Below are 72,089 nucleotides of genomic sequence, written 5' to 3' on the forward strand. Positions count from 1 at the left end.
CATGTCTAAGCAACAAATAAAAACGACAATGTCGATTTACTTAAAAAACCTAATAATTTTCTTGATTGACATTTATCGATGAATTTTATCAAAGAAAAGAACATTATTTTCAAGAATTTAACCACAACCATTATCTTTTTAGAACGGAACACTAAAAAATTAACGTGTACAAGGTGTTGTCAATTCAATATCACGAATGATTTGAAAGAACATGCGATATATTAATTACTAGCTGTTGCCCGCGACTTCGTCCGCGTGGTTAGAAGATATAAGTTATAATTTATACCTGCCCTGTATTTTTCACAATTTCCATTGTATCTTCGCTCCTATTAGTCGCAGCGTGATGGTTTATAGCCTAAAACCTTCCTCGATGAATGGTCTATTCAACACAGAAATATTTTTTCAATTTGAACCAGTACTTCCTGAGATTAGCGCGTTGAAACAAACAAACAAACTCTTAAGCTTGTTCAGAGATTCTTGAATAAATTATACTTTACTTGCAGTTGCCCGCGACTTAGTCCGCGTGGTAAGCAAACCCGTAGTACATCATTTTGTTCTATTGTCTATAGTATTAGCAGCGTGCGCAGAAATAGGTTTCCGATTTTACACCTATGGTTACATTATCGCAATTTTCTTACGGAACCCTAATATTTTTCAAAATAAATTATAGCCTATGTTCAGCGGGGATAATGTAGCTTCTCAACAGTGAAAGAATTTTTCAAATCGGTCCAGTGGCTTCGAAGCCTATTCGTGTCAAACAAACAAACAAATCTTTCCTCTTTATAATATTAGTATAGAAAAGGAATGAAATATTTTTTTCTGTAAGTAGAATGTATCATCAGTTAATCGATCACAAGTTAAGCTACGCTTTGTACGGTCGGTCTGTGGATGGGTGACTGTCTATGTCTTGACGAGTTGCTCCATATTTTTAAACGTACCTTAAATCGTTGAAATGAAACTACTCTTACGGATTTTATCGCGGTTTTATTTTAGATTTTAGGACCCGACGTTTCGACACCTTCGCGTAAAAGTAGTTTCATTTCAATGTCTAACATCCGCGTACACCTAAGTAACCACTATGTACCTTAAATCGGTTGTTTAATAATAATGTTATGATAAGCGCCTGATAAAATTATTGCTTTCAAAAATTAGTCATTAAGCTGTGTATGGTTGCTTTGTTTATTTAATCAGAAAAACAATACAATTAACTTCCATTTATTGTATTGGCAAAATGCTTAAGAGAATAGGAATAATTGTAAATTTAATCCATTTGCCATTCATTCATTGGCCGTTGTAAATAGCAGAATTGGGGCCCAGGTCCTGATCGCTCTTTAAGCTGCCCATCACTCACTGCCCGAAGCCCCCTTGCACGTCGACCGGGAATCATCACGTAAAACCTACATCCACTTCAAATCTAGCTCAATTTAGAATAAGAAATAACAATTACTAACCACGGCATTAAAGACAGTTATTTTACCCATCTCTGACGTACACTACTAATATTTCTAATATTTTAGTGTCTGCTAAAACTTATATAACATTACATAACCTTTAAAAATTACCGAAACGTAATCATGCTAAAATTAACACTTAAAAGCAATTTCGGAAGTACAAAGTCAATTAATAAATTTTAACGATCATCTTTTAACGCCGGTAGATCGCGAAAAACACGCTAGTTGGCGCCTCTGAGCCGTTCCGGTCATAATTCATAACGGAGTGAATTAATTTGTTACATGAAATTTATTGCTTTGCAATGTACTTAGTTGACTTAAAGCCGATTTAGACGGTGTTGAAAATATTATACAAGTTACGATACATTGCCGGCCATAATGTATCACATTTGGTGTCAGAGCTGTGTACAATATTTCTCGCATCGTCTGAATGAGCCTTTAATGTGGATCATTATTCGTAAATGAAAAAATAGGTAATATAATCAGTGATGTGAAAAGCACGGAGGCTTATGACAATGTTTTTGGTGCATAATTATGGGTAATGTTGTTTTTAGGCGTTTGTACCTAAAGGGTAAAAAAGGACCCTTGTTATAGGCGTAAGGCTTTGCTGTTGGTTCGTATGTCACCAGACTGTAACGCGTTTTTGTTATCCAGGAATGGTTGTCCTGAGTCTGGGTGTCTTTGTGCATGAGACTTGAATGTTTGTGAAACTCCTGCGACACGAAGATTAAATTCCTTAATACGATAAAACAAGAAGAACAAAGAAAATATTTTGGTACAAAATAATTTTCATAATCAAAATTGTACTAAAAAAAGTTAAACACTTTTTTCCAAAAAAAATATGAAGTTTCGAAAACACTTTTCTAAAGTTAACAAAAGGGTAATTTTCACGTTTTTCCCGAGGAGTTGTTAATTGCCACGTGAGTCATTTCAATGCCTACGAAAGAAGCCGAAAAATGCTTTAAATTTCGAAATCAAAACGTGATTGAATAGCAGAAAATTTTTGAAACCCTTTAAGAAACAGTATTTTTATTTTATTTTGAAACTTCATGTTATAGGTATATGTCACCATGTTTTCTTTATTTTTTAGGATCGTACCCAAACATTGTTCAGTATTTCCTTTTTGGGTACAATAAAAATGAATTAAGTCACATACATTATCACTAAAAACATTTTTTATTTTTGGACCGTCGCATAAAATTTAAGCCTTGGGATTGAACTTGCAATGTCAATATTTCAAATTGAACCACAAAAAAGTCTTAGTTCCCCAAACATTTGGAAAGAAATAGGTTAGAATGTTAGCTTTACTTTTAAAGGTTATCGAAGGGACAGAAATCAGGCCACAACTGTCAAGGTTGTCCAGGGTCGGACTGGCCTTATAATATGAGCCCCAACCTCCCCTCTTCATTTCTTATACACTAGGTGGACAACTAGGCCCCGGCAGAAATTAACAACTTCTGATTTCTTTTTACAGAATTACATCCTACAAACATTATAAACGCGAAAGTTGCGCGTTTGTTTGTATGGATGTTTTTTCCTCTTTCACAAAAAACCACTGAACGGATTTAGACGAAATTCGGTGCACAGATAACTAAAATTAACACTATGGATACTTTTATTGCCGGTTTTATGTTCCCGTGGGATCATTTTCCATTTATAGCCTGCGAGCCCACTGGCTACAGCTTGTAAATTCATAACGCGATCTTGAAAAAGGCAAATAATCTACTATTCAGTATCGGCAACTTACAAATAGGAGAAATGACGGGTTGGGAGAATTCGGGCCTTTCTGCCCCAGTCCAACCCTGTAGTGATCTAATTTAGGGGAAGGTTTCTTTGCTGTGTCCACGATATTATAGTTATATCTGACTTAATGGATGAGGTGAAGGATGGGCGAATCAGGGTGCTGTGTATTTGCAGGCTGTGTTTTTTTTATATCTAATAATTAAAGAATGAAGAGTGTACTAATAAGGCCAGTCGCTACCTCTAAGAGAAATATTTATTTATGCCGGATCGCTTCAGAGTCTCTTAACATGAAGTTAGATTCCGGTTGGATAGCTCATATTTTCAGGTTTTTCTCAGGATTGAAAGTCGGTCACCATAAGGTCAGAGTGCTGGTGATGGTGTCTATTTTTGATCAGCTGACAAGCCAAGAATTCGAAGTGGGTCGAAGTCATTACCGTTTTAGCCCAGGAAAGAAAGTTTCCCCACGATGTTTTCTTGGACGGTTTGTCAGTGGTATTTATTGCCGTTGTTAATTTAAACTTGTAAATAATAAGTTCTTTTCGTTCAAAAGTTCCCACGCTGTACTGTGAAACAAAAAACTCGCCGGTAAACCAACCAAATCATCCCTTACCGCAAAAAGGGTAGTTAGATGACCTTTTAACCGCAGTTAACTATACGGTATCTTTAACCTTTAACGCTTCCCTCATTAAAACAGTCAGGCATCAAACCATGTCTATGTAACCACTGAACCATAGTGTCCACTAAGCATAGGTGTATTAATATGTATTGTTTGTGTAGTTTTTTACCTAGTTTTTTTTTGTTTTTAACGGGAATGATATTTTGAATTATATAGTTGGTATTAATAATGCTTTGAAAGTACTTGAAAATTATTTTCTATCATAAGTGTTTTACTTGTGTATCTGGAGGAACTTTAAGGGTAAAAACGAGACGCTGTTACCGAGGTACCGCCGTCAGTCCGTTTGTCACCAGATTGTTTGATGCAGTAAGGGTACATTTTAATAACGCCCAGGTGGATCTAATCGACTAATAATTATAATTGACAAATATGAATGGGTAATTTGACAAAAAAGACAGAATTCTTAAGTCCTTTTTCATTTTTATTCGGAGGTACTAAAGAGATTTAAATTATTAGATTTGCCGAGTACCTACTTTATTGGCCAGAATAAGTAACACTACAAATATGGAATGATCAAAGTTAAGTCTTTGGTCAGTTTAACCGCCTAACTCCGAGTCAGCAACAGTTATACATCTTCGATGATAAATTCAAAAAACCAGCATTACTCGCAAACTCCAAACTCAACCCCCATGTAACAGGGTAGCGGCATCGCGCGGACATCGAACCCGTGTCACACTACCCACTGAACCATAGTGTTACCTGAACCATGCGAGCACGAGGAGTGTGTGACCTGCCATGCGTGAACATACTGTATGTGGTAGGTACGGGAAAGTTTCTCTACTTCGACAAATAAGTGAGAAAAAACAAAATAAAAAATCATTAATACAAACATTTCTTTTTTAAATTGACGACCTCCGTGGTCGAGTGGCGTACGCACCGGTTTCAAGGTGTCGCTAGATCTGAGGTCCCGGGAGCGATCGGTGGGTCAATGTAAAAATTCACATTATACATTGTCTCGGGACTGGGTGTTTGTGGTGCCTTCGTTGTATCTGAATTCCATAACACAAGTGCTTTAGCGAAGCGTAGTGTGATTTTGTCCGCATTCATTTATATTTATTAAATTGATTTATTTTTAATTGTAATAATTATGAAAAACACCTTGTTTTGCCTTTTTTTACAACAAAATCGAAAATCTTTTTATTTTGAAAGTTAAATCCTTTTCTGCCAAAAAGCCTTTGTAAGTTGAGTACCCGTAGCGACTGTCAAAGATGTGTGCCCTATACACAATTGAATACCAAACAGTAACAGAAACAAACACTTTAAAGGAAACTCTGCTAAAATTAATTCAAAACAGACAATGCCAATTAAAAACTGAATATAATTATATTTCATTAAAAATTCAAGTGTGGGAAATAGAGCAATCTTCTGACATTGAATTGCGTTTTAACTAATTATATATTTTTTAATTGATGCCAAGGTAATTGTGTTAGTTGAGTATTGTGATGCATTTGTGGCGTAGTGGTACTTCAGTTTTATAGTTATGGGTAACGGGTTCAATTCCAATATTGGCATTGTTAATTTCTTTGAATACGAGTCTGTTTGCAATTTATTGAAATTTTGGGTTTAATAATAATTGTGGAATGGTATATAGGTACCAAAAATCCACCACTAAAAATCCACCAAAAAGGCCAGGATACGTTCTCTAAGAATACAGATTATATTTTCTTAGGTACCTACCAGTCTTTTTTTATAAGACCTTTTAATTTCGTTAAATTGGACCATATTTTTCTAAATAACGTGTGAAATTTAAATTTTGGTTAAAATTGACTCTTAAAAACATCCAAAGAAAAAATGATTTTTGGAATGCAAATCATTTTTCTATTCAAGTAGAGCCACTTACAGTCCATACTCACGCATCACCTCTTCCACACAATATCCGTATGTTACACACGTGCACACACATACACACACATACACACGCACACGCAGACACATTTCTATTCAACAGGTGTACACATGCGAATGTAGATACAGCGTGTTGTTTTTATACAGCTAATTATTTAATCAAGATTATAAAAATATATTTATTTGGTGGTTTCGTTATAGTTTTTCTTGTGTAGAAAGTTTATGATTTAATACAACAAATAATACTTTTAACTAAATGGACTATAATAGAAAATTTGAAATATATTTTTTAGCTGGTCCTATTGATTTTTTACAAATTTTAAATTTATATGTACACTAGCTGTTGCCCGCGACTTCGTCCGCGTGGTTAGCAGATAGAAGTTATAATTTATACCTGCCTTTTATCTATCTATCTGCCTTCTATCTATCTTGTAGGATTCAGTCAGCGTTTGCAATGTAAGCGCAAAATATGTGTTTTTTTACGACCTCACATTAGAAACCTCAAAAATTGTAGCCTATGTGTTATTCTGATGTATAAGCTATATTGTGGTAAAGTTTCATTCAAATCCATTCAGTAGTTTTTACGTGAAAGAGTAACAAACATCCATACATCCATACTTACAAACTTTCGCCTTTATAATTGTAGTAGGATTTTTCATATTTCTAAGTCTCTAATATCTGACATGTTTATTACCATTATTGAAAGTATTTTTTGTCATGCCCAAAACTGCGAAATAAAAATGATTATTAGTGTTAAGCATTGTTATATTAATCTCGTCAATTCAGTGTGAAAACTAGTATTAATATTAAAGATATCCTCTTTTAAGAAAATCAATTGAAAGGCCTTAAATCTTTAAATAAATCACAAAATTCGTTTTTAATATAATGTAAATATTTTATCATACTGTATATCTTATCACTACTTTACCTTACTGTATAAGTAATCTACCAACTTATATTTACATCCAACACATTTAAAAACCAACCTTAACGCCATGACTTAAAACCTATTTACGCTTAATAAACCGTAAAACAAGTCTGGTAGGGTAAACATTGCGACCAAAATAGGTTGAGCTCCCTCGTCCCTTAGTCAACCTTAAACATGGAAGGAAAAAAGTGAAACGCATACAAGTTGAAAGGTCAACGTATATTGGTGACCCTCGTTCCGATTTTGAAAACTGAATTAGTTATTCATTCGCGAGTTGGACGCCGACCGCAGCGGCCATTTTTATTTTTATTTAACTTTTTTGTGACGTAATATTTATTTTGTTGTGAATATAGTTATAAATTGTGATTTTTGATAAGTTTTGTATTGAAAAACTGTGTGTTTTTGGATATTTTTTGCGTGTAAGTACTTAAAAGATATTAACTATGATAAAAGTTAAGATAAGTGCAATCGTTATTGATAATTTTTGTCGGACGAAAATTTGCCGCCATTTTCGGAAACAAAATAATGTGTTTTAACTTTTACACTATCTTTTAATAAATTATTAATCTGCGTTAATTACGTTAAGTTATCAATTTCCTGCCAAAACAACAAACGGAAGAGATTGTTTTAAATGAGATAATCACCAAAAATGCTTGACCGCTTTTGATATTACTTTCACTGTCAGATAGCTAGAGGATTTATATGCCAAATATTGGTTACTTTGACCAAAAATAAGTAAACCAAGTGGTTAGATAGGGATAGTATAAATTTCAAATAAAATATGAAAAACACATTTTATTTATTTTTCCACATAATTACGTAGTTAACAATAACATCAAAGGCGTCATGGAAAAATACGATAAAAGATAACTTAGAGCTACTAAAATGGTTTAACTATGTCTATGTGACATAATAATGACTCGTGTATTATGTTCTACTAAAGAGGAAGCGTTTATGTTTGTGTCGTTATCGGGTAATCTCCAGAACTGCTGAAACGATTTTGAAAAACTCTTTAACCAATAGAAAGCGAGTTTTTTGTGAGCGATAGTCTGTATAAGTAACCCGAAAAATACAGGTAAATAAAGTAAGCCAGTAGAATAATATGTTATTTTCTTCAGAAGGAAGTTAAAACGGGTTTTCCAGTAGGTGTAATATGTTATTTCAGATACACTTCAATATAATAATATTCCATATCTTTCATACAACGCCATCTATCCCCAAACTAATCAAAGCTTGTATTATGTGTACTAGACAACTGATAAACGGACATCTATCTACAGACACATGATCGTGCTCATCACACAAACATTTGTTCTGGGTGAAAATCGAACCCACGACCTCCGGTATAGTTGTCAGGGCCGCTAACCACTAGACCAATAGGAAAAATATTATGTTAAGGCTAATTTGTTTGTTTGTGCCTCATCATCTTCGAAACTAATAAAACGCACTGCTATTACAAACCTTGCAAAGCTACAGAACAATAATTATTAATATATCTATTTTTTTATTGAACTAATGTTGTCATAAAATTCTATATTATGTACTATAGTGATAAAATTTGCGAAGTTAACTTGTTTATCTACGATGGGGACTACCCATTATCGATATTTTATCTAAATTTGTTGAGTATTTTATCTACAATAGTTTGTATCTATGTTTTTTATGCTTTTTTAATGCCAACATAATATAATTATTAAATGATGTAACGGTTTACTCACGCGTATTTATCGGGATTGTCCGACTAGTTTCGGACGCATTGGACCCAACCGGAGTCCTTAATCATGAGCTGACGCGGCGGGATCGTGAACGTTACATCAATTAAATAATTAATCAGTCTCACAATAGTCATAATAAAAACATAATATATATAATTATTATGTATATTTTTCTTTAAGTACAAGTTTTACTAGGAAATTCCCGATATTTAGCTCAATTTTCTTACTTACACCTGTATTTTTGTACAAATATATACTTGCATACAATAAATAATTAAATTAAAATCTTACAAAACTGAAACTTTAAACAATTACCATGTCATCATACTTATAATTAAATCATAAATAAAAGTCATGATTATTATCTTCATCCTAAAAGCAATGAATCCCAATATCTCTGAAATTGCCATTCATTTAACAATACTTAAAAACAACCATATTGTGACGTCATCGACCCATCTATTTACAAGCCTTAATGGCGGACGCTTAACAATGGAAATAGTTATTAGTGTTTTAATTACGTAATTCAGTTAAGGTTATTGTGAGTTTTCGAGTCAAGTTGGCGTATTTTAAAATAAATAGTTTTTTACTAGTCATACATCATTAAGTTGTTGTGTGTTATTTAAATTATTATTTTCTTTATTTTGCCTAGAAGCCAGGCACGTTAAATTCTGGCTCCCGGCTGTTATTCATACATCTTTGACAGTCGTTACAGTTAGTCAGAAGCTTGAAAGTCTGACAACCAGTCTAACCAAGGGGTATCGTGTTGCCCAGGTAACTGGGTTGAGGAGGTCATATAGGAGGCAGTCGCTCCTTGTAAAATGCTGGTACTTGACTGAATCAGATTAGACTGCAAGCCGACCCCACCATAGTTGGGAAAATGCTAGGATGATGACTATTACTTAATTGATTTTGGTATCAAATGCGAATTCGACACTTGTATATCTCGTAACATCTGCCAGTGAAAGGTCTCTACAGATTGAAGCACTAGTTTTGAACACTTCCTTGTCTTAATCAAAACGTGACAAACAGATGAAATGTTACTCATAATAAACTTGTTAACGCGTAACCATTCGTTGGAGAATGTTCCTTAAGCTGATATCAAATATATAAAATTCTCGTGTCACGGTGTACAAAATTGAAATCCTCCGAAACGGCTTGACCGATTCACATGAATGTGTGTGCATATTGGGTAGATCTGAGCATCGGACAGTTTATATTTTTCATCCCCCTAAACATGAAGAGCTGTCCAATCCCTTTTGTTTTTGTTGATTTTATGATACGTGGTTGCCTTAAATCGAATCCGACCTTTGAATTGGTTGTCCTGCAGTCTTACTACCAGGCTATCACAGTATGTTAGAGTCTTAGACCGTAACAAATAACGTGGATATCTATTGGTTAAATAACTCAGAATCAGCTCAGCAGTTTATGAGATTACTTCCAACGTCACAAACCTTACCTTACCTACTTTATTTATATTATTACTCTTCGTCTCTTTGTATGATACCAGAGCGTAATCTATCATTCAAAAATGTGAATAGATAAATCGACATTCCTATGGAGAAGAACCGACAAGAAACTCCATCTCTGAAAAATGACTTTAAAACATGCTGAAAGACTTATTTTATAATAACGCTGACGTCAGTTCGACTCACGATCCCGCCGCGTCTGCTCATGATTAAGCACTCCAGTTGGGTCCGAAACTAGTCTCGCTACCCCGATAAATACGTGTGAGTAAATCGTTACATCATTTAATAATGCTGAAAGACCTCCACACGCCTGAAAATAGTGTAAATAATTAGACTTAGCTGAAATATTGCAACAAGTCTGTAATCTAATCATTTATCTGAGGCGATAACACAATCTACTGGAGATATTTTCAAAACGGTCTTCGTTCAATGTTTTATAGTGCTCGGTATGATGGTACGACATTAGATTTTTTATACTTATAATAATCATTAAAGAAAAAATCGTATCGGTCTTGTGGTTATTTATATTGGTGTTTATGGCTGAGATCCAGGTTTGATACCAACGCAGACAAAGTATCAATTTTTTTTTCAAACTCTAAATCAAAAAGGTTTTATTTCAAACAGGCCGTTTTCCTGGCAGTTTTAAAATGTTATAGTTAAGGCATTTACTATAATTGCGAGGTTCCAAAAAGTCATTCCTTTGGAAAAGAACCGGCAAGAAACTCCATAAGTAACTTTAAAAAAATATATAATATTACAGCGAAATCTCATACATTGTCATCTATATATGCAAAATCATCTTAAAATTGATTTAAGATGATTTTGACTAACGATGAAGGAAAACATCGTGAGGAGATTTGTCTATAAAAAGAAAAGTCTATACTTCTATCTATACTAACATATAAAGCTGAAGAGTTTGTTTGTTTGAACGCGCTAATCTCAGGAACTACTGGTCCAAATTAAAAAACTATTTTTGTGTTGAATAGACCATTCATCGAGGAAGGCTTTAGGCTATAAACCATCACGCTGCGAGTAATAGGAGCGAAGATACAATGAAAAATGTAAAAAAAAACTGGGCAGGCATAAATCATAACTTATATCTTCTACCCACGGGGACGAAGTCGCGGGCAACAGCTAGTTATAAATATAATTTAGCAAGACCACAAAATTTCCCTTACGGCAAACTTGAATTGATGTAAAAAAACTGATAAAATCAATTCACTAATTAATAATGATCTCAATAATTGATAGTAATTGCATCAATGTATTGTTACTTGTATCTTCATTTCAAATCTTTAATTGGATTCATTTTTCAGTATTTTGGACGATATATATCAATCGGAACCTAAAAATATATTTTCGCGGAAGAGGTTGTTTTTATATTAAAAAAAGTATGGCGCCTCGTATTAATATAATTACTAGCTGTCATAGCAAACGTTTTGCCATTCAAATAAGTTTCAGGAAATAAAAAATGGGGTATGAAAAATAGATGTTCTCCGATTCTCAGGCCTTCGGAATATCTTCACAAAATTTCATAAGAATCGGTCGAGCTGTTTCGGAGGATTTCAATTTCGTACACCGTGACACGAGAATTTTATATATTAGAAGTATTATGCGGGTTTATCAAGTACAGCCTTACGATTTCATTCGCTTTCTTCCCACCAGATCATTTTAATTTATTCAAAATGATTTTATCTTATCTTCAACTCACTTATGATGACTCAAACTTCGCCACTGAATTATTATTGAATACAAAAGTGCCGGCGATATTGATAATATTAGCTATCTGATAATTATAATTAATTTATCACAAACAGGAAAAAGTCAGAATTCAAAAGTAGTAAAATAAACTAAGTTATTAATGGTTAGGAAAACCGAAAACGCAATATAAAACTGATGGAAACAGATGAAAATAACTCAATCCGATTTGAAAATTATTTTACTCATAAAAAGCCATGTTATTATGTATTTTCCTCCAAAAACACCGCTCAAAGAGTCAGCAATGTTTCAAATATTAAAGTATGTATGCCAAATCGGATAAAAAACTTATTTTGCCCAGGTTTTTGTACATTCAGTTCTCTTGTTTGTTTATCGTCAACTCAATTTTGAGGCACTTCCCGATAAGCTAGCAAGCTGAAATCTTCAGGGTAGCTTTAAACCCGATGATAATGCAATTTACAACTATAAAAACGGCTGGACCGAATTTGATCACATTTGTATGGAGTGACATTTAGAAACGTGGGTTTTGTGCTTTTTCTATATTTTTTTATTAACAAAAGTGTATTATTACCCCCTAAATTTTTTTACTTCTCCTTTTTGCTGTTCCTGTTTAATTTCGTTGCAAGTTGAAAAACAGCCAATTGTTTCCCCTGGGACATACCAAGCAGTAATGAAGAGAAAGAAAATCAATCCAATATTACTCATTATACAAACGAATTTGACCTTTAAACAGCGATGTATATATACATATACTAGCTGTTGCCCGCGACTTCGTCCGCGTGGTTAGAAGATATAAGTTATAATTTATACCTGCCTTCTATCTATCTTGTAGGATTCAGTCAGCGTTTTCAATGTAAGCGCAAAAAATGTTTTTTTACGACCTCACATTAGAAACCTCAAAAATTGTAGCCTGTGTGTTATTCTGATGTATGTATAAGCTATATTGTGGTAAAGTTTCATTCAAATCCATTCAGTAGTTTTTACGTGAAAGACTAACAAACATCCATACATCCATACTTACAAACTTTCGCCTTTATAATAGTAGTAGGATATTCATATTCATGAAATTTCTCAACATAACCGCAATATTATTTCATATTTTATTACTCGTTGCTATATGAATTTGACATTTTGTTAAAAGTTTAAAATATGCAATCCTGTAACATTTTAAAAAAGTTATATTTTTATGAAAATGTCAAATGTGTTTTGTCGTCGACTAGAAAATATTTTGTAACATACTCGCGTAACAGATTAATTACCGGATTCGTATGCACATAGGCATAGGTTTCGATCCCAGGGTGGTCAATCATGCCAGCAAGCTCTGTAGAGCCCATTTAAGTTACGGTCTGAAAGGAACATAGAAGGGGCATAGATGAGGAGATCATTAAAAGTCTGACACTATCTTTCGCTTGACCCAAAGCGGTAGGATCATTTGAGGATTTTCTATTCAAAAGATACCTACTCTGTAGGTTAACACAATCAACTTAAAATAAATACTAAAAAACAAAAACAATAATTAAAATAATGCATCAAAAAATTCATCGGCATCGCTACCGGCTGGGAGTGTGCCCAAAAGGCTGGCAGCATTGCCACGTTGAATGGCAATGCTAATCCTCTGAACTAGGTAAAAGCCAGCCTTTGCCTTCACTTCTCGTGACCCAGACGTCAGGAGAAGTGCCAACAAGACGCTTTGCTAGATTAACACAATTAGATTTTCAAAATAATCAAATTCAATTCATTTACTTTGGGCTGACTCTACCAAATATGGCTTGCTTATTTAAAGATCACTTATGACACAGAATAGGAAAGAATACTAACTAAAGATCATCTAAATAACGTAGAAACCGAATATTAAAATTGGAATTAAAATGGAAAACGCGGCTATCAGTTTGCCCAGTTATGGGATTAATGTAATATTTTTTTCCCTTTAACTCTTATTGTATAACAGCCGATAATAACAATAAAGATAAAAAATTATATGAAGCTATCGTTTTTTTTTATTTGGATCAAACTGCACAAGGTTTGCAAAGTTGGTTAAAATTAGTTTAGTCGTTTAGGAGTCTATTGCGGACAAACAACGCGACATGTTTATGATTTTTTGTCACTGAATTGATTGAATCTGGAACCGCCAATCCTCAATTTACAACATGAAGGTATCAATTCTCAGTCCTACCTTGCAGTATGTCACTTGTCGGTAAAAAATGTACTGATAAGTGTAAAGTCATCATGAATTTCTTTTTACGCGTTGAAATAAAAGCATAGCCTATATTTTTTTATGAAAATACTAAATTTTCAAAATCAGTTCAGCAGTTTCTGAGATAAGCGTATACAACGTCACAAACTACCTCTTCATAAAATTTATAGATTAAAAACTCTCCATTTCCCATCAACTTTCTAGCAAATTTAGACCCTACATATTACACACACTGACCTTGACTCGCGTTTGAATTCGTCACAAATGGGCAAGCACATTCAATCTGGTTCAAAATGTAATTGTTTACGCTTTCATTTCCGTTTTTATCTTCGTTGCAGAGTTTTGGAAGGCACGTTAAATTGTGAGTCCCGGCTGTTATTCATACATCTTTGACAGTCGTTACAGGTAGGCAGAAGCTTGAAAAGTCTAACAGCCAGTCTAACCAAGGGGTATCGTGTTGCCCAGGTAACTGGGTTGAGGAGGTCGGATTGGCAGTGGCTCTTTGTAAAACGCTGGTACTTAGCTTACATCATCCTAGCCTTTTCCCAGCTATGTTGGGGTCGGCTTCCAGTGTTACCAGATGCTGCTAAGTAACAGTGTTTTATCTGGATAGCATGATACCCCTAGATAAGGTGTTTGAATAACAGCCGGCTTCCATCCATTTAACTTACCTTCCGAAACAGATCAAAGAAAAATAAAATGAAAAATTGTAATTTCTCATAGGCCGTTTTCAGGCACTTTCAAAACGTTACAGTATTGACTCTACTTTCTGGTTAAAAAACGTTTTTCTTATGGAGAAGAAACAGCAAGAAATTCCTTCATGTATAAAAATAATCACTATGCTTTTTCAAATGATTAATTTACCGCCATAACTAATATCACCAAAAACGTATTGTCATGTTAAAAATGTAATTTATTTAGTGATAATTGTTGGAAACGCAGCGCGGACTCGTCAAGGTTAAAATAAAATGACTTCATACAGATGACAATAGAAACAATGTATTTATTCAAGTGGGGTCTATTGAACACATGGTTTTAACCGATTTTAAAAGGAGGAGGTTTTCAATTCCATTTTACATAGAAAGGAACTTAATCGTATTATGGGAAATTCGTCGGCAAACGTAGTGTAGGACGTCCTCAGGCACGGTGGAGTGATGATCTGCGCAAGACGGCAGGAGCTGGACGCGAGCAGAGGATAGATCTCGATGGCGTGCAATTGAGGAGGCCTATGTACAGTGGGCGAATATGGGCTGATGATAATCATGATGATGATAATGTCATCCTGATTTAAAATAACCGGTTAAAGAGTCAGACTTGCAACTGACGGTTCCGTACAAACAGGACAAAGGAAAACAATTTTCAGAGATATGTAAATAAATTGGAGAGTTGTTACCCATAAATTTATTTGACACCCAACAAATTTATGACCTTGACAAACTTTTCTCAACATCATTTATAAAAATTGCTACTGTCTATCAACCACGGTTCATAAGATAGAGCGGTGCCACAATAACAGAGTTCTGTTTGACAACCCAAAAAACGGCTATCAATAGAAAAGAACTGTCAATTAACACAAAATGGCGGCCAAGTCTTTGCCGAGGTATTCTAGGTAGCTTTAGCATGCAGATGTGGAAGTAACCAAACGAAATGATCATTTGTATCTGACATCATACTGAAAGTGCATATATGACACTAGCTGTTGCCCGCGACTTCGTCCCCGTGGGTAGAAGATATAAGTTATGATTTATACCTGCCCTATTTTTTTCACATTTTCCATTGTATCTTAGCTCCTATTAGTCGCAGCGTGATGGTTTATAGCCTAAAGCCTCCCTCGATTAATGGTCTATTCAACACAAAAAGAAACTCAAACAAACAAACTCTTCAGCTTTATATATTAGTATAGTATAGAAGTATAGATACGAGGAAATATTATTACTTAGATTATACGTTGTAAAGTACATCGATTAAAGTCGAAGTTTTATGTCTGTTTGTTTGCTGAGACGATTTAAAACATGAATCAGTAATATCCATATGCATGTTCTTCTATGCTACTACGCCATTCTATCTTAGTAAGTACATATAATTGCATTATTTATGTATAAATCTATACGAAATGATGCAACCAGAGTCCTTAATCGCGGGCGATTAAATAAATAAAAATAATATAATTTATACATTTCTATTCCGGTATATACAGCAAAAAAATCATTTTTAAGATTTGTGTGAGTCTGTTTATGTCGCTAATCTCTGAAATAGCTTCACCGATTTTGGCGAGACCTGTATTTGTGAGTTGCTAACGTCATATAGAGTGACTTATGCTTATTTTATTTTAGAAAAATAAAGTACTTGTTGTTAAATTCCTCGCGGACTAAGTCGCGGGTACTAACAGCTAGTATAATCTATACTAATATATAAAGCTGAAGAGTTTGTTTGTTTGTTTGAACGCGCTATTCTCAGGAACTACTAGTCTAAATTGAAAAATTAATTTTGTGTTGAATAGTTCATATCATTCATTGAGGAAGGTTTTAGGCTATATACCATCACGCTGCGACCAATAGGAGCGAAGATACAATGGAACATGTGGAAAAAACAGGGCAGGTAACTCACAGGTCCTATATCTTCTAACCACTCGGTCGAAGTCGCGGGCAACAGCTAGTACATAACATAATGAGAAATATTATAGCTAAAACCCGGTAATACAACAGTGGAGACAAAATACGCACGTTGATAGATAGTTATCGGACCTTTTTTGTGCGTATGCACCTGTTTCGATAAGGTCAGTTTTAGGGGGAACAGTTGCTTCGACCGTTACAACGAAAACAGGTGTCAATCGGATGATTGTGTATAACTAGCTATCCCAGTAGGTATTCGTTGTTTTATAAATGAAAGCAAGGGATAAGAAATGGGGGTATAAAATATCGATGTTGTCTATTTCTCAGACCTACCGAAAATGCACACATAATTCTACCTTCACACCAGGACCACTACACCACATGCACACATAATAAATATCAATTTACAAATGTTTCTCTGCTAGGCTCAGGCAGAGGCCTGCTCATCAATGCTCAAACCGCGGTTTGTGCAACGCTCACCACGCTAGCTCACTGCGAATTGGCTATTTCAGATTCCAATATTTGGAATCCAAGTTTTCTCACGATGCTTTCCTTCACTTTTTAGGTGTCTTAGAAAATTTAAAAAATACAAATTTGAAAAAGTCATATTGGGACTTTGTTTAACATTTTACATTGCATTGTGCAGGTTTAATGCCTACAAATCCTTAAAATAATATAGAATAGTAAGGCCACCACGACTTTAAAGAGGCGATACTATTGGTTCTCCAAACACGTCGTAAGAACTTAGACTGAAGAAACAAAAAATAACTCCCGCTCAAGGAATATTATCCTTACATGTCGGGAGTTTTCACAAACATTCAAGTCACATGCACACAGACACACAGACACCTAGACTCAGGACAAGCATTCGTAGATCACACAAACGCTTTTCCTAGGAGTCCCAACCGTGTCGACGTGTCGAATGGTACTCGGCTATCCGTGCAGTCGTGTTTAATTTTACACAATGATTTATCTGATCTCTGGAATGTTTAAGATAGTCGTCTACACCCATAGCTTTAGAGATATTGATAGCATTTGATAAGGACTGTCCTAATTTACACACTATGACACATCTTGATAGATGGTAGAAGTGTTTACACAATACAAACGGTCTTAACCCATCGTATACATCGTCCGCGTGGTTAGAAGATATAAGTTAGGAATTTTTGAACGAAAGCCCTCGAAGATGAATAATTTTCCCTGTTTTTTTCCACATTTTCCATTGTATCTTCGCTCGTATAAGTCGCAGCGTGATGGTATTTAGCCTAAAACCTGTCTAGATGAATGGTCTATTCAACACAAAAATATTTTTTCAATTTGAAAAAGTAGTTCCTGAGATTAGCGCGTTCAAACAAACTAACTCATCAGCTTTATATATTAGAAAAAATAGATATACAACTTGGGCCTAAATTCCGCTTTTTACAACTTATAACACCCCTTATTTTACGCCGGTTATTAAAAAGACATAAGTACGTACCGAGATTCGAACCTACTTATGGCTTCTCAGACCAATGACCACCATTCATAACCAAAACAATTTTCTTAATTTAGTTAAAAGGTGTTGGAAATAAAACTAAGTGTATTACAGACATCACGGTTACTGATAAGCGGGTGATAAGAGCAACCTTGAAACAACAACAGGTGAAATGTTTGTATGAGCACGTCATGTAGAACAAATTAAGAAAGGAGGTGTTTTATTAATGTCGTTTGACTTTAAAAGAAAATTAATGTAGCTAATAATAGGGTTAGATTGATGCTAAAGTGATTTTTTATGAATTTTCCTATTATTTATAAGAAACTGCCGTATTAGGTAATTTAATCCTTCTGTCGCAGGGGGTTTCACTAACATACAATTCACATGCACAAAAACACCCAGACTCAGGACAAGCATTCGTGGATCACACAAAAGCTTATCCTACGCGGGGATAAACACCGCGACACGTTGCGTACAGTGGGTTTGGCCACTCGGCTATCCGTGCAGTCAACAGTCACTTTAAAGCGCTACTGACCATCTTACCTCGACAACCCGTATAATAGATTTTTTTCTTTTACGTAAACTAACGATATGTTTTCTCTCTTTCCAGGATAATATTATGTCATATTGAAGACTGAAAAAAGGAATGAAAATAATTCAATATGGCTGAAAACGAAGGTCCTGTCACTGTTGAAGACCTGCCTATATCATTTCATGTAAGTTCTGAATATTAATACTTGTAACGAGATGCGAAAAACTACCGTACCAATAGTTGAGACATGATAAAATTTTAAATTTATAATGTTCCATAGTAATAATATCCTTCGCTCCCCATTTTAAAACGGCCGATTTTCATCAATCATGTCTAAGAACAACGCACATGCTATAAATTCTATGAAATCTACATACACTTAAAATAAGCAATACACTAAAAAACAAAAACAATAATTAAAATAAGGCATCAAAAATTCATCGGCATCGCTGCCGGCTGGGAGTGCCCAAAAGGCTGGCAGCATTGCCACGTTGAATGGAAATGCTGATCCTCTAAGCTAATCGTTTAATACTTTTGTAAACTATGGTGCAACAGACAGACTATTAGTGTATAATCTATGGACAGACTGATAAACAGATGGGCAGACACGTCAACGTCAACCAAAGCTTTTATTATTTACTAGCTGTTGCCCGCGACTTCGTCCCCGTGGGTAGAAGATATAAGTTATGATTTATACCTGCCCTGTTTTTTTCACATTTTCCATTGTATCTTCGCTCCTATTAGTCGCAGCAGTCGCCATGGTATATAGCCTATTACCTATATCTATTCAAATCAAAAAGAATTTTTCAATTTGGACCGTTAGCGCGTTCAAACAAACAAACTCTTCAGCTTTATTTATTAGTATAGATGAACGCAATTAACTCATACTTGACCAGTTATATTTTCAAACGATTTCAAAAAAGAAAAGGTTCTCAATTCGTCTGTATTTTTTATGTTTAAATTACTGAATAAACCATTTTTTTATTTAACACAAAATTGCTGTCACTTGGTCGCATATACATTTCATCAACTTCAAGTCCTTGTTTTAATCTTAAGTCGATTAGTATGTTTCTGAAGTAGTTTAGAAATATTATTGTATTTATTATGTCCTAACAACTTGGTAGAAACCAATTTTAGACTAGGTTTTCATTAAAAATACAGTCTCGGTCTTAATATGAATTAATTGACTCATCCCACTTGAGAATTATGGGTTAATTACTGTGACCCTAAGGCTGGTTTTACAGTCACGCCGCTAGACGCGCCGTTGGACAGCGCGCTGTTGGACAGCGCGCGTTTGAACAGCGGTGCACCATAAAACGACATTAGTACGGCGCGTTTCGCTGCTGTGAGACAGTCGTGTACAAACAGATACAAAATGAACGGCAATGCGGTTAGAGTACTGGCTATTTACTTTTTATGGAAAAAAAGGCAACAAAAACGTCGAAGAACAGTAGGTGTTGATCCTTATAACGCTACAAGGTTACTGAGAGGCGAACACGTAACATCTTTCTCTGATTTACGAGAAAATAGTTATAAATTTTATAAATATTTTCGCCTTATTCTTATAAATTCTATATTCTTATAAAAATCATCGGCCGGGTCCCATAAACATCTTCTAATTCGCACTTCGTCAATTACTCGACCCGACCGATGTGATTCATTTTGTACACAACAGTACCTAACGGCACGTCTCAACGGCGTGAGACTAAAACGCACAATGGCCGTAGAAGCGCACGAGCGGCGCGCGCTTCGACCGCGCCGCGCGAATAGGACGCGTTCAACGAACGGCGCTGCTCAAGCGCGCGAATTTGAAACGCTACTAATACCCCAAACATATCCGAGCGCGCGCGCTCCGACGGCGCTGCCGAAACGCGTGACTGTAAAACCAGCCTAATGCTGACTGCATCACAGTGAGCGGCTGACAGATACGAAAGGTAGTCAAATAACATTCCTCTGTAAAACGGGGTTGATAAAGTTTCAAAGGATTAATAGAAAAAAAATGTTCTTGGATGATTCGCATGCCTAAGACGAAACGTAGTTTAACGTAGTTGAAAATGTACAATCAGTCTATCTTCTTCTAATATATAAAATTCCCGTGTCACGAAGTTAGTTACCGTACTCCTCCGAAACGGTTCGAGCGATTTTTGTGGAATTTTGTATACATATTGGGTAGGTCTGAGAATATAACAACATCTATTTTTCATACTCCTAAGGTGATAAGGGTTGCTCACACAAAAAAAAAACTTTTTTATTTTTTGGGCGAATGTTTTGGTTTTTTTTTATAATGTGGCATTAAATATACAAACAATTAGAAGAAAAAAAATTGGCAAAACAACGTTTGATGGGTCAGCTAGTTTTGTTTATAAAACGTCTAAAACTTTAGAAAACATGCACTTAACTAGATTTTCAAGATTACAAAGTACCTACTGTCATAAATCTTACATTTTAACAACTTATGTTCATTCATCATTAAGTATTTTGGTACTTTTAGGGCAATTAAAAGTGTATGGAAACGTAGCCGTAGCCTGTTTATGTGAACTATTCTGACAAATCAAAATTTCAGTATAATCTATACTTATATATAAAGCTGAAGAGTTTTTCTGTTTGTTTGAACGCGCTAATCTCAGGAACTACTAGTCCAAATTGTTTTGTGTTGAATAGACCATTCATCGAGGAAGGTTTTAGGCTATAAACCATCACGCTGCGACTAATAGGAGCGAAGATACAATGGAAAATGTGAAAAAAATAGGGCAGGTATAAATCATAACTTATATCTTCTACCCACGGGGACGAAGTCGCGGGCAACAGCTAGTTCTCCATAAATATGGGGGTTTAGCTGTGCAGGTCCACTCGCTACAAATTTAAATTATCTAACGAGAACATAAAACTAAAAATCCCATGTGCTAATCCTGATTATAAAGTATGTGTGTACAAAGTTTCGTCAAAATCCGTTCAGTGGTTTTTGCGTGCAAGAGGAACAAACATCCATACATCCAAACTTTCGCGTTTATAATATTAAGTACTATGGAAAATAACCATTTTAAATTAAATACTATGTATACCCACGTTAATGTGTTGATCCACTGATGCAGGAATGGCGTATCCTAACGCGTAGACCGGAACGCTATTTTATGCTAAACTAAATTACTGTTTGTAGTTCAGGAGCCAGGGTATTTTTTTATATTAATTTTGATGCTGCGTGTTTTAATGTCTTGGAATTTCTGGTTTTTCTTTAGTAAACTGTTAATGAATTGCTAAATAACATAAATTCGTTTGATGAGTATCAGTTTGAATTGATACGTCAAATCAAATGCTTAAGAGGAACTATTTTAAGATAAGGACACAAATAATTACATCGTAAATACACCAAAATTTTTATATATTGCCAAAATCAAGCAATAGATACTTTAAATATACCAAAAATCATCTAAAATAAATATGTATGTACATCATTATTTAGAAATATACAAAAATATAACACTAATAAAAAGGCGTACCAGTTATCTAGTACTCATAATACAAGCTTTTCTTAATTTGAGACTAGATGGCGCTGTATGACAGTTGTGTTATATTTCTACTTCACAACATATTTTGTCTGACAAACTTAACTATCTATTATAAATCCTATTAACACATCAGTTGTTGAATTTTATTCAATCACATTTTTACTTGACAAACTACGTAACGCAGCATGAAAAACATAACTAATTCTTTCCATACTCGAGCTCCTTGCCTATAATCATTATGCATAATATACGCTACGCGATGACGTCACTTCCCCCGTCTGCGCTCTAATTGCGACGCGATTTATAACGCATTGTAAGTCTCGGTACTTTATAGTACAAGTGATTTATTTGGTACTTTACACACTGTAGGTACAGCCATAGAAAATAATTTCATATCGCGAAATTCTATTCAACAATTTTAAAAAATCATCGCTGACAGGATCGATTCATACTTGCTTCATTGTTGCCAGTTACATAAATCCAAATATGATTTTTTTACTAGCAAAACATACGTGTGAAAACTACTGTCTCTGTAACTATGAGTTATATAGCTTGAAATATATTTCTTATATAAATTGTAAAGCGACAGGCTTTACAAAGTCATAATTTTTTAGTTTTCTACTAAAATTTGCCCTTAAATTTATTTAGGAACTGAGGTTGTGTAAATGGAAATACGCCGCCATGATTTCGGCCGCCGTACTTACCTAAGAACACTCCTTAAAAACATTAACACAATATCAAAATCTGTTCATCTGTTTAAGAGCAGATAGACAAAGGCACAAATACAACGGCCGATATAACCGAGTGGTTGAGGTCACCACTTCGAAACAATGCACGACGTGTCGCGGGTTCGATCCCTGCGTAAGACAGGCGTTTGTGTGTGTTGTCTTTCGACTGTATTTTGAAAAGCCTATTTCTATTAGACACGTTACAATCATCTCGAAATTTAACCAAACATAACCTCAAATAAACCAGTAGTTACAATCTCACCGCCACAAAAGAAAACTATACGCCGTGCATTGTATTTTAATTAGAGTAATTTAACAATGAAAGTGAAATTCGCGTCTTGTTTCGAGCATGTTATGCAAGACTTTACTAATTAAACTACGCGTATTTTCACTACACACCTATAATATACAGGATGTATGTCATTTGCGTCCTATATAAGTGCGCGAGACAGCTCTCTTACTAAGGTTTTCAAAAACTTTACAATGGTAAATAGGTTTAAAAAAACAAATCGGCCGTGTGATGAAATTTTTGTACCATGTCAATCTTATTGACTGACCCAACTGAATTCGAATGCTTTTTGTTTAATTTGAAGTCCATTCCTAGAAACACGAAATACTCATGTCAAGGCTTATTTTTACAAAACCGATACATTTTTGGGTTATAATAAATGTAATTTGATCCTTGTGTCGCAGGGGTTTCACAAACATTTCGTTTCATTCACCCAGACTAAGAACAAGCATTCGTGGATCACACAAACGCTTGTTATAAGCGAGGATTTATGATTGTTAATCATTATTTTCAGGTCAAATACTTAGGACAGAGCGATGCGCGAGGACTATGGGGTATCAAACACACGAGGAAACCAGTTGATTTGATGGTAGCCGCAGCGAAAGCGTTGCCTCCAGGTAAATAACAACATTATTTACAGGAATTTACGAAGTATTGTAGCTTATGAAGTGGATGACATGGCAACATTTGTAAACGTCACTATAATGAAAGCGGGAATATCAATAAAAGTGTAAAAATATTTTGGGTAGATTTCGAAAAAATATTATCTAGACATGTATGTTTTTGTCATTTAAAAAAATAAATTAAATGACACAATAAGTTGAATAGCACGCTAAATTAAAGCGTAACAATTTTTTTTTAGAAAAACATAAATTGACTAAAATATAGAACTTAAATTAAAGGCGAAAAAGAACTGAATGTCATATGAGCAAGAAAAATTACCTTTGTAAATAACGAATGTACTACACAGATAGTTTAGAACCTGTATACCATCTAGGATCCTGATTTTTATTCAAATTTGATCATTTTCGATTAGCAACAATCGGAGACGATGGCAACAGCTACTTGAATTTTATTTTGCCACGTTTCATACACTCACTTTTCTTGTTTGTTGTTCCGGTTGGATTTTTGCAACTCAATTTTGAGACACTTCCCGATAGGCATTCTGATTTTCAGGGTAGCTTCAAACCTGATGACAATGCGATTTACAACCATAAAAACTGCTGGACCTAAAATTTGAATGCAACATTTATCTAAAACCTTGGGTTTTTAGACTTTTTAAAATCTAATTTCTGTTCCAGGTCAAATTTTACCCATTGTGAAACTAACAATCACAGTTGACGGTGTCCACGTCGAGACTGTGCTACACGGGACAAAACGGGATGAGTTTGAGCACATGTCTGTCTTCTTCAACATAGAGTCAATATCTTACGGAGTACAGGACCTGGTCTACACGAGGGTGTTCTCCATGATCATAGTGAAGGACAATGAGCCGGTCAAGGGATTGAATCCCTTCGAATGCCATGCCTTCGTTTGCGAGTCGAGGTAAGTTCAATGATGTTCTTGGGTAAATATTTGGTAACGGCCTTTGCCAAGCAGTGGGACCCAGAGGTATAGATTAAAAAAAATTGAAGATTATTTTCTTAAAAAATAATCTCTTTGTGTATATTCAAGTTGCTTAGTATATTAATTAGTGTTAGGCATTTTTATGTTAGTGATTATTCTATAAGACACCGGCAAACATCGTGAGAGAATCTGAATTCCAAATATTGAAATCTGAAATCGTCCGCAGTGAGCTATTGTGGTGATCAATGCTCCATCAATCCCTATATGAAAATATGCCAAAAAAGCAAAAAAATACCAAAACGACGACAATCATTGCTATCAAAAATCTTTTTTAAATAGTAAAAAATATTTTAAAATTCCTTTAATACACGTTAGCAAAGCCTCATAGACACACATTGAATTAAAATACAGTTAATTAAACCAAATCAAATTCTTTAATTAAGTATTTCTTAACAGTAGATTTAAATGTTCAATATTTCACAGTTAGTTAATCTAGGTCAGCCAATCTACTGATAAATGTTGCGAAACTAAAATGGCCGAGTTCTGATAAACATAGGATTAACAGAGCACGGATAGCCGAGTGGTTAAAGTCCCTGAGTGCATCGTGTCGCGAGTTCGTTCCCCGCGTAGGACAAGCATTTGTGAGATCCACGAATGCTTGTCCTGAGTCTGAGTGTCTTTGTGTATGTGATATGAATGTTTGTGAAAACCCCGGATACAAATATGAAAATCACAATTGCGGGATTCGTTTTCTAATTTCCTGTCTAGAATTTTTAGGGTTCTAAACCAAAGGAACTGGACCCATTTAGGACTATTGCTAAGGCTACCAGTCTCTGTCTGATATCTCCTACAATAGGTTATATAATATTCTAATACTTATAATAGTTGGTCTAGCGGTTAGTGACCTATACAGGAGGTCGTGGGTTCGATTCCCACCCAGGACAAATATTTGTGTGATGAGCACGATCATTGGTTCTATGTCTGGATGTTATTTGTGTATATATATTAAGTATGTGTTTAGAAGTATTTGTGATGTTTATCAGTAGTCCAGAACTCATAATACAAGCTTGGCTTAGTTTGAGACTAGATGGCGTATTGGCGTTGTGGGAAACTTTGTGCAATATATTATAATTTTATTCATAAAATTTCAGAAATGCAGCTCGGCGGCTAACATACTCCTTGGCAGCAGCCTTCCAAGATTATTCGAGACGAGTGAAAGAGATGCAAGCATCAACAGGTAAGGCACCGTCCTGCTCTAATAAGGGATAATGCGTTTTGTTAAACGTGCTTAGATTTTTGTGATTGTCTAAATACCTACAGGGTACAGTCTGATTCATTTCTTCTAAGGTATTGCAAAAGTTAATAATTAAAATTGACATTTGGATTGTTTAGGCAAAGCAATCTATTAAAATGTTGAATATTTGTTCCGATGTGATTTAAAAATATCGATAATGATTTTAAATATTATTAAGACGTAAAGTAGAACGTCAAAATTTCTTATTACGACAGACGTCCGACTTTTTGCGGGACGTCCCGATTTTTAAATCAAATTTTAACGTCCCTCGGTCCCGCTTTCCGGAGAGAACTTGACCATATGCCTTTCGTAGGATTGACACAGACTATTGTAGCGTGGTTCACTCCAAATACGAATCTAAAAAAAAGCTCACACTTTTTAGCTTATGTTGTTCGCGCGGAAAATCGGACATCAACTTTACTGTGTCCCGCTTCTGCCGGAAGAATCCCGCTATTTTCACTCAAAAAGTACCAAAGTCCCGACTTTTCAAAAAAAAATCTGTCAACGCTGCTATATATAACGACTTTTAGATATTAAATTGCATTGTCAAGCAATTCAGAAAACACAGTAGGATTTTTGAAAGTGAGCCTTTGACTATGTATGCATTTGACAATTTGCGTTTTTTGACGTTATGTTCCTAAACCGTTTGTGACATCTTGTGTTTTGTGAAACTAGGAAAAAAAATGCTTAATGTGGGAGTCATTCTTGTTTTTTGCTTTTCTTTAGTTAACTATTAGTTTGCTTTTTCTCTATTTTCACCGCTTTCTTTTCTAAGTTTACGCACCGAATCTTTTTTTCTTCTCTTTTCTTTTCGTCCTCGCTGCTGGACCAGACCCCAAAAGGCATGGCTTGTGGAAATGGATCCCACACATGGGCATAGCCAGGACGAAAGTGGACAATACCGACATCGCCGAAACTGGAGCAAGACCTTCGCCCACGCGCGGGACTGTACAGATTAAATTCAATTATGACTTATCAGAGTTCCTATTCTCTTTATCGCTCAATGTACTTAACTATTTATAAGTAAAATAAAATATTTAGATAAAACATTTTATTTTATTTATAAAATCCCTTCAATTTGAGATAGAATATAGCATTTGAAAATAAATGTAAATTGAAAATTTTTATAGTGTGATAAAAAATTGATTGTTCCCACGGTTGGGCAAAGGTCTTCTTCCATTAATTCGCCATTAATTCTTAACAATCAAAACGAAAAATTATCTTCTAAAATAGTAGTCAGAATTCTTTAATAATAGTCACCTAAAATTGTAATTAGCAAAAACAAACACAACCCATCACCTCTGCCGCTACCCAAACGAAAAACAAGCGCGATAGTAAACAAACGTTAAACACGACAAGTTCATACAAGTTCTGACAACACAACACCGTCGCCGCGTCGAATCGACCGCGCGGTGACTCACAAACAACACACTGATAATGACGCAACCATACTCATTTCGCGTTCAACCGCCAAACAAAATGGACGCGTACTTTAAAAATAACGTTGCAAACGTCACAGACGATCTAAACGAGCAATCAGAATTAATTGTAAACAATATAGTCAAAGTGTTTCTTGAACTACGTGATGAAAACAAAAGGAACGACATTGATTTTAGCAAACCCGCAGAATTAACAGCGATGTGTTGTGGTGTCAGCTTATCTAAAGTGAAACAAATTCATTTTAAATACAACACTCAAGAGTATGATTTACATAGAATGCGAGGGAAACCAGTCAATAACATTGATGATATAGATAAGAGTGCTATAAGAGATATTGTTACTTCAAACTACCAGAACGGGAAATTTCCATCTCTAATCAAAATTATAAATATTGCAAAAGAAGAATTGGAAGATTTCAAATGCAGTGTTTCTTCAATGAGATCCATATTAACAGAACTTGGATTTGAATACAAAAGAACTTCAGATGGTAGAAAGAAATTGGTTGAGAAGAAAAGTGTTGTGAGCGCAAGACTTGAATTCTTAAGACGAATGGATGAATTGAAAAAAGCCATGGATACAAGACCGAGAATCTACTTAGATGAAATATGGATTTCTCGCTATTTATACAAGGTCAGAACATCAGAAACGCATCTGAAAAGAGGACGAAAATACATAGTCTGTCACGCAGGCTCAGCTAAATCGGGTTTCATAGAAAACGCCGAATGGATTTTCCGAACGAAAAAAACTTGCGGCAAAAACAATACTACTCTATTAACAGCCAAAGCTTTTAAAGAATGGTTTCTTAAATTACTTCAGGGTTTAGAAGAACCGACAATTATAATAATGGACAATGCTTTCTACCATTCAAAAAGGATAAACTCTGGACCAAAGTCATCATCAACTAGAGAAGAAATTGAAAAATGGCTTCAAGAAAATGGAATAGCATACCCTGAAAAAGCATTGAAAGAGGAATTACTTCAAATAGTTAAGGAGCACAAACAAAAGAGGGATTATGTTATAGATAACCTGGCTAACTCATACGGCCATGAAATTTTAAGAATACCTCTATACCACAGCCAATACAATGCCATAACACCAATATGGGAGAAGATAAGAAAGGAGGTTGATCAGAAAACTGCTGGGTGCTACCGAGAAGTTGATATAGAGGATTTTGTATATGAAGCTATTCGCAATGTTACTAAAGAAGACTGGATTGAAAGTGTGAGAAAAGCAGAAGCGAGACAGGATGAGGATTTAAAAAAAATAGCTGTTTATGATGATATGTCAGAAGATTCCGATTGAAGAATTGACTTTAACTTTCAGAACAGCTGCAAGTTAAAAGTGGGGTACATGAGAGAATGATTCTATTGCCAAAAGTGTGCCAGTGAGTTGTCATTATTATATTTACCTAATGTGAATGGAAATGTGAGTTTCGCCGCTAGTTAACCTAAAGTTTAGTAGATTTCTACTAAAACGGCTTAAGAAAAATAAAGTTATCATTAGATAGATAGTTTTGTTACTCGTCTTATATTTTTCTATTATTTATTTTAATGCTAAAATAGTCGCTACGTATAAATCGTTCCTAAACATATTATTTTATATTTAATTAATTATTTAATTGTTATTTAATAAATAAATGGTTATTACTCCTAAAATCTATGTTTTATTTATAACAATATTCTTTATAGAAGTAGTCGAAACCACTCGTTCGATTTATGTACCTACATTTTATATTAAATTAGATAAGAATATTCTTTATTGTATATCATAGAATTACAGCATTGATTGCAGCATTGTAAATATTGAAAGGCTAAGGTAATAATACAAATACAGGGCCCTAATTATGCTATTTTACAAAGACCGATGAATGAATGACGATGGAATGAAATTTGAAACTATTTCTACTCTCTTAAGTATTTTGTCAACACAATAATTGCAAATTCAATGTTTTGATAGCAACTGTTTCGCCCCTTACTGAATTTCCAAATATTGTGTTGGAAAAATGCTAAGAATAACATGAATAAAGCCAATTTCATCAAATTTCCAGTCATTCATCGGCCATTGTAAATAGCAGAATGGAGGCCCTGATCACTAACTAAATGTCAGAAAATTGTAGAACAGATCTTTAACAAAATTGTACTTTATTAATAACTAGCTGTTGCCCGCGACTTCGTCCCCGTGGGTAGAAGATATAAGCTATGATTTATTCTTGCCCTGTTTTTTTCACATTTTCTATTGTATCTTCGCTCCTATTAGTCTAAATTAGTTTATAGCCTAAAGCCTTCCTCGATGAATGGTCTATTCACCAAAAATATTTTTTCAATTTGGACCAGTAGTTCCTGAGATTAGCGCGTTCAAACAAACAAACAAACTCTTCAGCTTTATATATTAGTATAGATAACCTGCCACAAAAAGAAAACGCCTGACAGATTTATGTGAGCAAAGTTTCAGCGATGGAAAACATTGCTAGCAAAACCATCAAGGAGTCCACCCTAATAATTTAATCTATGTTATATTTATTAGTTAGCTATCAAGTTAGACATTAGTTAATAATAACCATATCTAGTTAACTGTCACGGTTGTTTCACAGGTGACAGCTGGACGACACCGTGGCTACTCTTACGCCATCGCAAAGAGACGCAAACATCTAATAATTAAGATGACTCTAAGTAACGATACTTAATAGATCGCTTATCTTACTTGTCTTACATTTCTCACTCGAGTACTATGAGTTCTTAGGTCAAAGATAACGATAGAAATTCTCAACATATATTTTTTTTATTTTCACCATCTTAAAACTATCATTATAGTTGTCATGAATTCATGGATAGCCGAGTGGTTGAAGTCATTAAGCCAAACCCACTGAACGCAACGCGCGGCGTAGCACGGGTTCGATCCCCGCGTAGGACAAACATTTGTGTTATGAGCACGATCATCAGTGCCGTGTGTGTGTGTATAATTTATCTGTAGTATGTATGTATTTAGAAATATGTATGTTTATCAGTTGTCTTGTACTCATAATACAAGCTCTGCTTAGTTTGAGACTAGATGGCGTTGTGTGAAAGTTGTGTTACATCCACGAATGCTTGTTCCAAGTCTGGGTGTCTTTGTGCATGTGAATATTATGTTCGCAAAACCCCCGCGACACAAGGATTAAAATCCTTACCGTGGGAATAGTTTTTTTTTAAAGAAGAAAAAAAGAAATATATGGAAATAACAAGTCAAAATCACTCACTTGTCGGAAACGAATGTCATTCTCATACATTTGTGCATTTTCTTTTCTAAATATTGTTACATTATTTTTGGGTTAAGAGCTCATAGTCCACAACGTATCTTTCACTTACTTATGTGACTTCGTCCATAATTTTCTATTAATTTATAAATCTATCTCTTAAAAGTATTTTCGAACTTATTTTTATCGGGATGTTTCTTTTATTTTAGTCTTCTTTATTTTAGATGTTTATATCTTTTTGTTGGTTGTTACCTTATCTTTGTAATTGTGTGCAAATGCTGTACAGGTTGAATCTATCTGGACCCCAATTCTGCTATTTACAATGGCCGATGAATGAATGAAAATTGGCTTAAAATGACAATTTTCGTTTTCTCTTAAGCATTTTTCTACGCAATAATTGGAAATTCAGTACGGGACGGTACACTCAAGGTCAATACAATTAAGTTCCAATTATTGTATTGGCAAAATGCTTAAGAGAATAGGAATAATTTCAAATTTAATCCAATTGCCATTCATTCATCGGCCATTGTAAAATAGCAGAATCGGGGCCCTGATGACTTTTATGAATAGGTTGTTTTATATCATATTTCTTCCTTTTACTTCTTATCTAATTCTGATTCTTTTTATTTGTTATTGTTCGTGTAGAATTAAATTATATGTTATTTATATGTGATGTTTAAAAATCAATTACCGGATTTTTAAACCTTAAATGTGTTTCAATTTTGAGAAATTGACAGTGACTAAACTGTAATTTCAAAATGTTTATTTAAAACGTGAATAAGTAAATGAACTTATTACATAATGCAACGGTTTACTCACGCGTATTTCCGCTTCAGCTCATGAATAAGGACTCCGGTTGGGTCTGAAACTAGTCAGGCAATCCCGACAAATACGCGTGAGTAAACCGTAAACCGTTGCATTATTTAACAATGAATCATTCTCACGATAGTTACTATCAAACTATATATTATGAACATTCAAGTCTACATTTTAAACCAAAAATTTTAAAACTATTTAAGTTTTCAAAAATACAGTCTTTCAAAAATATATCTATCTCTTTTCAGATCACGACGAACGCCCACCGAGTATGAAGAAGAGGTTCGCCATAGACTTGCGAACGCCGGAGGAAATAGAGGCGGACTTGGAAACAGAGGCGTGAGATAAAAGCATCTTTATAAGTATATTAAATATCGGTATGGTTAACTTATAAGTTTGTATAGTTTGACCGGATTACACTTGAGTTTGTTAATGTGTGTCTAATTTACAAGAGGCCTCAATCGTAGTATATTATTTAGCGAAAAACCTGTATGAAATTCGTGTATAAAATAGTTTATCATTATGTCATTTTGATGTAGGTACCTAAACCTCGTTAAATGAAACAATCAAAGTGTGTAGGTAAAAAAGGGTGAATAGGACTGTCGGGGTAAATACTGACGGAGTTTGTAATACCTATAAAAAAAGATTTTCAGGATCAATTCAAAGATTCTTAGACTTTCTGTTTTCATTAAAAATAATGTCATGCGGCTAGATTGAAAGCAGTAATCCCTATACAAAATTTATTACATATTCACCCTGTTTTACCGTACAGTTAATTTTAATATTAATAATATAGGTAGATTGACTAATGGCCGCTGTCAAAAATAACACATCGTACTGAAACAATCTAAAGATATTTTTGATATACATAATGATTACGTTGAAAAAGAAATGAAAACTTCAGTCATTTAGTCGTGTAAAAGCCAAAAATTGATACTACTTTATCCATAACGTCGTTTTAAATAACAATAAACAGTTCTTTTTTTGACACACTATGACCTTAATGTAATATTTCGTGACAGTACTTAATTATTAGATATCCAGTTGATTAAACTTTAAATATTTATTCGGTCGACTCTGAATATCCATACTATAAAATGTAAGATATTCAGAATATATGTATTTAGGTAGAAGTCCGATTATTTTATTTTAAATAAGATACATTAATATATTTGATGTAAATTATGTTATTTAATACTTTGTATTAGACTTAAAAAAACCTTATGTTTGGTCTATTTATTTTTGAGGCTACATCTTCGAAAGACAATTAATGTAAAAGAAATATTTTTTCAGAAAAATTTTACCCGACTGCGTCAAAAAGAGGGTTGTGCTTTCGGTCTAATCTATTATTTAGTAGTTAGACTAAAAATAATAATTTGTACATTTTTCTTGTATTTTATTTTATTAGTATCAAAATATACTACTTAAATTATGAAATGATGCAACGGTTTACTCACGCGTATTTATCGGGGTAGCCCGACTAGTTTCGGGCCCAACCGGAGTCCATAATCATGAGCTAAACCGTTACATAATTTAATAATTAATCAGTCTCACGAAAGTTATTATAAAAGTACTTCTTAAATGTTCATTTATTTTAAGTTTTTCATTTTAAAAGGGACTACCCTCCATCTCCTAAGGTGTTATAGCCAGTGTTGGAGAGAGATGGCGCTATACGCCGTTTATATCGCTGTCCTGCTTCCACAAACATAATATTGCTTTAAGACGTGGTAATAGGTATCCAGAGGCTATATAAAAAATTGGGAGACTGTACTGAGTAAATTACTTTACACAAAAATGTTTTTAACCGACTTCAAAAAGAACTAGGTTCTTAATTCGTCAATTTTATGTGCTTGTTACCTCAGAACTTTGGAATGGATGAACTGATTTTGTTAATCCTTTTTTCATTTAACGTAAAATACCTGTCTTTTGATCCTATAAATTAGCCTAGCTTGAGCCTAGTTTGATTCGATAGTTTTTAGTCAATCGGTTTCGTCTTAGCAGTTTCCATTTGAAGTCGTTTCGACATATTGTTCAAAAAATGTTCTATAATCCGAGCCAATTTCTCTGTAAAGTTTTAATATTTTTAGGGTCATTTTGACCCTAATCGCTATACATTTGACCCTAGAACATTATATTGTAATATTATACATTCCAATACTTGTAAATTAGCTAATAATTAAAGACAAGATTGAATTAAAGAGCTCTTATGTGGAAGGGAGACAACAATATATTATGTATATCGTTGTCCTTCTTGCACATTGTAGCGATCTTGCAAAGGAATATACAGGTAGTGGTATATTTATATTATTTTTAGAATAAATGTTACATCATGTTACATTGACGGGCCTGTTGGTCTAGTGGTTAGTGACCCTGACTGCTGTACCAGAGGTCGTGGGTTCGATTCCCGCCCAGGACAAAAGTTGTGTGATGAGCATGATCATTTGTTCTGGTGTCTGGGTGTAATTTATCTATAATATGTATGTATTTAGAAATATATAAGTAAGTTTATCAGTTGTCTGGTTACCATAACACAAGCTCTGCTTAGCTTGGGATCAGATAACCGTGTGTGAGTTGTCCCAGGATATATTATATTATTATATTGTATTATATCAATAGTAATATTTTTGGAATATGTATTTTCTTGGTGTCCTACATAATTTTATTGGTGCTTATATAAAGATTGTTATTTGTTTTCAATTATTTCTATATTACTAGCTTCTCCGGAAACCGTTGTGTAGCTATATACATTGTTTGACGACCTCCGTGGTTGAGTGGCGTACGCACCGCTTTCAAGGTGTCGCTAGCTCTGAGGTCCCGGGTTCGATCCCCGGTCGGGTCAATGTAAAAATTCACATTTCTACATTGTCTCGGATCTGGGTGTTTGTGGTACCTTCGCTGTATCAGAATTCTATAACACAAGTGCTTTAGCAACTTACTTTGGGTTCAGAACAATGTATGTGATGTTTTAGAGGTTTTCTGGTGTATCAAAACACACGAATAAAAAAGTAAGGGGTCGGACCTATATCGATAAGGTGTATGAAAATTGATAACAGCCGATAGCATGCAACTTTCATAAAAAGCTGAGATGTTTAGCAGTATGATAACTTTACATTATACCACGAGAATTATATATAAGCATTAATTAGATAGAAATTATCGAAAACAAATACACATAAACAAAGAAAAAAACGTTTTCCCCAAAGTTTTTTTTTCATAAGTAAATATATTATTTACATACATACATACGCCTAGTTTATAATAATTTTCCACACATTAGATAATAATGAATTTTGATTCATTTTTTCCAAAATGTTCAAAAAAGAAATCTTGATTTATATCCAAACGTGTTTCACCTAAATTATTATAAACAGTTTAATTTTAATTTATTTTTCAAATTAATGTCAGTCATAATTATTTATGATGTTACCTCAATGTTTTGATTTTAGTTTCATAAGTTTTGTATACCAAAATAAATATAATGTGATTTTAATTTAGTTCTAAATAAAATGTAGTCGTTGTTTTTAAATAAAAGTTTGTTGTGAAATGTGCAACTTTTTTTCTTCTAAGGGCAAGTGCGAGTCGGATTCACGACGGGGTTCTGTGCAAATGGGCTAAAAAAGCACAACTTAGGGATGAAATGTATGGAACGAATGTATTCGTCACACAACAAGTTTATGACCGTAACGAGCGTTGTTTAACCTGGATCTTTATTTTTGACTAGCTATTGCCCGCGACTTCATCCACGTGGTTATAAGATATAAGTTATGATTTTTTTTAATCAGTTAAGTTTTTTGTAATTCTTTTACACATGTTTTTTTAGGTATCTTAAATCGTTTTCGCAGCGCATGCAACGGAAGTCCTCGAAGATGAATAATTTTCCCTGTTTTCCACATTTTTCAATTTGAATCAGTAGTTCCTGAAGTTAGCGCGTTTAAACAAACAAACAAACTCTTCAGCTTTATATATTAGTATAGATAAGGCAGCCATTTAGATAAATCCAATCTGTAAAATTTTAAGGGTGCAAAATTGTCCCCCCCCCCCAGTCAAGTGGAAATCACTTCACTTTGAATCTTGCCGCTATAACAGCAAATTAAAATAAAGATCGATGTCAAACTACTTTCGATACGGTCATAAATATGATTGCTATCCAATATCCAATTTTGTAAAGAAAAAAAACATTTTTGATATTTATACCAAACCATCTGCATCAGTACCACAAATCTGACTCAACCTTAAACCGATTTTATCTCACAACAAATCTATAATTCTATTCTTCGCCTTCTTCTAATCTTCTAATTCTTCATATATAAAGCTGAAGAGTTTGTTGGTTTGTTTGTTTGATCGCGCTAATCTCAGGAACTACTAGTACTGGTCCAAATTGAAAAATTCTTTTTGTGTTAAATAGACCATTCATCGAGGTTTTAGGCTATATACCATCACGCTGCGACTAAAAGGAGCGAAGATATAATGGTAAATGTGGAAAAAACAGGGCAGGTATAAATCATAACTTATATCTTCTACCCACGGGGACGAAGTCGCGGGCAACAGCTAGTTCTGATATATAAAGCTGAAGAGTTTGTTTATTTGTTTGTTTGAACGCGCTTATCTCAGGAAGTACTGGTCCAAATTGAAAAATTATTTTTGTGTTGAATAGACCATTAATCGAGGAAGGCTTTAGGCTATAAACCATCACGCTACGACTGATAGGAGCGAAGATATAATGGTAAATGTGGAAAAAACAGGACAGATATAAATCATAACTTATATCTTCTAACCACGCGAACGAGGTCGCGGGCAACAGCTAGTCCTCAAATAAAACAAATTCTATTCTAAATGTTTAATCTCATCCACAATTTGCATGACAAATAGCATTTCTTCAAGTGTTTTCTTAGCTTCTGCTTTATTTTCCTTCATGTAACCTATATAATCATCTTCCATGCCGTTCTTAGCGCTCTCTTCAACCAAACCGAAGAGTCTTGACACACACATATGTAGCAATAACTCCAGAAGACGTTTTTCATCATTACTAAGATATAATTCTTTTAAATTCTGGTACCAGTGTTGATTTCTGTATTTCGTTATTTTTGCTATGCTTTTTATCGCGTCGTGTAACTAGAAGATAATTGGATTTGATTAGTTTATTACGTGTTATTTTATTGTTGTTGTTTAAGGGTAGAATGTCAATGGTGGCATTATCATTGTAAAGATAGTAATTGTTAACTTATAATATTAAAAGTAGACCGAAATAATCTTGAATCTATGACACTTTGAATGCCTAGATCGCTGAGTGGTATAGGATACTACACTAAACCCTATGAGCTATATGTCGCAGGTTCGAACCCGCGTAAGACAAGCGTTTGTACTGCCATGCTTATCCCATCTTGAGACGAAAACGATACGAAAAATAAACGAGAGTACCTCCTACCTAAGAAATGGATACTGTCATCATCATCTTAGACTTTTCCCAACTTGTTGGGGTCGGCTTCCAGTCTAACCGGATGCAGCTAAGTACCAGTGTTTTACAAGGCGCGACTGGCTGTCTGACCTTTTTTTTTGTCCAGTGGAAATCCTCATGGACATCCTTCGCCCTGGGGAAGGCGAAGGGGTGTGCCGGACTAATACCGGCTAAAACCACTGGAATGCTTCCCGCTTTCTTTAGTCGGGGGCCAAGCGGGAACGCTTTCGCAGTCTACCGCGAATGGCTGTCTGACCTGCTCAACCCAGTTACCTGGGCAACACGATACCCCTTAGTTAGACTGGTAGTCAGACTTTCTGCCTTCTAACTACCTGTATCTACTGTCAAAAATGTATCAACAACACCTGAAACCCACAATTTAGCATGCCTTCCGAAACATGGAGGACTCGTTATAACATAGACGGTCACCCATCCACGTACCGACCGTATCAAGCGTCGTATAACCCGTGATCGATCAACTTGTGGAATTCTAACTTATGTAACAAGCTTCTCAAGAACTTCATTAACTATAGTTTCTTGATTCTCATACTCACATCATACAAATTATCTTCCACATCCATGAGGAAAACATTGAAGTTCTTCAGCACTTCAGTCTCATGAACTTCTGGAACCTTTCTTCTTAGATAAAGCCAGACTCTGTTTAACAATCCCTTCTCCTTTATAATCCTCTTCTTCTGTCTCTTGTTCTTCGGCAGGACATAGTTGTAGCGAAGCTGGTTTCCAAGGTCGTTGGCTTCGATAATCTCTCTGCCTAGTTTGTGTAGGAATATCATGTATTTTAATATCTCTAAGTCAGCTGGGTGTATTCTTTCACCGTTGAATACTACAGATCTGTTGGAAAAATGTTTATTTTAGTACTAGCTTTTGCCGGCGGTTCCACCTGCTAACTAAGGAACATAAAATTGAAATTAAAGCTACAATGTGAAATTTCCAATGGTCTAGTTAAAATGGTTGATAAGATACAGTCGGGTGACAGGTAAAAGACAGACAGACATTTTTTTAATTTTGGCCTTATGCAGCCGGTCTATGACCACCTCTTCAAGCTGTAATAGAACACAGCTGTTGCAATGAGATGCCACACACACCATCTTGCCATCATAACCGTACCAATGTCGTTTAAAGTAGGTCGCCTAAATCACTCTTAACATAATAAAATCTTTCCATACTTACACCAGTTCGAAAAGCTTTTGGAACGACGCTTGTATATCCACAGTCGTACCTAACCAATCATATTGCTTCAACGCCATATTATCAGCATTCAACATGTCTTTTAAAACCGTCAGATAAGCACTGACTCTCGTATCATCCTGTTTCTTATCTCTATCATTCATTTTACTCTGCTGCAACTTTTTCAATTTCGTGAACAGATCTTGGTCGTTCGCCACATTTATAACTTTCTTTATAGTATCCACATCAGGTGTATTTGCTATATGATTCAGTTCAGCATTTCGTACTTTCTCCAGATTTCTGAACTTTGAATCTACAGTTGGTTTGTGGGCTACTGGTATTTTATCACTTACTAATATTGGTAAAGGTGTTACTGGCAACAAATCTGCTTTTATATACGTATCACCCTTGCTCTTAAGTTCATGTATATAATTGATAACGTTATCTTTGAAGAATTGGTCTATCATGAATAGTCCTTTTGTGTCGTTTTCATTTTTGATGTAACCTACTCGCTCGAGCCTCGGTTCGCTTTTTTCTTTTTTACTTGTAAATTCAACCATCGTTGGTTTCTTCATTCGACCGAAATAGTAGTCTATGGCGATGTTATTGTCATTTCTCACTCGCCGCTCGTTTTCACCCTTCCTAAATGGATGGCTTCCGAAACGTTCCGGTGTTTTAGTCAGTTTATTTTTCACTTCGCTTGATTCTTCTTTAGGGGATGTGCCGAAAAACTTTTGTTGGAACAGAATATTTCTGACAGCTCGAACGTGATCCTTCAAATTCATTTCTGGGATGCTATGAAAGGGATGTACATTTTCATTAGAATTTGGGAATTGATCAAGGTGATTGTGTTTGTCACTATTTTCCGAATCCTTTCTGATTCGGCCAAAGTAATAGTCAGAGTCTACATAGTCGTCGAGATTGACTTTCCCTCGCTTTTGTTCGGGTGAATCGTTTTGAGCGGGCTTTTTGTGGATGGAGTGAAATAATTTCTGCTTGTTACCGAATTTCTTCCGTTGGTTTTGGAATACTGATTCCGAATACTCCATATCTACATTGTTTGTTACTGACGACATTTCTTTAATATTTTCTTTTAACACAAAGTTGTTGACGTTTTCTTCGACGCCAAATGCGCTTACTTGCGTATCATCATCGTCAGCGTTTGGTCCTAGACGATTTTGTGGGTTGAAATAAGCGTTGTTTGGCGAATAATTATACACTGGTACGTAATATGGCTGCTCAGTCACAGGTTCACCAACTTGAACGAAAGGAGGTTTATTCGGAGCTGAAAAAAACTATGGTTAGTGCGGTTTTCAACAGATTGTACTTAATCGAATTATTTATCGAAGTTCTTACATATTTCATTAAATATTAAAAATTTACATGACATAACTTATGAAATGATATTCAAATTTTTACTATTCTAATATTGTCTACTACCTGTATTAAGCACCATGATTGATTGGTGACATGAAAAAACGTGTGTCAAAACTCAAATTTTGTTTGTGAGGTGAAAGGAAGCAACTGTTTTGGGCGAAAGTGTGCCACAGGTTAGCGGCAGATTACTACAGCCTTTTTAATTACTGTTGAGTTATAATAATTGGCTTCACAGGAAGCCGAGTGGTTGAGGTTACCACGCCAAACCCACCGAAAGCGGCATGTCCCGGGACAGATCCCCGTGTAGGACAATCATTTGTGTGATCTACGAATGCTTGTCCTGAAACTTGCTGTGTTTGTGCATGTAAATTGAATGTTTGTGACAACGATTAAATTAATAAATAAAATATAACTTACGTATTTCATAAACTTCATATTCCTTAGTACCTTTGCCTTTAATCTTATTGTAATAAACTTTTTCTAATTCAATGAAGTTCTTATCGGCACTGTCGACTTCATCGCTTTTAATTTGTTTGAAATCATAACTCAAATTGTTTTTAACTTTTGTTTTGACAGTTGATTTTGGTTTAACCGTTGTCGTTAAATCCTTTGCTGTTGCTTTCTTGATTGGTTTTTTACTATTCTTAGTAGATTCATTGTTTTTATCTTTAGTTTTTTTCGTCGTGGCTTCTGTCGATTCTGAAGATACTTTTTCTATTTTAAATGTTACTTTGAGATTGGTTTCAGATTTTGTTGTTTTTTCAGTCGTTGTGGTTGGATCTTTGACTGTTTTTTCAGTTTTTGGAGCTGAAGTGAAGTCTTCGACTTCGATTTTCATTCCTTCAGTTGTAGCGACCGCTGAAACAGGACTATCAGTTAAATATTCAGTTCTAGTCTGTATAATATAGTCTGTGGTTGGAGTTTCAGTATCCGTTTTTGATGTAGTAGTATCTATTACAGAGTCTGTAGTTCTTTCGTCGGACAATGTGCTAGGTAGAGAGTTGTCTGACAACATTTCTACTCCACTATCATTTTTCTTATCGTCTGGCAAATTGAATACAGTTGCTGTTGACAGCACAGTTGCTGCGTCTATATCCTGTGTTGTTGACGTCATATCCGTTGTGGTGTCTGGAGCTTCAGTTGTTACTGTTGTTTCCTCCACGTCAGAAGTGGTTGTGATATGATTTTCCGAAGATGCATTTTCAGGTAATTTTGCACCGAAATGTACTGTTTCGACATTGATAAGACTCCCATTAGTTTTTTCAGTTGTATTATTTTCTCCAGCTCTTCTTGTTTTTTTGGTTACTAGTATATCTTCGCCATCGGATTCGGTGGAATCTACTTTATTTTTGACCGTATCTACAGCAGCTGTAAGTTCATTTTGTGTTTTATCTGTATGATCTAATCCTGCAACACTTAAGTTTGCTTTTGGTTCTACAGGATTTTCAGTTTCCGACTTGGGATTTATGTTTTCGTTGCTGTGACTTCTATATGTACCGTTATCTAGCTTTGTTGTAGCATCAGTTAATTCGGATTGGACAGTTGATATCTCAGTTCCACCTGTTGTTGTTTCCGACGCATATGTAGTCGCTTCATCACTCTCCGATTCACTGAATGATTTATTTCGTACTGAACGTTTAATGATTGGCGGTTCATCACTTATAATCTCAACTTTAATAAAATCAGTAGAATTATCTAGAGGATTAATATCTCTTCTATCGTTACGTAGCGTTAAATCTACTTGTTCCAAATCTGGATCATCAGCTATTTTCTCGTTTTCCAAAGGCTTAACACCTAATGTCTCTTCTGATGCTTCTTTTCCTTCTTTCTCTTCTGCTCTTACTTTAGTCCCTTCACCTTTACTCCTTCTTATATTTTCAGATTCTTCTTTTAATATTGCTTTAACATATTCGTTGTGTTTTCTTAGTTGCTCGTCTGATAGTTCTGTACTCTTCTGTGCTCTGTTCTCCTTGCTTTCGACATCTTCGAGTATTCTTCTCGCCACTTTCTCTATGAACTGTTGTTTCTCAGCATCCGGCAACAAATCCACATATTTGTCTTCATCACTATCACATAAAACGTTTGTGAATAATATTAAAAGTACCACGAGCATTGTAGTTCATAACATTTTTTTTTGTTTTAATCTCAGTAATTTCTACTGCGTACTAATTTACGATTACGAAGTTAGGTATGTGATTGAAATCATGCATGGAAATGTTAATTGGAAAGATGATAAGGAATAATTAATTTTTTCCAATGACACACTGGTTTCGTGTCGCCATGTGGTTTGAGAAATCTTTTTTTGTGTTTTAGGTGGAGACTGGGGCTACATTCGCTGTCATAACTGGTGTAAGCAAGTGACTTGTTACATGTCCTTACGTTTTCGTCTAGTAGAAGCTAATTCGAATGTTCCAGTAAAATTGATTACTGTAAATCTAATTAATTATTTATCAGACGCTTGTTCTGTGAGTTGCTACGATTAGGTACAGCGATTAGTTTCAGGTGCTATAGTGATTGTTCTACTTATATGTGCATCTATTATAACGGGGTTTTATACGTTTCATATAATACTGTTACTTTAAAACCTTGGTTTTCTAATGATCAAGGTTATAAAGGAAAATTTTGTAGTACAGAGTCATCTGTCTTCAATTTTGCAGTCAATACGCCAAACCTACTGTTCATGATGTGTGGCAGGGACTTGGGTACAAGTGCGCGTAGGACAATCTTTGTGTGATCCACGAATGCTTGTCCTGAGTCTTTGTGACTCGAAAGGTAGTGCACTCTTCCCGTTGGCAAAAGGAGTAAATTTCGAACCTCAGGGGTCGTTCTTATCACTAAAAAACATTGGTTTCATGTTTGCTACTCTATACCATCTGAATCAACAAATCTAGATTTTATTCTTTAGCAGCTGTTGCAAGCGGCTTCGCTGGCGCGCTCTTTAAAAGAAGTCGGATAAAGGTACGGTCGGAAAGCTACGTTGATCCAAGATGTAATCTACCTCCATACAAAATTTCATCGAAATCAGTCGAGCCGTTTGGGCGTGGAAAAGTAGCAAATATACACATATACACATATAAACATTCGCATTTATACTTTTAATTTCAAGGTTTCGGAAATGGAGTTTACCAGGTCGCTACCCAATTTAACACAGTGGAGTTTTAAATAGGAAAATACTGAATTCAATAGGATTGGGCCACATCAGAAGCATGTACAGGAAACGGGCCGAGTCATCACAATGTCATACAGGCCAGAAGATGGACGGCGCCGACGAGGTTGACCCTGAGAGCAGTGATGGGATGGTATGGACGCAGAACTCTAGGGGCCATATGGGGTTCTGGGCCCAGTTTCCCTAGCAACTAGACTGGGAAAGTAATTTATTTCGATAAGCCAGCATTTTTTTTTTGGTTGAGTCTGCTTCCCCTTATAAATAAGAGGTATATAGATATAAAAAAGTTACTTGGTGAAGTACCAGTAGTATTTTAATACAAACAACATTAAATGAACATTTTCATTTATTTAAACTTCATATTTCTATTTACAACAACTTAAATTAGCTTAAACCCGAAGCATGGTGTTATCAGTAACGTTCTTTAATATCGGTGCAACGATATTTTGAATAGTAATATTTTATCATAGTAACTCAGTGGCACTTGACAGACATTTTAAGAATACGTGAAAACTTTAAAATTATAGCATATGGTCTTTCTTGCCAGTTCTTTTGATATTTTGGAAACACACCTAGAGTCATTATTGTTACGTTTATAAATGCCTGCTTGTAATAAAAACTAGGTTTTTGACAAAGAATTACTATCATTTAAAAGCTTGCTGTATTGTGTGTATTTACATCAATTTTGTCATAATTATTTCAGAACATCTGGCCAATGGTTCAGCATTCTTTTTTTACTAACTCAAAAATTAAATATTGAGTCTTAAGAAAATATTGTCCAAATTATTCTTATACATAATATTGACAATTTTTTACAATAACTCAGTAAAAGAATGAGACGAGTAATTTCAACACCAAACCATAAAAAATAAAATGTGATCCCACTCAAAGCAGCGAAAAGCGAAATCACCAAAAACATTTATATCGGCAACCCTAAAAGAAAGTTTGCCATAAGCTTCAAATACATCAAATATCATTGCACCAAAACACGACTGAAATTCTATAATTATTGCACTTTAGTTTTCTCCTCTAAACCTAACATTGCCTCTTCTCAACTGCCTCTCTTGTCTCATCTGCCTATCCTGCATCAAATTCCTCTCCATGATCATCCTATCCAAGTCTTCTTCTTTACTCATATCTTCTGCTTCTAGCTCTGCTTCTACACTCTCGATAACGGCTTCTAATAGCATGGGGCTCTCTTCTCCATTCTTCTTAAATATTTCTTCTTGGAGTTTCTCTTTTAGTTCTTCTGGTACTTCTTGTACTTCGTTGACGACGTTTTCCATCACGATTTTTTCTCTTTTAGTTTCTGTTTTTCTTTTTTGTGTTTTGCGATTGGTTTTTGTATCTTTTTCTTCCGTCTTGTTGGATACTTTACCGATTTCCATGTTGAGGTGGTAGAACATTGGGGAATCTTCGCAGTTTATTGAGTCGGCTACTCGCGTGCAGGTTAGGACCTCCTGAAGAGAATAAAGAAATATCAAGTAATATGTTCGCTTTAAAACGACTAACACTATTCTTTGTCTAAAAGGCAAAACCTAGTCTACAATTTTCTTTGAAATGGTCTAGATGACTGGATAGTTTTTTAGTAAAAGTACTGAAAGTTAAACAACGAAACTCACATTTGCAGCGTAAATATACGCGCCTATCACTGTTTATTTTTACTCGACATTCAGAAAACATGATTAAGAAAAGTATTTATTAAATGTTAAAAGTTAAATTTCACAAATTAGTATTATTGAGATACTGCTGTGTACCATATCCGACCGTTTGGACATTAGATACCTTAGCATTCAATGAAATAATGAATATTTTCGAGGATAATGTGATAATATATTTTAACATCAAAAACTTACAACTTCAAATAAAAGCTACTAAGCCTAATTACAAACATTTTGGGACCAAATGGAATTCTTTCCCGTTAGATAAAAAATTCAACAAAATCGCTTCATACAAGATTCTGAGGTCACAAACAAAAAAAATACAGACTTATAGGGTATTTGGCTAAATCTAATAATAATAAATCTTTTTAATCCGTCTGACAAACAATATTAAAATACAGATTTCCAAAAAAATATTGAATTCTTCATTATAATCAAATCAACAGCTCGTGGCAATATAACCGCATAAGTGATTCGATCACAGGTTAAGCTATGCTTGACGCGGTTGGTCCGTGGATGGGTGACCATCTTTGTCAAAACGAGTTCCTCCGTGTTTCGGAAGGCACGTTAAATTGTGGGTCCCGGCTGTTATTCCTACATCTTTGACAGTCGTTACAGATAGTCAGAAGCTGAAAAAGTCTGACAGCCAGTCTAACCAAGGGGTATCGTGTTGCCCAGGTAACTGGGTTGAGGAGGTCAGATAAGCAGTCGCTCCTTGTAAAACACTGGTATTTAGCTGAAACCGGTTGGACTGGTAGCCGACCCCAACATAGTTGGGAAAAGGCTGAGCCGATGATGAATCAAATCAATACTTTTCGGAAACCCGTCTGACGGACAAAACAGATCTTTTCTGTCTTCCCTACATCTTTTTTGGAAGTCGGTTAAAAAGCTGCAATGTTATCTGGTAAAATCATCATACCTGATTGAATATGGTCTCATTGGGACAGATGAAGCTCCAGCGGTAAGTGACGTTGCGTCCGGAGGGGGTTTGCGAAGGGAGGCACACGTGGAACACCTGGCACTCATTGTCCACGTCAGCGTAGTAGCCGTAGGTTCGGTTCTCGCAGCTGTGAAGGTAATGGAACAGTGAGAAAATTTAATACTGTATTTTGCAGCTTACATAAGTACCTAACAAGTTAAATAATAATTTATTCAGGCGTTCTTCTTCTCTCCTAAATCTTGGTGTGCCCGACAGGGTCCATACTGTTATTAATTATAAAATACCATCTGTTAACATGTGTACTAGGGAAGCAATAAAGTATTGAGTATGACATGGCTCAGCAAAAGAATCATCCCTGATCTTCCAACAAAAGTAAAATATGCCTCAGGCATTAAGTCCGCCATTGTACAATTAATGTATAAAAAGTGTAATTAAATAAATAAAAATATGAAGATTGACCTAAGAAACAACCCTTTATAATTAGACGGGTTTTCATTCATAGTGTAATACATCAGCAAGCCTAAGCCTAGTGCTACGTCCGTTGGACTGCTTATTCAAAGTTCGTAGGTTCAAATCCCAAGTATCCAATACTGCCTAAATATTTTAAACACCAATGAAAAATATAATATTTTGATCGTGGCCATAGTGGTCTGAAAGAAAAAGGGAGGCCTTTGCCCAGCAGTGGAACCTGATAAAGGCTATATAAAAAACAAGTGTGTGTTTGAAACCACTTCGGCTTACAGGCGGCTCAAAACTTCTGACACCAAGGCCCCAATTCTGCTATTTTACAATGGCTCATGAATGAATGGCAATTGGATTAAATATCAAATTATTCCTATTCTCTTAAGTATTTTGCCAATACAATTATTAGAAGTTAATTGTATTGACCTTGAGTGTACCGTATTGAATACAAGATTGATTACAATTATTGTATAGAAAAATGCTTAAGACAATACGAAAATTTAAATTTTAAGCCAAATTTAATTCATTCATCGGCCTTTGTAAATAGCAGAATTGAGGCCCTGGTTGTAGGTATATCAACCATACAAAAAGGATAAGAAGATATATTGAACTAATAAAAACATTTGTATTTTAATAGAAAAGAGTTATTTTGACAATTACTCCACTTGTTATGTCATATACATATGTTTGTGATATATTAATAAAAACAATGTATAATGATTATTTTACTTACCTAAACGTGTCTGTAATATTCTCTCTGATGGATGAAGCATTTGCCGGTAAATTCAAAGTGTCTGTCTTGTTCTGGTTTGATACATCCTAGAAAAGAAGCAACAAAATCAATTAACATTAACTAAAAGTGGAATTAACAAGTTCATCTATACTAATATATAAAGCTGAAGAGTTTGTTTGTTTGTTAGAACGCGCTAATCTCAGGAACTACTGGTTCAAATTGAAATTCTTTTTGTGTTGAATAGACCATTCATCGAGGCTTTCACGCTGCGAGTAATAGGAGCGAAGATACAATGGAAAATGTGGAAAAAAACAGGGCAGGTATAAATCATAACTTATATCTTTTAACCACGCGGACGAAGTCGCGGACTACAGCTAGTTATATATAAATTACACCCAGACACAGAACAAACGACAGAAAAAATGATCGTGCTCATCACATAAACATTTGCCCTGCGTGGGAATCGCACCCACGCCCTGCAATATAGTAATAATAAAACACTTACTCTTAAGGCTTTGATGAGGAGGTTTTCTTCGACGCCATAGTCGATATCATCAGCTCCCACTAGAGTTGTCATGAGGAGTATCAGCAGATACCGAGCTCGGAGATTTGACATTGTGATCCTGTAAGAATATGTTCAAATCATAAACTAATTAAATTATAAATTATAAATTATAAATTATAAACTATAAATTATAAATTATAAATTATAAATTATAAATTATAAATTATAAATTATAAATTATAAATTATAAATTATAAATTATAAATTATAAATTATAAATTATAAATTATAAATTATAAATTATAAATTATAAATTATAAATTATAAATTATAAATTATAAATTATAAATTATAAATTATAAATTACTAGCTTTTGCCCGCGACTTCGTTCGCGTGGAACAGTGACTTCCGGCAGATTTTTGGTTTTACTCACATAGTTCCCGATCTCGCGGGATTTTTGAGAAGTTCCCGCTCCCGCAGGATTTTTGGGATAAAAACTATCCTATGTCCTTTCTCGAGTTCCAAACTATGTCTGAACCAAATTTCATTTAAATCGGTTCAGTAGTTTAGGCGTGACGGAAAGACAGATAGACAGAGTTATTATCGCATTTTTAGCATGGGTAGTTTTGCCCGCGACTTCGTCCGTAAATTTACTTTGAGCAGAAAGTTTTTAACCCACTGCAAAAAAAGGAGGTTCTCAATTTAGAATTTACGAAACAGGACCAATCCACATAAACGACCCTACAACCGACAATACAATTTTACCACGACGGTACCGAAGCGCTCGGCCGATACCCAACCAAATGCGTGTAACGAAACCATAGCGCGATCTATTTCGATCCCAACGCCATCTATCGACCATAGTGACAACTCGGATTATTTATCTATACTCCGTTCGGGCATTTTCTTTGTACTAAAAGTAGTATTATATTTTTTATATGTTATTTTATTATTTTTTTCATACCTTTTTACTATTTATTTACTTTTTTCCGATGAATTAAAACAACATGAACCGAACTCGTGTAACGATCGACACCATTGCGCTTAGTACTAATAGAATTATCTATACTCCGTTAGAGCATTTTCTTTGTAGTAAAACTTTTATTATATTAATATTATTTTTTTACACCTTTTTACTGTTTATTTACATTTTTCTGATGGATTTTCCGATGAATTAAAACAATAACATGAACCGAACACGTGTAATGACACCATTGCGCGATTAACGCCATCTATCTACGGAGCATAGGAACAGCTCGACATTTGACCAATAGATGGCACTATTATATAGTATGTCCGTAATAAATTTTATTTTTTATTTTTATTTTTTGTAATAAAAACTATCCTATGTCCTTTCTCAAGTTTCAAACTATGTCTGTACCAAATTTCACACAAATCGGTTCAGTAGTTTAGGCGTGAAGAAAAGACAGACAGACAGATAGAAAGACAGACAGACAGACAGACAGAGTTACTTTCGCATTTATAATATTAGTTTGGATAAATTATAAATTATAAATTATAAATTATAAATAGTATACTGAGCTTAAATTAAAAGTTTTTTTTTATTGTTCCTAATTTATTTTAGATTTATTTAGATATAAAAAGGTTGAACGCGATTCGGACACGGGACACTGAGGGTTCCTTACGAATAGGTTCTTGATCGTACCGTATATTGCTTAACATCGACTGTAATTCATATGTATCATTATAACGCCAACAGATTTACACCAGCTTTGTAAATAAATTGGTCACCCATAAAAATGACTGTACCAACCGTTGCTTAACCAGGATTATTTTTCGCTGTAGCTACCCTAAAAAACACAGAATAACAAGCTTCGCACAGGGTTATTTTTTTAGTGTTTACTCTTTGGGAAGAAAAGCCCTAAAAATGAGTTTAAACTTAACAAAGCCACAGACGCAAACCAAGAAACAATTAAAATGGTTTCAGAATTTTCAGAGAAAAAGTTTCAAGCTTTGCTTTGTATTAAAAAAACTAAACTGTACCACTTTTTCAGGAAACGTAATAAAATGTACGTACGCAGGTACGTAATAAAAGAAAATCATTTTAAAAATATTTACCTTCACGGATAACAGATAATACGGATCATATTTATAACTTCTATTGTTTATATTCAATGCTAAAGGGAATAAAAAGGAATCCATAGTACAAATTCTATACTCTATACTAATATATAAAGCTGAAGAGTTTGTTTGATTGTTTGTTTGAACGCGCTAATCTCAGGAACTACTGGTCTAAATTGAAAAAATATTTTTGTGTTGAATAGACCACTCATCGAGGAAGGCATTAGGCTATAAACCATCACACTGCGACTAATAGGAGCGAAGATACAATGGAAAATGTGAAAAATACAGGGCAGGTATAAATCATAACTTATATCTTCTATCCACGGGGACGAAGTCGCGGGCAACAGCTAGTTATTAAATAATCTAAGCAAAAGTATAAGAAAACGAAAACCGGAATAAATCAATTTCAAAACGATTCATTGATTCGCGAGCTATGCTGCCACAGACATACTTACAATGATGTCTTATAATTTATTAAGAAAGTAACACTATCTTACAACATTAAAAAAGTAACATTGATACTTTGACTGCGATGGGATCGAACCTGCATTTTGGGTCTACGAATGCACATAAAACAATCCCAATTATAACCCTCACACCTGGTCCTCAATTTTGCTATTTACAATGGCCGATGAATGAATGAAAAGTGGCTAATAATGACACTTTTTCAGCATTTTTTCTACACAATAATTACAAATTTGTTAGTATGAGAAATTACACTTGTGTAATGCTTATGAAAGTAGGAATAATTTCAAGCCCTGATTTTACGAATCTTTTCAATACAACTTAAGATTATATTTTGAAAAATGCCGCATTTAACATAAATCCTAAAAAGACCTAAAGCTTACTCTCCAGTGAAGACTAGACTAAGTTATAATATTTCAAAAGGGAAGACGGCGTTATAAAATTATACTGAACTATGTAGTATTTTTTTAGGGTTGCGTACGCAAAGAAACCCGTATTACTAAGGTTCCGCAGCGTCCAAATTGCGCGAGGCTGTTTCAATAACTTGTACTTGTAGGCATGCTTGAAATAAATTAACTTTTTTTTAATATTTTTTCCTTTACCTCAAAACAAAATTGTTATAAAGCACGTGCTTTGGAAAACTTTTCTAATATTTTAAAATCAAATAATCATTTTTTTTTAGAAGATATCTTAAGAAAATATATTGATTTCATACATGGAAAATATATAATATTTAAAATATGATCTCTCTTTACCGAACACGAGACCACAAATAAAACAGTTACCTAACAGAAAAGTCATATCAAAATCGGTTCAGCCGTTTTGTCGACGGCACAGAGAGACACTTAAACCGATATCTATATTATATTTTACTCTTAACTTACTATACAAATTATATAAAACAAAAAAAATCACTTTATTTTATAAGTTTATACATATGATAATTAATTTTCACTTACGTTTCTTTTTTTGTTATATTGCACACACTAACACAACCACTGTTTACTAGTCCTTCGACCTGGCTTCTCTCGTGGTCCCTGCTTTATTGCCCGGCTAGTGATGTGACAGTCTTTTATAAACGACCACAGGACACCCCAGCCGTGGAATTCGCAATCATTAAGTAGTGGCAGCAGAAAAACTTGGGCGTGTGTCGTATGTTATTTTTATTTATTAGTAACTGAAATAAATAGGAAACGGAGGTTTTCTTTTTTCTCCTTTAAGTTTTTTTATATTTGTAAAAATTTTAAGGTTAGTGTGGGTAGGGTCGGTGTATATATATGTTTATAGTTTATCTGGCATACCTACTAAACGTAAAAAATCATTTGTAACAAACTCATGTGGTTCCAAGGTAAAATATAATTAAACAGACTATGACACTGGGTAAATGACGTCATAACCATGATCAAAACCAGAGTAATTATTTATTTAAATTTCAGTCATTGAATTATGCATAAACTAGCTGTTTTCAGCGGCTCTGCCCGGTACGTAGCTTTATATATTAGTATAGAAGTATAGATTATAGATTATTATTCAACACAAAAAGAATTTTTCAATTTGGACCAGTAGTTATTGAGATTAGCGCGTTCAAATAAATAAACAAACTCTTCATAGAAGTATAAAAGATGTAATAAGATCTAACATATCCAACGTATATAAATATCATAAATAAAAGTATTTTACATTTATTTTTCTGCTGACCGTACAAACGCAGTGCCATGATCTTGGCTTTGGCAGTCTCTAGCGATCATGACATGAAAACCAAATGCGCAAACAAAAAACCAAGCCAAAGAGTATCGGTTGTCGAACAGAAACCATAGACGCATTCTATAGAATCCTGCACGTAATCTATGGTATTTTGTTTATGATATCCCACGGTTTTCGTGTATAGGTCATTGTGAAACTATTTTAATGAGGTAACTAGTTTTAATACTAATTTTGCTTATAATTTGTGTAATTTAGCTCTATTTGTCCGGGGTGAAATGCAGATGACTTCAACCCTCGCTAAAGGTACGGCGGGGGGATATATCGGACTCTCGCTAACTAATAACACCAAAGATACCCTCATTTTCTTAAACCAGATTCACAGGATCGCATATCCTTAAGTGATGTGGGTCCACCCTTAATATTTTGTCTCCACTGTGATCATCGACTGTTAGCGTTAATTAGGCCTTCTGACATCCTTATGAACAATCTAGGTGTGATTCATTTCTAAGAATATATTAGTTTAAAAGAAGACTCTTCGAATTTAATTAAAATTTTAGTAGTAATGAGAATAAAAATTACAACTTCCTTATTTTTTTCCTTTATAATTATAGATTCTAGCTACTAATTGAAAAGCTACTAGACATAAACGGACTAATTCAATTCTAGTTATTATAAGCGTGAAAGTGTTTATGTATGGATGTTTGTACCTTTTTCACTCGAAACCACTGAACGAATTTGGATGAAACTTGGTTCACAGATATTTTCAAACCAGGATTAACACATAGGATAGTTTTATCTCGATTTTAAGTTTCCGTGGGATCATCTTTTTTGAGTAGCCTGTGGGTCTGCGGGCAACAGTCAGAACGTTATAAAAATTACCCCGAAAAAAGTACAATAGTTCACACTTAAAATTCAGAAACCACATTTATAAGTACTTAATCCAGATATCTTGAAAACTATAAATCAAGATAACTGTTTAAAAGATACTGTTAAAGAGTCGCCGAAAATTTTGCGAACGAACAACACGTGTGTACGTGATACGAAAGCTTAAACCTATTTTGATGAGATTTACGGGATTTCATTGTGCGTTATTGAGGTCTGTAGGTTTTACCTGACTTTTTTTCTATATTTAAGGTATAATACCGTTAGCACTGTCAAGGTCTTTTTGGAGTACGCATTACAATGTTATGTCTTATGGACATTTTTCGCGAATTATTATTGAGGTGTGTCCGTCATTATTAAGTGGTCAAGTGCTAGTTGAACTCGTGATATTAAAAGTTCCGTATATACACCGTGATTTTTTAGTCGTCTTACAAAAGCAGCCCAGTTCATGTATCCAATGACTAGAACACGTTCATGATAAAAAAATAGGTATTTATGAGATTTGAAAAAAAAAATGCAATTTTTATTCAATATTATGATGCAATTCGTAGTTTTTTAGAAACACAGCTCTGTTGGGAGCGCGGGCCGAGTCTTGTAACATTGGTGAGGGGCGCGGGCGGCGGCGTTTTTATCATTTTTAAGAGTATATTTCAGATTTCTCATGTTTAATTTTTCTTCGTACCTATTATCTTAGTTGATGATAAAAATAAATAATCCTAGGGGTATTTTACGTCGGATACATGAACTGGGCTGCTTTTGTAAGACGACTAATAATCACCGTGTATAGGCAAAATAAAAATAGATTTTGTTCATTATTGTTAATTTATTCTTATTTTTAGTATCAAATGTTGCGTAAACTTAATTTATATTTTTAAAATTTGTTGTTAAGTACAGAAAATCATAAAATAAGAATAAATTTCAACTATCTGTCTATCATGGTTGGTCATGAGTTACAACCTGGCAACGGAGGCACGGACAGGCAGACAAGGAACGGGTACAATTGACATATGGCTACAGCAGCCATATGTCAATTGTACCCGTTTGGGCATAGAACCCCAAAAAATATAAGTTTTAGAGTATCCTCATAAATCTTACGCCTATTAATAATGATTTAATTTTTTCCTTATTACTAGATAAACTTAACAAATTTAGTATTTCCAAGATTTTAATTTATAAGAGGAGTAATATAAAAATAATTTTACCATCTATGTACATAACATTAAGTTGTCTGAGTGTAATTTTTAATACACCGTGATTTTTTAGTCGTCTTACAAAAGCAGCCCAGTTCATGTATCCAATGACTAGAACACGTTCATGATAAAAAAATAGGTATTCATGAGATTTGAAAAAAAAAAATAATGCAATTTTTATTCAATATTATGATGCAATTCGTAGTTTTTTAGAAACACAGCTCTGTTGCGAGCGCGGTCCGAGCCTTGTAACAATGGTGAGGGGCGCGGGCGGCGGCAATTTTATCATTTTTAGGAGTATATTTCAGATTTCTCTTGTTTAATTTTCTTCGTACTTATTATCTTAGTTGATGATAAAAAAATTATAATCGCGCCTAGGGGTATTTTATGTCGGATACATGAACTGGGCTGCTTTTGTAAGACGACTAAAAAATCACCGAGCATTATGTATGTATTTATAAATATTAAAGTATGTTTATCAGTTGTCTAGTACTGATACTACAAGTTTCGCTTAGTTCGACACTAGATGGCGCTGTGAGAAAGTTGTAAAATACTGATTCATTGATTGTAGTTGTTCCCATTCTTATTTTCTTGACAATAGGAATAAATGTGCTTAGTTGTAATTATTTCTCCAGGAATTCTTGTCGACAATGAGAAAACACAATAACCGGTAATAAATAAATAAAGGTTATTCAACTTTCTTCAATAAAAAAAATCTTCTTTATAAGAAAGTAGGTACCTAGATTATAAACTTAGAAAAAGATAGTTGAAGTTATAAAATAGGCAAAACTATACTGCAGTCACAAGTATTAACTTGGCAAAAAAGCTTTTTGAGCACAACTAATTCATAATTTCGTATTTTTTTTAAACGAGTCCCGCACTGAGGATTTGTTTCACAAACATTCAAGACACATGCGCAAAGACACCCAGACTCAGAACAAGCATTCGTGGATCACACAAATACTTGTCCTACGCGGGGATCAAACCCGCGGCAGGTCTGTAGGTCTGGCGTGGTGACCTCAACCACTCGGCTATCCGTGCAGTCAAATTTACAGCCAGATAATTGTAGTTTTTTTTACGGAACCCTTATCTTTAATTTATTCTGCGGCTGTCAAGCAATCTCATTTCATCCAGACTCATCTAGTCTAGATCTGTGAAACATTGAACCTGAACAACATGAGGCATTGTGATGCAATCTAGGCAGGACTGGTATGGAGAGGATCCTTAAAGGGCATTATTATTATACTAGCTGTTGCCCGCGACTTTGTCTACGTGATTTTCAAGATGTGAAAAACTATGAAGTTTAATAATAACGATCATCGCAAAAATGTAATGCAATATTGAAAATGAAACACTTTTTTTACATTTTAAGCTTGCTTTTTTTTCTAAATTATAATGAATCTTGAGCGGCCCAAAGACTATCAAATGTTTGAATCAAACACATTTCATCGTTTACGATACTATCCTGGTGTCAAATACTTCACAGCTGTTTTAATGACTTTTTCTTATTTAATCCCAAAAAGAGGGGCTTATAACTTTGACATATCTGCCTGCCTGCCTGTCTGTGACATCATAGCTTCCGAACGAATTGTACAATTTTGATTTAAACGTGAATTATGTGCGAGTGTTCGTTAAGACATGTTTGACAAATCGAGTGGTTTAAAAATGGGGGGGGGGATGCAAGTATGAAAAAATAACAGAAGGTATAACTCAGTCTTAGCACTTCTGCTAAAAATGTTTTACTTTCGAGGGTTTCCATTTTCTAATTGGGTGGGTTATGATTTTCGAGCACGTCTGTTTTTGGTCGGCCTACACCTGAAATTGTTAGACGGATTATGACAGTGATTATGAGGTATCATAAAATGATTATTGTACTGTAACCAAAGAGGTAAACCAGAACCATATTACTGAGGCCCCGGTGTCCGTTCGTCTGTCTGTCACCTGGCTGTTTCTCAGGAACAGTGATAGCCAGACAGTTGTTATTTTCACACACGATGTTTTCTGACGATATAAATAAGATGTCAAATTATTTTTGTGGACGGAGCTGTTGAAGTGAGAGTCGGGCTCGGTAACTGTGGATGTTACATAGTGTCATAAGACATAAGATTTTTCAAAATTGCGCCCAAATAAACGGTTTCCAGAAACACGTTATGTTTGATTGTCCTCTTAATATTAAAACTGATCTTCCTCACAAACATTTGGAATAATTCCAAAATAAAAAACGTTGGTAAACGTGTTATCTTGGCCCCCTGGTGTTTTGATCATGATTTGCCTTTAAATTGCTGATAAATAAATAGCGTGATAATAATAAGAACTATCAGACACCCCTTTTTTTTTAAATTGACTATGGCAATAATCCAAAATATAGTAAATCACAAATTAGATATATCATCTAATTTGTGATGTTACGACAAAGAAAAATATGAACATAAAAGTGACTTCATGCGCATGAGTTCTATTTACTGTACCAATTTACAAAGAAAAAATACGTATTTTATTCGTTAAACTACCTGACGATCATTGAAGTAAAATACCGTCTTCCCTACTGCATAAATGGAACTTAAATAAAGACTACATGAGGTTGGTTATGAGGTTATGCTGTCGATGCCGACAGCCAAAATGAATTTTCCAAACATTGTGTGACGGATGTAAGTGCTGATAGCTACACGCTATATTATCAGCCTTATTGGGGAAATTTCCAAAAATATGTTCCTTATCCTCGTCGGCTTAGCTTTGGGATCTCAGAAATTCATTCAGTCTTGTTCCTTCCCCTGTTTTTAAAAGGTTACGAAAGAAGAAAATTTTAAATAAGTAGAGATTACAATAAATTGTTACAGGAATTTTTAGAAGGGCCACGTGTACGGTCTCTGTAATGGCGGATGTAGACCAATCAAATCGTTAAAATATTGAAATATCCGAGGTATCAGTAGACATTGTTCTATCAATAGATACGTAATGTCAAAAACCGTCTAGCGTACGCTCTTATTAATTGATAGCTTTGGTCTTATAGATCTTTTATGAAGGTTTTATGCAAGTTTTCTGGGCTTTTCTATCCGAAATACTTTTGGCCTATGTAATGTTGCAAATTTAAGAAAACATGATTTCATTGTTTGAAAGGCTTTTTTTTGTTTGAAAGTTTATATTTTTGTTGCTAGTTGTTACAGATGAACCAAGGTAATATAATTAACTGTGTCGTTCAGTAATTTATTGTTATGCATAATTATAGATGAGATCAATGTGAACTACATGCAACTTTGGGTTGAGTGTCACTACGAATTCTTTTATCTTGAAGTAGCATCGCCAACATTACCGAGCTAAAAACATAGGTATCGTAAATAAACACAAAATCATATTACGGCATTCCACATTTGAACTTGAGTAATTTTAATACACCAATAAAAATAAAAATAATTTAAGTTCCTTTGTTTCAAGAATGTACCGATTACGAAGTAACATTTGCATCAAAATAATAATAATAAAAGTATTAATAGTTTATGTTTCTTTTATTTTAATTATTGTCGCGCTAGGTCTACATTAGACTTGAAAGAGAATAAAATGACTGATTTTGTGAAAATGATTTACTTTCGAAAAAATATATTATTGCTCTGCCAAAAACCTTAAGATAAATAGCGTGATGATTTTTGAGTAAATTGATGACCGTGCTGCCAACTACTCAATGGGGTGAAAATACACTTCATAATTGTATTACACGATGTTACGGGTGAGTCCAAAAATTTAAAACTTTACTGCTCATGCTCCCTGCATAGTAGCATTATGGTTTTTGTATATTTGTTGTATCATGTGTACGATAAGGTTCATGCAAAATTTGAACGAAATATATTCAGTAGTTTATGAGATAATTTGATATTTGTGTATAGATATAAAAGGCTCCTGCTCACCCCCTGTAACGAAAAGCGAGATAATAAGTAAAAAGTATGTTGACCGGTCCTTTTCTTGATATTCTCTGAAAATATGAATCAAATCTATCCAGTACTTTCCGAGATCTTTCCGGACATACATACAGACAAACAGACAAACAGACAAAAATTCTAAAAATTATATTTTCGGCATCGGAATCGTTCGTAGACCACCCTCCAATTATTCTTTTTTTAAAATATTCAATGTACAGTTTTCACTTTTCTACAATTTTATTATATGTATAGATTACACTAGCTGACACATTAAACGTTGTTATGACCTAAGAAAAAAAAGGGTTTTTATCCGGTTCTCAGACTTACCCAATAGGATTAGGCACACAAACTTTCATGAGAATCGGTCGAGCCGTTTCGGAGGAGTTCAATTACGTATATCTTTATATTTTTTTTTAAAGGAACGTATGTTAGATTAAAAAAAAATGTGTAATACTAGCTGACCGAGCAAACGTTGTTTTCCGGATTTTTTTTTTTAGTTGTATGTATATTTAATGCCACATTATAAAAAAAAAACAAACGATTTCGTCCAAAAAATAAAATATTTATAATATAATATTTTTTAGTGTGAACAACCCTTATCACTTAGGGGTATGAAATATAGATGTTAGTCGATTCTCAGACCTACTGAATACGCATATAAAATTTGGTAAAAATCGTTTCGGAGGAGTACGGTAACTAACATCGTGACACGGGAATTTTATATATTAGAAGATTAAATGGCTTGGTAAACTGCGCAAATTGGTCGATCTTAATAATGTAATAATTATATGAAAATATCTGCCTCATGCCTATTCCAAATGTGCCTAAATATTTTAAAGATGAATTATAACCATGATCGTCTCCACGCATTTCGTGTCTTTGGGTCTTTGGCCGCGCGAATTTAAGTCTCGCACAAAACATAACTTTAAATGCACCGTGCTTTGAATACTATCATTATTGCGTCTAATATATCGTCGAAAGAAAGATGTAATGAAGTAATACATAGTCAGTGCCGACGTTAGGGGGAGGGGGGGGGGCGTGATGGGGCGATGGCCCAGGGCGACAAATTCTGGGGGGAGCCAAGGTCAAAGTTGGAGTCTCTTGCCTCTCCTGGCGCAAACCCTCAGAACTGTGCTCTACGCTAGAGGTAGAATACTTCCACCGCGAAACGTAACACTAAAGGAAAGATGAAATTCTTAATATAATTTTACTTGGGATCAGCAAAAAACTAACACTTGATATTGCTTCCCTCAAGTGGGCTCCACAATATTTTCGCCCGGGGTGTCAGTGGCCCTTGAGCCGGCACTGTACATAGTCTTTTCATACTTATATAGAATCATGGTATTTAAATTGACATGGAGTTGCTATGGCCGTAGGAAAGGAACTGTGTTGGAATAAAAGATAATTTATTTTGTGAAAACACGGGTATATGTTTACAAAAAAAAGGATTTTTGTTACATAAGGTGGTAAAATAAAATCAGACCCATACTTAATTACTGGAATTGGAAATTCAGTACGGGACGGTACACTCAAGTTCAATACAATTAACTTCCAAAATTTGCAAAATCTTTCCTTTATTGGCAAAATGCTTAAGAGAATAGGAATAATTTCAAATTTAATCCAATTGCCATTCATTCATCGGCCATTGTAAGATAGCAGTTTCGGGGCCCAGGCCTCAATTTATTTCACTTTCGAGAACAAACTATTCTAAAAATAACTTCGAATAGGATCAGTTTTATTAGAAAATACATAGAAATTCTTATCCACACTATTTACTTGCTAACTAAACATTATTTAACATTTTAGTTTCTAGGTAAACGACTCATAAAAATACCTACACGGTTTACATTTGAATCAATGATGATCAGTACCGTTAGATCGATTTTACTCAAATGTATACTACTCACACACATATTAAATTACTAGCTGTTGCCCGCGACTTCGTCCCCGTGGGTAGAAGATATAAGTTGTGTTTTATACCTGCCCTGTTTTTTCGACATTTTCCCATGTATCTTCGCTCCTATTAGTCGCAGCGTGACGGTATATAGCCTAAAACCTTCCTCGATGAATGGTCTATTCAACTTAAAAATATTTTTTCAATTGGAACCAGTAGTTATTTAGATTAGCGAGTTCAAACAAACAAACAAACTCTTCAGCTTTATAATTTTAGTATAGATTTCAATCTGCGTGTACCTAGTGGTAGCCTTGCGGTTATATGCATGGATTCGCACGCACGAGTTGGACGTTCGATTCCAATGGTAGAAGGTACTAATTTGTTATAATTTTTTTCAGTGTTATATGTGTTTTTTTAATTAATTTTGTTGCGTAACTGACAAATTGTGAAGATAAACATCGTGGGGAAAATGTCTGAACTTAAAAACCTTGATTATATTAGCCTATTTTAGAAAAGGGACGTCACTTTTCGGCATATTGTGCGAAATTGCAAATAAACCACCTTTCTTTAAGATGTAGTATAATTTGTAATGTCTAAAAATATACGAGAAATATATCAAGACCAGGTGTATTTTTCAGTTCGTGACATGACTGCTTTATTGAGTATCGTCGGCCATACTTTAAAGGCGTTTTGCATTCACACAATTGTAATATTTAACATTTTGTTACATTATCCGACTGTCCGTTGTGGGAAATACTCGAGTTTACATTGTTTACCTACTTCTTAAAAGGTAGATGTTTTAAATTCTTCATAATGACTTTATTTCAATAAAAGAAGATGACGATATTTTTTTTTGCAGTGTTCGTCTTGTAGTTTTTTGTATAATAATGGATACGTATTTTTTATTTGTCCCGCAAACATAAATTGACCAAATTACAGTGAATGTAACTTACGCGTGACGTCACGATTGAGTATAAATTTTACTCTATCGTTACGTCACAAGCCCCCTCTCCTAAACTTTAAAACAGTTAATCTTTGTCAATTCTAGTTTTTTTCTGAAAAAGGAAAAAATACGACGTATCTAATACTTTTCAATTATCTAACTGAGGGACTAATGAGATTTTTTCTTTTTATACCCAGTCATCATCCCTATTTACCGTTTAACTGTCCTTAAATCATTGTGTCAATTTGACACTAATGGGCGGGAATTTACTTACTTATTTTGCAGGTTTAGAATGATCCTTATTCAAAAAGGGTCCATCATGTTTTACACCTTTTTTTTAATTATTCCCTATTTCAAATAGCTTATTAACGTATTTTTTATTCACATAAATATCTTTTGTAATTTTCTTTGCAAGTAGACAATAATTTTAAAGTTAAGTAGGTTGTCTTTTTTTTCATTTTAATGAAGTTCGGATCGTTACCCCACTGTCTTATTCTCACATGAATAAAGACTTTTCTTGGGGTCCGAAACTAGTTGGGAGATAACGATAAACACGCGTGGGTACGCCATTATATTATTATTATTAATGAAAAATATGAATTTCATTAGAAAAGTAAATAATAATGTTATTTGTCCTTTCCAACAACTTCTTTAACATTTTTCTAGGCATCTTTGGATCTGATCAAGCGTAGTCTATGCTAGTTTCTTATAGAGTGCATAATCTATACAAATAAACAGTTATATCTCAGTATTATATCAGAGAAAGACCATATCCTAGTTTCTTCGTGATATTTAGCAAAGGTCAATGTCTTAAGGACTTGATCAGTATTCTAGGACCATATGTACCTACCTATTGTCATTCAAAACACACACTGAATCTAAATAGATTGATACTGTGTTATATTATGATCTCGTAGGCTTATTTTAATGCTGTTTGTAACAATGTCTTAAATGGAGGAATAAGTATTAACAATTTTTTCAAGCATTTTCAGACCTTGCAGGAGAAAATGTTTAAATAAAAGAAATGAAAGCTTGTGCGGTTTTATTACAAAAGTAATATTGAAACTAAAGAATTGCAGACAACTTATTAGCATTCCTTATAATAAATTAACCGAATTATTGACTACTGAATAAAATATTTCAAATAAGACGTTCCTAGCGCCATCTAGTACGTATTTATGACAACTACTTACCACAGCGCCATCTAGTAAAGGTATTCTTTAGCTAAAACCAAAAGTTATCAGGTGAATGAAATATTTGTTCTTGTAGGGTTTTCGAAAAAATAGGTTTAGAAACTCAGTAATAATGGTAATAACAAATTGAAATTAATTTACAGCATATTAATTTTAGAAGATAGCATTATGTTAACTTACCATTGTAGTAGAAATTCATAAGACATCATTTGAATCATTTGAGAAATAATAAATACACAATATCAAGCAATTTTGGACAGTTGTTTAAAAACCGATGGTTTAATTTCTCTTAACCAAACTGAAATAAACTATATTAAAAACCATTACTTATAGCAAAGCAATGTTGAGTATCTTTATCGTCATATAGAAGAAGTGAATGCAACTTTTTAAAATCAGTTGTAGCAACACCAGCGCGTCTATTGTCAAAGTGGTTGTTTATCATTGAATAAATTGTATACGAAAAGAAAACTAATCATTTTCTGATCAATGTTATTTAAATCCAATAATTTGTAATAATGTCGGAAGAAGACGAAGCTTACTGCCGGTTATGCGCTGAACTGACGCCAACAGAGACCCTTATATCACCAGACGACGATGTTGGGATCAACTCGAAAATATCAATGAAATTGTTATGGATAAATGTCGATGTTTCTACATCAGATGCTCTGCCAAGCAGCATTTGTTTCTCATGTTTCGACTCCTTAGAGCGTACGTGGTCCTTTTTACATAACGCAAGGGCCGCTCAAGCGAAACTGAACGAGATATTTCATAAGAAAAACGACAAAGGAATATCACAACCAGAAACGAAAATAAACGCTTGTGAAAGTGGCAAACCGGTGAACGTCGACTGGGAAGAGTTTGAAGTCAAGAGAGAAGTAAAACCGGAAAGTTTCAGTGAGCTACATGGTGTTGTAACAGTAGACCCTAACACTCTGATCGATTTAGACTTGGTCAATGTAAAGGCTGAGAGGCATAGCGAAAATAGTGATGGGTTTAACATCGAAAGTGATGCGCCGCTACATCGCAAGGCCGAAAAACGAAGCGAGGAATCAGATTTCAACACAACAGATAGTGATGCACCACTGCAGTTGTCAGTTAAAAAGAAAAAGATTAAGAAGAAAAAGAAAATTAAGCTTGATTCTGATGTTGAGTGCATCACTAATGATTCTCCTCGGATGACCTGGGATGATTATATGTGCCGGTGTGCTGTCTGTGATGCACAATGCATGAATGTTATGTCTCTACGCTTACATGCGTTACAAATACACACGCAGTGCTGTACATTCAAATGTTTAGACTGCAGTAAAGTTATAAATAATTATAAAACTTTTGTCAATCATGTACGGACGCATAAGAAGTCTTTGCGGTACTGCTGTGAGATATGCAACAAGAGCTACACGATGGAATCTTTCTTGAAGAAACATAGAAACACATTCCACGCTAACTCGTATCTTACTACATGTCAGAACTGCGGTGCATCGTTTGAGTCCGAGGAACAATTGCAAGATCATTTAGTTTTATACACCAGGCAGTATAGGAAACGCATGCAAAGAACCATAAAATGTGAGAAAGGAGACTTTGATTTGAAATGTGAACATTGTAACAAAGAGTTTAAAACCCGTAGTAACTTACAACAACACCGCCTCGTACACACTGAACGTAGTAGAGACTTCTCCTGTCATGTCTGCGGTAAAATGTTCTTTACAAAGGGCACTTTAAGCACCCACATGATGACTCATGATGATACGAGACCGTTTAAATGCGAATTCTGTCCGCTAGCTTTCCGTGCTAGGGGCAACCTACAATCTCACATCAGTCTTCACTCCGGTGCTAAACCATTTGTATGTGAACAGTGCGGTAAAAGTTTCAGAGCTAAAAGACACTTGAAATCACATTCTATCGTTCATACGGACTTAATGCCATACTCGTGTCAGTATTGCAACAAAACTTTTAGATTTAAAACCCGTTTAAATCTCCATTTAAGACAACACACCGGTGCCAAGCCCTACAAATGTATATTCTGTCAACGTGACTTTACCAATGGGTCTAATTTTAAGAAGCATATGAAACGTAGACATAATGTTGATACATCTAAGAAGAAATATAATAATGTTGTACGGAATGATGGTAGTATTGAGGGCAGTGACGTTGATACAAATCAGACAGGTTAGCATAAACTTATATTTTCAAAATGGTATAATCTTTTTGTATAGTATTTGTTAAATTAATTATACTTGTATTTCTTATTTTTTTAAGCTTCAAGTAATCTGAAAATAGTTTTTTTTATACACAGATCTAAATATGTTTCACTGATCTAAAAAAACCTAAATCCATTATGGGATACTGTCAGATGTAAAACATCGAAAAATTATGAAATAAAAATAAAAATCAAATCAATTTTCAAATATATTATTGTATTGGGTCGACAAGCAAAACTACGATTGCTTATTAACTGTAAATATATTGTGAAAAATACATGAAAACGTTGCCTCAAAAAGCCTCTTTTGCTTAACCTTGAAGCAAGTTAATGTTATAATACCATTACGCACATGAATTCGAAAAGACCGAGACTGGGATTCGAACTTACGACCATTGGTTTGGCAGTCCAATGGTTATACCAATACCAGGGCCGGATTTAGGGAGGGCAACCGGGGCGAAAGCCCGGGGCCTCCACAATAAAGACTTCAGAAAAAAAATCCTAGTAAACCTAGTAAAAATCTTTTCCTTTGATATTTTTTTTCGCTTTTACCTTTACAGCCATTTTTACCTACAAAATTGTTCATTTTATTTGGGAAATAATTTGCGGCAAGGGGGCCTCCACTCCGTTGTTGGCCCGAGGCCTCTGGACCCCTAAATCCGGCCCTGTCCACTGTACCCCTCTTGATACGCATTGATTTCACAAAAGTTCGTATATGACTGATTTAAACTTATAAATAGTTAGACTATCTTATATTTATTCCGCTATATTTTAATTTTTATGTTTAGGTAATTGTAAACCTTGTAAATATGTTACGTTAAAGTTTTGTTATATTGTAAATAGCTATTTTAATTCTTTGGCTGCGTTTTCATCGGATATGTCCAGCGAAAGCTGTTTTTAAGAGAGTCGAATAAGGTCGTCCGTCGCTCACTGCATCATAAGAAGTTTTGATGCGAGAGAAGAAACAACGCTACAAGAAACCGCGGGCTTGCTCCCAAAACGTGGTTAATTTTATTCTGCTTTTGATTTTGATTTCGTTGACGATTCGGTCCTGAAATGGTAATTTAAACCGTGACCAGGTAACGGTTCAATGTCGTATTTAACTAAATCTAATAAAAATATATTTATTCCATCAGATTTCCAAAAAAAAAAATTTATACCTATTTTTCGTTTTATTAAAAAGTAAGGAGATAAAAAGCACTTATGGTGAGGGGAAATAAATAAAATCACTTCCAGGTACAAAAGCGTACTGGTAAGTGAAGTCACACAAGATTTCAAATTACTGTATCCATCATTCCCATGAACAATCATTTTTCGTTACGAAATTAAATAAAAAAAATACGTTTCCAATATATTTTGGACATCTGTCTGAAGGACTTTACAGTTTTTTTTTTACAGATGTTGTTTTGGGTACATTGTTCTCAATTCGTTTGAAACCGCTCGATATGATGAAGTGATTCTTCTAGTTCTTCAATACACAACCCTAGCTCCAAATCTGATGGAAACGCAGCCCAAAGGCGTACCTATAATGAATTGTAGATAAATAAATTTATTATTTTATTATTTTTGTTGTTTTTCTTTATAACATCTCTAAAAATATCTTCAAAGGCCCTTAATACCAGTGTGTTCTTAAAGAGTTAAGCGATCCTGTGACACTGCCTTAGGAAATACAAGAGATCTATAAAGGCATTCGCATTTGTAAGATTAGTATAGATACTAGATAACCTAGCAAGTTCGGAGTAATCCAGGATATTTTACACCCTAAGTACGTAAATATTAAAGCAGTTACTATCACCGCTAGAGTGAACATTGAGCGCGTCTGCCCGCCAGCGACGCACAAAAGACGTCTTTGCTTACAAAACAATACGAAATCACGAGCCATATGATATTACTGAATAGGACATACTCACTAACTTTATATATGCTTATATTTATTAAGTATAGTGGAGCAATGACCGACTGGAGAATACTGTGGTTTGAACATAGGTTAGGATAGGACTAAGTTAAGGTTGAAAGTTCGATGCCAAAGTATGTCCAACTGGGAATTTTTAATGTAGAAGAGGATCCCTATTCCTGCCTGTCCCTATGTCACGAGACTTTATCTAAAAAAAGTGATAGCTAGACAATTTAATTTTTTACACGTATTTTTTAAATGCTGCTGCAAAAACAAATAACATAGATAATATATTTTGATTTTCAATTCCAAGATAATTCCGTAGCTATCAACTAATTAGTTCATTATAACAAAATCAAATCGAATTGAGACCTACTACTAATGTTTTCAGTTTCACCTTGTAATATATGATTATGTAGGTTTATTTATTCCATCAATACATTTAAATGACTACAAGACCAATATTGATGTGTATTCAAATCCTCAAATCACTAATTGACAATAGTCACTTATTATTTTATAATAAAATAATGACATCACTTAAATGAAAGCAATTTTTGTAATTTTCACAAAAGTATTCTAGTTAAGACATTTTCAAATTACACATTTCTCAGTTAATTCTTACGAATAGATCGTAAACATATTATTTAATTTATAAAATGATTCGATTTGTTATTATTGCGTGATTGTCATTTGTCATCATTATGAGAAGCTAGCATGTTTAAAAACTAGTCAAGCACGAGTCGGATTTGTGGCAACGAGGGTTCCGTTCAAAAAGGATTAAAAGGGAAACTATATAACTCTTAATTACACCACGGTTGGCCGAGTAGTAGAGTTGACAATGCCAAACACACTGAGTGTAACGTGTCGCGGGTTCAATCCCCACGTAGGACAAGCATTTGTGTGATCCACGAATGCTTGTCCTGAGTCTGGGTGTCTTTGTGCATGTGACTTAAATGTTTGTGAAACCTCCCACATAAAGAGAATAAATTCCATAACGCGGGATTCGTTCTTTAAAAAATCAAAAAGGAAAGAAGTTAGGCTCAATGGTTTTCCTCAATTTTATTTTGATCGTTTGTTAAAGCGTCAACAATAAATACATATCTATGGAAGGTTCAACTTAATATAAACGAAAGAGTAGGAACTTATGGAGTTTCTTGCCGGGTTATTCTCCATAAGAATGACTCTATCTAGAGTCATTATTGTAATGTTTTAAAAGTGACTGGAAAGACAGCGTGCTGCTGGGGAGTTTGTTGCGCCGTTTCTTCTCTCACAGCAAAAGCACTTAGGAAGCGGTGACGGGTGGGCAAAACTGGGTGCTGTCCAATGTATTTTGACCTTCAAAAAGTGCTACTTAGTCAGTAGCCTATGAAATGAAATGAAATGAAATTTGAATAAATGACTTTTGATTTGAACCAGCCTAATTAAAATAAAACTTTTGGTTTTGATTTTACGGTTCATACGATATAGCCTGGCAGCTCACGTTCTAATAGGGTTCCGTAGTTCCATTTCTACACATCGGTTACGTACCTAACCCTAAAAAAACATGTTACATATGTATGAATATTAGTCCACTATCCCCGAGTAGATGATCGAACAACATTTGCGTGATATTAGCGATTTAATCACGTTCATTGCGACTACTATTGGCTATATTTCAAATTATTAAGATCTCTCCAGCTGGTGATGGACCCGTATTATTATGTCATAGATTATTTCGTAGATACGACAGTTATAAAACCTACGGACTGCATACAGATGCTGGCGGTTCTGCTGGTCTAGTGGTTAGTTACCCTGACTGCTATACCGGAGGTCGTGGGGTCGATTCCCACTCAGGACAAATGTTTGAGTGATGAGGATGATTATTTGTTCTGTGCTTGGGTGTAATTTATCTATACTATTTATGTATTTAGAAATATATGAGTACGCTTATCAGACTACACGGATAGCCGAGTGGTTGAGGTCACCACGCCAAACCCACTGTGCCGACGCGCGCGCGTGACGGGGTTTCGATTCCCGCGTAGGACAAGTATTTGTGTGATCCACGAATGCTTGTCCTGAGTCTGGATTTCTTTGTGCATGGCTTACTTAATGCCTTACGGCATGAAATCCTCACACGCACTCCACACTGAATCCATGAAAAATTTCGAATAACATGTACTAAGAATATTTAGGTATAGTGGTCTCTTAGGTTTACGCGATTGTTTAGACATTGAAATGAAACTACTAATACTGATTTTATCGCGACGTTTCGACACCTTTGTAGTCCGCCCGTGACCATGATACCTGCAAAGGTGTCGAAACGTCGGGTCGTCGGGAACTAAAATCTAAAATTAAATCGCGATAAAATCAGTAAAAGTAGTTTCATTTCAATATTTAGGTATTTTATAAAAAAAAATATTTAAAATATTTGTGTCAATGATGAAGGACTAACAAGATTACTAGTATTATTTTTATTTATTTATTTAAATAAATAAATAAATAGTATTATTTCTGAGCAATAACATTACATTTACTTTGTAGGTGCATCAATAAGTACAGAGTGTCGTATCTACAACATAATCTGGGCCAACTATGTCGCAGTAACTCACGCGATGGCGCGACGCTGCGCGGGCGCACATGAGCGAAATAGCTTGAGATAGATCCATCGTAGTCTATTGAAGACAACCCGAAAATGATTCCCTCTTGCTGTTTTTCTTGAATATTCTTAGCGAGTGATAATAGCTTAGGAATACGCACATGAATTTCAAAAGATTTTGTGTCGGGATTAGAATCTGCGACCTGAACCCGGCTTTAGACTTACTTTGGAACTACATCGTCGACAGCTAAAGACGTTGATAACTCCACTTGTTCTGTTTAAGTACCTTTTTTAGACCAGAACGGAAACAAAAAAATAATCAAAAATAAATCAAATCAAATTAGGGAGTTTTCATCCAAATAGCGTTTTATGTCTATCTGTATCTATTAAAAGACTGTATAAGACTAAGAACAGTCTCAATGTAACGTAATGTGTTAAATAAATATTGACAATATTCATAAGATTCGTCATGTCTTGGCTCGTGCCGCTCCCCTGTGCAGCGGCGTGTTCACCAAAGCATGCAGAAAACAAAAGCAACGGAAATATTACTCCAGTCGGCGACAAGAAAGCCCAGAGGACAGTTTTCTATACCAAATATTAAATGAAACCTATTTTGACAACGGCTGTGTACAACCCAACCTTTGCCTATTAGTAGAAAATATTAAAAACATAACCCGTCAAAATTGCCGCGGTTTAACAAGTCAAATTAAGTACTTAAAATTTAATGTTGTTAATTAAAATGAATATTCATTAAAATGTTGTTTATTAATTCGGTTGTTATGTTAACAAATTAATTCAAGATTTAAATTAAGTGGTTTTGTTAAATAAGTGTGTTAATTGATGTTATTTGACAGTTGAAGTTAAGTTTTTAAATTCAACATGGAGGCGTGCAAAGGCGCGGTGTTTCGTCTGACACTTTTTGCTTTCTTAACACGGTATGCAATGTGTCAGGAATACTTTAGAATGGTAAGTGTGACAATTATCTGTGAATACATCTTTTAATATACACTTTTAAATTTTCACCGATCACTCAAACTTGTTTTTTTCTGGCACTTATGAATGCACAACAATCCCAGCGATTATTCTTGAAATTAGTGTTGAAAATTAGCTTCAGTTAGATATTTTAGTGGTAAGAATAACAGAAATAACTCGACTCGCCTTGATTTATTATAACTAGGTATAAAATTAAACTTCACTTTTAAAACCATTCATGAACAAACCAGATCATTGTTTAAAAGGAACATTAACAATTTACATTCAGAGTATTGCGCAACTTTTGAGCAATCTCAAAATCGAACTCGCAACCTATCTAACACTAGCTCTTTGACAACACAATTATTGGAAACGCATTGTATTGACATACAGTGTTACGCCCCGTACTGAATTTCCCATTCCAAAAATTCAAATTTCCATTCTCTCATCTTTTTTTGTTTAGTATATATATTTTCTTGTCTGTTTTGTGTTCTATATGCGTCATAACCGCGAATAAATCCTTTCTTTTCTGCGTTAATACCGAAATTAGGGCCCAGTTTTGTTAAAGATAAAAGATAATTTATTTTCAGACCCATACATGTTTTGCCAGCAATTGGCGTACAAAATTTTAACAAATATTTAAAGTGAAACGTCACAATATAGTAACAATATAATAAACAATTTAGTAAACCTGCTGTACTCAGCTAAATTGCTAAACGAATTAAAAATTTCTTCATCCATTTTCTTTTAGATGTTATAATTCCAGTCTTATTATAACATCTAACATCTAGGTACATGTTATATAACTGCATCTAAGTTAGTTTAGGTTGTGAAACGGCTGTTTATATGCCATTGTACTTGCATCTTTCTGTTAAATCTTGTCATAGTTTCTAGTTCTTGGCAATCGTGATGCTAGCTTGATATTAATGATAAGAAATGTTAGAAATACAGTGTTCAAAATTGAAGTTTATTTATAAAAAAGCTCAATCTTATTTGCGTTTAAACTTTGGTTTTAAAACATCTAGGCAATATTTCAATTTAGAGTGATATTCTTATCATAAACCCTCTCGTTATAGAGGTTACCGAGAGTCTGGATATCCATTAAAATACTTCAAAAAAAAAAAATCTAAGATTCCACAACCTTCAAACAATGCCATCTAGTGTCAAACCAAGCAAACCTTGTATTATGAGTACTAGACAACTGATAATATTGATAAATTACACCCAGACACAGAACAAATTATCGTGCTCATCACACAAAAAAATGTCCTGGGTGGGAATCGAACCCACGACCTCCGGTATAGCAGTCAGGGCCCCTAACCACTAGACCAACAGGTCATTCAAATATCTTCAGAACATGCTTTTTCAGTACATTTCATAAATCTTAAGATGATCTAAAACAATTTTACGACATCACCAAGCAACACTCATGACCCACTTTAAAACTCATATTGTCTTTGGTCACGCTACGGAACCCACATAAGTATAAGCGACATTTTTTAGCCAACCTTCAAATATTACAACAATAAAATTCAAACTTATAACTATCAATATAAGGTTGAAATTTGCATGATATACTAAATGACCGTGTTGCCAAATTGCTGCTACAAAAAAACCCATTTTGAGAATTGTTTTCTTTTTAAATTAACCTTAAAAAGCGACCATTTATTTGTGTCATGGTGGGTGGTTGGGTTTACTAATGATAAGCATGAAATGTATTGGCATAATAGGGATGATGACAATTTTTTTTTGCAGTGTCCGTTTTGTACTTTGATGTATAGCTAGCTGTTGCCCGCGACTTCGTCCCCGTGGGTAGAAGATATAAGTTACGATACCTGCCCGGTTTTTTTTCACATTTGCCATTGTATCTTTATTTATTTATTTATTTATTTATATAGGTTTCCCAACAGCTTCTGTGTACAGTAATGCTTATGTATTTTGATAATTATGTCTAAGACTTACACAGTCGCCAATTACTGGTTAACCAGCATTCACAAAAGAAGTGATAAGTGCTAAGAATAATCCAAAACTAAAACTAAATTAACTAGGTTACATGAGCTTGAAGTTAAAAATACAATAGAGCAATAAACTTAAAACATACTTATAAAACAAAAACAGTATTGTCTCTTTGCAACAGGAGAACAGGAAAACTAATAATAATAACCTACTGAGATCAGAGTTGAACTTAAAAATAGATAACTTAATAAAATACAATATAATATAAATCTATGTACTACTAAACACAATTAACATTTTGCTGTGACTCTTGGGACTCCAATAATCGGGCCTTAAAGATGTTATAGGAAACTTGGTAAATATCAAGATCGGGTAGGGATTTAATTAACGCATTCATCTCTCTGCTAAGCCTGACCAGTGGCGAGTTTACTCCTATGTTGGTTCTAGTTATTGGAGTATGGAATAGGTTGGTAATGGGATGTCTAGGAATATTGTATGGTACTTTTAGTCCAACATTTTCTATGAGTTTAATACAATCTAATTTATTGTTCAACAATTTGTAGAAGAACATGAGGTCGTGCATCAGTCGACGGTCGCGTAGAGAGACCATTTCATAACACTGAAGACGTTGTTCATAAGGACAACGAGGTGATATTTTGCCAGATGTGTAGGCTAAGTGCTTTGTGAAGGCCCTTTGAATGCTTTCCACTCTTTGTGACTGCACCGCGTAGAGCGGATTCCACACTACGCTAGCAAATTCTAAGTGGCTGCGGACTAAGGCATTATATAGTACAATTTTTGTTCTAATCAAATTAAACCCTCTAGAACTCCTCTTAAGGAATCCAAGCTGACGTGCCGATTTCGTTACGATACTATCTATTTGGCTCCTAAAGTTCAAATGACTGTCCATGATCACACCCAGATCGCGTACCTCAGTAACGGTGTTCAACACTACACCTTTTACGTTGTACGAGACGAAATCAGACTGTTTCTTCCTGGTGAATCTGATATGACTACATTTCTTGACATTAAGTTGCATATGATTTATCCTGCACCAATTATCAATTCTGTCTATGTCATCTTGAATCAAAGCAGTATCCTCTTTGGAAGATATAGTTTTAAATATTTTAAGATCATCAGCAAACATTAGGTATTTACAGTGACGGATATGATGTGTGATATCATTAATAAAAAGCGAAAACAGAACTGGTGCGAGGTGAGAACCCTGGGGAACTCCTGAGTCAGCAGAGTATGAGTAGGATTCATAGCCATTAACGGCAAGAATTTGTGACCTTCGAGACAAATAGGACGAAAACCATTTCAACAATGATCCATGTATACCGTTATACCGTAACTTCGATAGTAGCAGAGAATGGTCTACCTTGTCAAACGCACTGCTGAAATCCGTGTACACAGCGTCTACTTCCAACGCCTTGTCAAGAGCTAAGGTCACTTCAGATACAAACTCGACGAGATTAGTTTCTACGCAGCGACCAGCTTTAAATCCAT

At 34.6% G+C, this 72,089-nt stretch overlaps 5 protein-coding genes across 7 annotated transcripts in view; 3 read left to right on the plus strand and 2 right to left on the minus strand.

Annotated features, from left to right (window-relative positions):
• The first annotated feature begins 7,023 nt into the window (after nt 1-7,023).
• LOC113504111 (low density lipoprotein receptor adapter protein 1-A) lies at nt 7,024-32,159 on the plus strand. Of its 3 annotated transcripts, none has more exons than XM_026886229.1 (6): nt 7,024-7,062; nt 18,437-18,542; nt 23,396-23,498; nt 24,183-24,426; nt 25,599-25,684; nt 31,478-32,159. In XM_026886229.1, the coding sequence occupies exons 2-6, from the start codon at nt 18,489-18,491 to the stop codon at nt 31,570-31,572; spliced, it is 582 nt and encodes a 193-aa protein (XP_026742030.1). In that variant the 5' UTR covers nt 7,024-7,062; nt 18,437-18,488; the 3' UTR covers nt 31,573-32,159. The 3 variants fall into 3 exon arrangements, with proteins under 3 accessions (XP_026742030.1, XP_026742031.1, XP_026742029.1); XM_026886230.1 differs by lacking the exon at nt 31,478-32,159 and adding an exon at nt 29,772-29,850; XM_026886228.1 differs by lacking the exon at nt 31,478-32,159 and adding an exon at nt 26,574-26,786.
• A 3,892-nt stretch (nt 32,160-36,051) lies between these two features.
• Nucleotides 36,052-41,572, minus strand: LOC113504207. The gene is made up of 4 exons (XM_026886383.1): nt 39,667-41,572; nt 37,876-39,157; nt 37,239-37,536; nt 36,052-36,341 (listed from the first exon to the last, which is right to left on the minus strand). The coding sequence occupies exons 1-4, from the start codon at nt 41,360-41,362 to the stop codon at nt 36,054-36,056; spliced, it is 3,564 nt and encodes a 1,187-aa protein (XP_026742184.1). The 5' UTR covers nt 41,363-41,572; the 3' UTR covers nt 36,052-36,053.
• Nucleotides 41,573-42,743: 1,171 nt separating this feature from the next.
• On the minus strand, nt 42,744-50,325 carry LOC113504208. The gene is made up of 5 exons (XM_026886384.1): nt 50,226-50,325; nt 46,717-46,834; nt 46,212-46,297; nt 44,996-45,143; nt 42,744-43,875 (listed from the first exon to the last, which is right to left on the minus strand). Exons 2-5 carry the CDS (start codon nt 46,825-46,827, stop codon nt 43,432-43,434), a joined length of 789 nt encoding a protein of 262 aa, XP_026742185.1. The 5' UTR covers nt 46,828-46,834; nt 50,226-50,325; the 3' UTR covers nt 42,744-43,431.
• An 11,046-nt stretch (nt 50,326-61,371) lies between these two features.
• LOC113504191 (zinc finger protein 724-like) lies at nt 61,372-64,743 on the plus strand. Its single transcript, XM_026886360.1, has one exon. It carries the CDS (start codon nt 61,499-61,501, stop codon nt 63,152-63,154), a length of 1,656 nt encoding a protein of 551 aa, XP_026742161.1. The 5' UTR covers nt 61,372-61,498; the 3' UTR covers nt 63,155-64,743.
• Nucleotides 64,744-68,440: 3,697 nt separating this feature from the next.
• The window catches only part of LOC113504317 (angiotensin-converting enzyme-like), a 21,310-nt gene continuing 17,661 nt past the window's right edge, over nt 68,441-72,089 (plus strand). Inside the window, exon 1 of the mRNA XM_026886573.1 lies at nt 68,441-68,618. Coding sequence (XP_026742374.1) covers nt 68,532-68,618 — 87 coding nt within the window. The 5' untranslated portion in view covers nt 68,441-68,531. The remainder of the gene's footprint in view (nt 68,619-72,089) is intronic.

Source organism: Trichoplusia ni, chromosome 21, assembly GCF_003590095.1.
Source record: "Trichoplusia ni isolate ovarian cell line Hi5 chromosome 21, tn1, whole genome shotgun sequence".
NCBI lineage: Eukaryota > Metazoa > Arthropoda > Insecta > Lepidoptera > Noctuidae > Trichoplusia > Trichoplusia ni.

Excerpts from the sequence above, each read along its gene's own strand:
- LOC113504111 (XM_026886228.1), top strand. The coding sequence starts at position 18,489 with ATGGCTGAAAACGAAGGTCCTGTCACTGTTGAAGACCTGCCTATATCA. Across the intron at positions 23,499-24,182 it reads AGCGAAAGCGTTGCCTCCAG|GTCAAATTTTACCCATTGTG; the intron begins GTAAATAACAAC and ends TTTCTGTTCCAG. Across the intron at positions 25,685-26,573 it reads AGAGATGCAAGCATCAACAG|ACCCCAAAAGGCATGGCTTG; the intron begins GTAAGGCACCGT and ends CTGCTGGACCAG.
- LOC113504207 (XM_026886383.1), bottom strand. The coding sequence starts at position 41,362 with ATGCTCGTGGTACTTTTAATATTATTCACAAACGTTTTATGTGATAGT. Across the intron at positions 39,158-39,666 it reads ATATGAAGTTTATGAAATAC|CTCCGAATAAACCTCCTTTC; the intron begins GTAAGTTATATT and ends AGTTTTTTTCAG. Across the intron at positions 36,342-37,238 it reads TGGAAGATAATTTGTATGAT|TTACACGACGCGATAAAAAG; the intron begins GTGAGTATGAGA and ends ATTATCTTCTAG.
- LOC113504191 (XM_026886360.1), top strand. The coding sequence starts at position 61,499 with ATGTCGGAAGAAGACGAAGCTTACTGCCGGTTATGCGCTGAACTGACG.
- LOC113504208 (XM_026886384.1), bottom strand. The coding sequence starts at position 46,827 with ATGTCAAATCTCCGAGCTCGGTATCTGCTGATACTCCTCATGACAACT. Across the intron at positions 45,144-46,211 it reads AATATTACAGACACGTTTAG|CTGCGAGAACCGAACCTACG; the intron begins GTAAGTAAAATA and ends TTACCTTCACAG. Across the intron at positions 43,876-44,995 it reads ATGAGACCATATTCAATCAG|GAGGTCCTAACCTGCACGCG; the intron begins GTATGATGATTT and ends TATTCTCTTCAG.